We start from the raw sequence: 72,089 nt of genomic DNA, 5'->3' as shown, positions 1-72,089 counted from the left end.
CCTTACTCCCCGAAAGGTCTGACAAGGTATAGTAGCCATGTAGCCTTACAGTACTTAATCCCCAGTGATGCAGACTAATGGCACCACAATTACACATAGACTTTGTACATCCTCCTCTGTGGGTACCGGTCCCCGGTCCCAAATGCGTAGGTCGATACTCATGCTGTTGATTACTGCATTGTCTGGTCCACATTCGACCTTTTACGGGCCGGTGTCATACAGCTGGAATATTGCTGGGTGCAGCAACAACCGGTCCCAGGCCATCAGTATTTGATCCGACGTACGTGATATTGTGTGTCTCGTCTCCACAGCCACAGGTCACTTTGGAACCCAAACATGTTTTTTTCGACAAGGTCATCAGACTTAAATCAGACCTAAATTCCCCGTCTTGAGCCTAATGACACAGTGGACCTTACATAAGACGACTCATCTGTGGGATAATTGCGATGCTGTTGTTAACGTAACACTGTGAGGCAGGCTCTCAGATGGAAAGGACCCCATGTGTGGGATCTGCATTAGCGACATTCAATCTGTGTTTTGTGTCGGTATTTCTGGGTAATAATCCGGTACATCTCCCTATGGATGCAATTAGGAAAGCTCTACCTGAAGTGAGTAAATGATTGAAATCCGGACACTACCGTTGACGTCTAGTTTTAATCCGAGTCCTTTTGCATTTTCGTTAAGAACGTCAAATATAAAAAACGAACCTAAAATCTGACTTGGGTCCTATGAAACGAACATCAAATATAAGTAAGGTGTTCTGTTACTGGTTGGTATGTGATTAGCGTGATAAAGCGCTTTAGTGATCCGTACACTACTCAGAACATGTATATTTTGTATTGGTTTATGGAGGACTACACTCACTTACAAACCCCGTGTGTCATTCGTTAATGCAACTCATAAAACAGCGACGGATTAGCCACTTTGAAGTCGGATATGGTGAGGATTTATCAAAGATAACAATGTTTCTGCATCGACAAGAATCATTGTAGCACATTGATAGTAATTGTCCTCCAAATTATCAAAGCAGTAAGTTGAGACCAAACAAGATGTTCAGCGTTTTGTGGCATTATACTGATATTTTAAACCTTTGCGAGAGCAGCTATGTAGTAACCTGGCCCATAACCTGGATATACAGCTGTATGTGACAAATGAACAAGCTCACCTTTGTGTACTCGTTCTTTGTGTGTAAATCCTGCCAGAGCACTTTATATTTTCTGTATCAAAACCAGCCGTTTTTGTGCATATGCTATAATATCTTCAATAACATATTCAAAGAAGAATGCATTAGTTATATCAGTGTTGTGTATTATTAATGTAAGTGGTTGCACTCTCAAATGATCATTGTCAATAGTATTTTCCAGCGTAAAGCTAGGCATGATAGGGCTATCTGGTAATATGCTGGCTCGCCAGTCCTACTCACACCCAGTAATTTCGCCTGGTTGTACCACAATGGATGTCAGTTGTCAACGTCCTGTATCATCACCCTGTGGCAAATGTTTCTGAAAGTACCTTCCGTTGTCCAGCCGTTGAGCAGTAAACCAAACGTCAGCGTGTTCTGTAATCTGATTGGTTGAAAAACATGATCGAATGGTATTCGATTCCGGAAATTGCAAGACTGGTCACTGCGTATTGACACGTACAAATATCGCATACAATTGTATTGTTGCGTCGTCAGCAGTGGTGACGTCATTCAAATGATATTGTGACGTACAGTCAGAATGACGTCACAAATGAGCAGTTCCAGATGCTACCATGGAAACCAGCTGAAACGGCCAGCTGATGACACTTAACTGCTGTTCCCGTCCTCGATGTCAATGAATGCAGACAGTAAAACCCATGTGGACCTTTTGGTTTACATTTGTGCTTACAATGTCGATGAACATCATGTGTTAGCCATTTCCGGGTGTTATTGAGCATTTGAAGCACGGGAATATTTCATTTGAAACTTCCGGCTAACGCCGTCGGTTCCGAATGAATTCCCGTGCTTCAAATACGCAATAACACCCGGAAATTGGCCAACACATGATGTTTATCTCCTAAATGGATGTCAGTTGTCAACGTCCTTCTGTATCATCATCCTGTGGCAAATGTTTCTGAAAGTACCTTCCGTTGTCCAGCCTTTGAGCAGTTGGCGTCATTGAAAAAACAAAGAACTACGAATCATTGACAGGTGTTATTTAAATTTATTCACATTTGCCCCGATGTTAATTGACTGGATTTCAATAAATATATATTTATTTCGTTTCAGTGGCACTGTTCGAAAATTAACTGTTCAAAGATGATAATAAACCTTGTGCTTCAAAACGATCATGAACCACGGCTGACTGAATGAAACAGTGTCCATGAAAAGTGAATCATTTAGTCAAACATATTTAGCTGTAAATATATGAACCCCCCTCCCACCCCACCCCCTCCCACACACACGCACACACACAAAACTGGTTCTAAGTCACATTTGCGATTGCATATATTTGTGATTTCCTACAACATCCGGATTCTAAGCGACCAGTCATAAAATGGGAAATTACTGGAACATAATTTTGACTAATATTGAAAATGTTTGCTGGATGACTCAGAGGGAAAAAAGAAAGAAATATCAAAACTCAAATTAGGTTGATTGACAATCATGGCAGAAGGAATTTTGATCGTTGTGTAAGTGCCGATATATTGATTGGAGGTGCCTTATGACCAAATATAATCCCATGGGTGTGAAAGAGTAAAGCAGTACCCTGTCAACTATCCACTGATCAATTAATTTGCTGCAACAACCAAAACACACATCCGTCACTTTTAATATTTGTGGCAGCATGTTTCGCACATCTTTATGCACCATCAATAAGACATTCATTGACTAAATGTGAGCGTGAAAACGCAATAAATTAGTTTCAGAGACATGTCCCTTAGTACCATATCAGTCAGGGTGGTTGAAATATGGTAAAATTTCAGTATGTTCAATATTTCAAAATGATCAAAGCTTTCGTTGGATTCTAAGGGGATGCAAAAGAATTGCCCTCTTCAATTGACTATCACGGTTAGTGGGATTGTTGCACTCTATTTTAACCCATGGGTTCACGATATCCAGCTTTATTTCGTGCCACGGCTGTTCTGTCAGTGAAAAAACACTTTGAAGCTGGAAGCGTGACCCCGACACTACTTTCATAAACATCCGAGATGTGAACAATAACATTTTCTATCGACCTCCTGCCTAACATGTGTGCAGATCATAGTTATTTGTTCTCATTCCGATGATAACCTTGACCTTTGTTTGAAGTAGGCACTGACATAATATTCAAGCTGATTCAAGTTTTTTGAGTATTGGTTGGTCATGTTTAAATGAGCTCTTTTTGCAATCACACTGTTTTCATAAATGGTAGATCGAACGATAGTGATTCCTTACAGGGCTCCCAGAAATGTGGGTGACCGCCTGTTGGTACTCAATTCAAGTAGTGACGCCAGGTGACTGCCTTGTATTACCCTTGAATTACCGCTTATTGTAGTATTGGGCCTTTAGTGTTTTTTTCCTTTCTACTTTTACCTTCATTAGATAGAAAAGGTTACATTGCCCATGTTTGTGCAGTTGTCCAATATTCACATTTGCACCCGATGTTTCTTTGGTCTGTTAAACAGCTGATATCAACACTAGGGTTAAGTGGAAATATCATGTCTACAAATCTAAAAACATTACCGTATAAAAATATATATAAACTCAACGTTTAATACATTCTTCACACAAGTCAGAGCGTCGTTACTCTCTCTCCAGGGCACCGTTACTTTGCTTGCCTGGCATGGGGTCGCAGTGCAAAAAGGGTTTGACAAGCGATGAAATATTAAAAACCGTTAAAAATATTTGGAATTAAATTTCCGCCAATTTCCAAAGAGATTATTGACATTCCCTTTTCATAAATCCCTCTATCTGTTCGTTTTAGGTTAGACATCAAAACTGAATGTCAGAAATGCCTTTGAAAGCTAGGAGACGCTCTACAAGTTGAAATAAACGTGTCAGTTCTTTGGAATCGTTTACCCTCTGGTCAGTCGAACACGAACAGTTTTGTAGCTTTGTTTGTCCCGTCCACTTGTTTCATATTTTGCTTGAATTGCACATAACAGACTAGGGTCTAGTCTGTCTCACAGTCCCTGAACAACATTATTTTCCCTACAGCCTAGCCTTCCCTGTAGTGCTAAAGCCCTAAACGAAGCAAGTCTAGATTTCCCCAGGTTAGTTAGTCTAGTCTGAATCTCTGGTCTCCCTAGGGCTCCTTTTCAATTTAAATGGACTTGTTTGTGACTATCAAAATTATATATATTAGAGACTAAGCCTTAGTCTAACTAGGGTCCTGATAGATCAAAATTAGTGGTCCCTTTAAGTTTGTCGTAACCGTAGCTCACTGTACTGTACTCTGGGTTCATGTCAAGTTCGTTGAGTATTAGTTGGTCTTGTTAAAATGATTTCTTTTTGCAGTCACACTGTTTTCATAAATGGTAGATCGAACAACTGTGATTCGTTACAGGGGTTGCAGAAGTGCTTGTCACCGCCTGTTGGTCCTTTATTCAAGTAGTGACGCCATGTGACTTTTAACAACTAACCCTTGAATTTCCGCTTATTAAAGTAATGGATCACTAGTGTTTTGGCTTTTCTACTTCCCTTCATTGGATAGAAATGTTTACATTGCCCATGTTAAGCAGCTGTCCAGTATTCACATTGAACTCGATGTGCACACTGTGTTTGTTTGGTCTGTTATACGAACGAAAATTGGTATATATTTAGCTGATATCAAAACAAGGGTTAAGTGGAAATATCATGTCTATAAATTTAAAAACGTCACCGTATAAAAAACTATATAAAAAGTCAACGTTTACTAAATTATTCACACAGCCCAGAGCGTCGCTAACCTCTGCCCAGCGAACTGTTACTCTGCTTGTCTGGCATAGGGTCGCAGTGTCAACAGGTTTGACAAGCGGTGATATATCAAAAACCGTTAAAAAACGTTGGAATTCAATTTCCGCCATTTTTCAAAGAGATTATTGACATTTCTCTTTTTAAAAATCCCACTATCTGTCCGTTTTAGTTTAGACATCAAAATTGAATTTCAGAAATGCCTTTGAAAGCTAAGAGACGCTCTACAATTTTGAAATAAATGTGTCAGTTCTTTGGAATCGTTTACCCTCTGGTCAGTAGAACCCTGCTCATGTTGTGATGGCTGATTATGATCTTGACAAAAGGTCTTCCGATTTCGGCAAATGATGTTTTCATGTTCTTGAAAGCAATTCAACATGGTGAATAGAATATGAAATTAGGTCTTTATTCACGATGTCTCAGTATGGTAATACTTCTATGTAATATCACTGCAGTCTATTATGTTTAATAAAATTGCCATTGGTATGTTGTCAGTTCCGGGTTTCTGACCAAAGAAGTCAGTTTGTGAGACGACGAACATACGTGGATGAGGTGGTGGGGAGAGTAGGTTTGGGGGATTAAGTGCAGAGGGTACAAGAATGTAAAGGGAGAGTCTCTTCAGATGGTTGTACACTGGATGAATGAATGGATGGATTAAAAAAACCCGGATGCTTGGGGGGACCTAATATGGAGATGAATGTTGAAGATTTGTTGATTGAAAGAATTAATATTTGATGGATGCACGAGCCAATTATGAGGGGTCAAATATTAAATGATCAGGAAATAATGGGCTGGTTGATGAAAGTACGATGAACAGGTATACATTCATGTTCTGAAGAACGTTTGGTGTGGTTGAAGAAAGAAAGATCAGTAGTAGGATTGTGAATGGAGAAACTGATTGATGGATGAATGACGGAACTGTAGATGGTAGGACAGAACAACGGATAGATGATGAAAAGGAATGAACAAATGGTACGATGGATTAATGAAGAGGCCGACATCATATACAAAGGTTGGAGAATTGTTAATTGAACAAACAAATGAATGGATATGCGGATGAAAGATAAAAGATGAATGGATCTAATAAATATAATGATATATAAATTGTAGCATAAAAATGAGACAGCGAATCAGACAGAGTGTGAAGAAATCATACAGTTTGACTTTCCATAGGGTTCTGAAACGGTGCAATCATTTGTAGGGATGATATTTGTTAACTCTACATGTGACATCATCTGACTGCGCATAAGTAGCCACAATGGCTGCTGAGTATGAGATCTTTCTCCAGACCTAAAGAAACATTCTAGATTGTCAAGGAAATTATATACAAGAACCATTTGGCACCTTAGCTGTGAACCAACGTTATGATCCCTGTCTTATCAACGCGTTTTACTGGAAAGGTATGGTGTGATATTGAAATTATTACACAAGTTAAACATGTAATAGCTCTAATTATTAACATTTTTTGTTCAATTATCAATATCAACTGAAACTGGTTGCATAACTTATTGTATTGATAACCGTCGAAACATGAATAAAGCTTCTGTACTGTACACTGGGTTCATTTCACAACACTGATTCTTTTCATTAAATGAAACACTGAAAGTTGGAAATCACAGGATGCAAACAAAACTGATAGGCCTTGTCCAAGGGAACCGGATCTACATGTCGATAGCACTTAGAAAGCATAGGGAAATTAAAGTGTTCACGTCGTGATTCCTTTAATAAATTGTTAGAAAAGAAGGAGTCTCGAAAAACGTTATGACATGACTTCATTTCTGAACTTAAACCTTGTACAACAGACGTTAGTGTTTAGATACAAACTGTCTGAAAATCTGTAGCCCTTTGTAGCTTGTGTGTATCGTTTGCTCGTCTTGCTGAAGTTCTGGATTTAATTCTGCTAAGTCAAAATCACATTTACTCACTGACCACAATTGTGACTATTGTGATGGATAACTCAGAGCTGATAAACCAAACAGCACAAAATGTAACAAAAAATATTTCAACAGTTCCACAAAGCATTCCAGTTTAGACTGTCCTAATACAGTAGTGTCCTCTTGGTGAGAAGTGATTCATTTGCATCTATTTCGGAAATAACACAGTCCACAAAACAATCTTCGAACAAGAATTTACAAAATGAAGATCCTTCGTACTGAACTGTACTCAATAATCAGTGTCACAGCTCATAGGAAGATAGCATTGTGTACTTCCTGGGTAAAAGGTCCCAATACTATGGCTGAGCGTAAAATGACCAGTGACGGCCTAGCGGATCATGTCAGTAACAGAGAGTTACACAGAGAGAGCATTAGCAATGGCTGGCTTGCTCAAACCAGTAATTAGCTATGGCGACTGATTCTTCTCTCTGAAGCTAAAGCATCAACAAGACATCGAGAGATACTCTCTTGCTTCTCAGTCAATACGGTTCAAGCCATGACACTCCCACTCTAGTGAAATGAAGCCACCGATTCTTTTCCATCCCAATATATCTAGCCAAAACATTGAACATCTTGAAATGTTGACATATTTTTACCCTTGGTGGAAATTATAGTACAAAACATCACTCCCCTTATTTGTTGCTTTGTTCAAGCTTCAGATTTACAGCTTTTGAATGAATATTTATTAACTTATAGAAGTGTCAACGTGTACGGAGAAATTGTCCAAAGGGAAATGTGACCATACGTTTGTCCAGTTGGAAGACATGTCGAAGGATGGATTATACCATGACATTGTTTGTTGCATTGGTCTGTTGATTGATTAGTGCTTCAGGATATTGCTTTAGTATTTCTCACTCAAGTGATTGCATTTTGTTATAAGATATCTTCAAATCAATACAGTGACTTTAACATAAAGACTCTTTCACAACGATAAAGTTGCCCTGTTTTGCTCTGACATGCAATATGATTACACCGGATGGCTGGAAGGACGTTTTACTCTGTTATTATCCTGGTTGTAATCCGTCGTTTCTGTTTCCTATTTCACTACAGTAAAGAGAAATAACATATAGTTTTGAAAGCAGTGTTTATGTAATGCTGCTAATCCATCATTCTCGATTCGGTGTATTCCGACGAGGCAGACTATCACGTCACAGGCAGGTTAGCCAGCAATATAATATACAGGGGAGATTATGTTTTCGTCACAGTTTCAACACACAGCGTTATATTTATGCATTTAACTGAAGGCCTATCCAAGAAACATCAAATGGTTGGTAACCTGATATCAGCCTGTTTCAGGCAAACAAAAATATTTAATTAAATGTGCTTGAAAGCATGACTACCAATGTTGTTTTTGCATCTTTACGGTTTTATTTGTTACTGGTTCGACACAGTGTGTGCTGTCAGTTATCGATTCAAGGATATGTTATATAAATACAAAACAAGTTACTGTTTTCATATTATAACCTACTACGGTCTTATTATCCCGAGACAACATAAACGTTAAAGAAAAACAAAATTAATGTCATAGATACTACAAATATTGTTGCTGAAGGTGATGTTTCAAATCATTGCCGGTTAAAGATTGCTTTGGAAGATAAAATCCAATATCATTTGTTGAAGATTGAATTTGCGAAAAAGGAGATTGAACGAAAATAGATCAATATTGATTTAAGTCTTTTTGTGAACGTCGGATCTGATGTGAAGGAAATGATAATGACATTCGATTAGTGGTTGTCAAAGCCACTGTTTCTTTCTGTTTCTTGTATGAGGAACACTGAACGTCAGGATATGACATTCTTGCCCTTCATATCAGAAATACTGTCTTGAGGAAGTTGACGGTTCTTCAGATGATGATATGGGATATATATCTCTCGTTGACAAACCATGCATTCGTATGCATCCTCTGCAATCTTACTGTCTTGAGGAAGTTGAAGATTGATTATATTGGGTATATATCTCTTTTTGACAAACCATACATTCGCAGGCATAGTTTACAATCTTGCCTTCAGAACAATTTGCAGTTGTCACCATTCGGATCTTTCCAACGTTGATTTAAAAGGGCATCATATAACTTCATGTCCATGTCAATTGCAACCTGGTAGTTTTACTTGACCATAAATTCCCGAATGTTTTCGTATAACATTTGACGTGCCTTTGCATGTGTTTGTGGCATGTTTCCATGGTATGTTCAGGATACACTAAACCTTTTGAAAACATCTTGTATCGTCAACTATTCAAAAGCGATTCATAAAAAAGACATGCTCATGATATATCGTTGTCTCAGAGTCGAGTCTGCAACGATTTTTGAGAGGTTCTATCTACTAATAGGCGAATATGATGTTTGGTCCACCTGCCTCAAGAAGCATGTCATGCCATCTGGTTTGATCTCAAGCTAGTGCTGTGATACGTTGGCAGTTTTGCATCAATATGGGTCTATTAAAATGATTCATATCAATACAGAAACATTCTTATTATTGTAAAAACTGTACCTCATGTGACCTCAAAGTGGGTAATCTGTGCCTGTTCAAATATGCATGAAGGAAACGCGAGCTAGGTATAAAAAACCCTTCAAATATGCATGCGTTCTACGGTGAGGCACATACCAGCCTTGTTACATGTACATATTTCACCTGAATGACATCAGTCCATATAAATGTCAGGCTCGTCATATGTGGCTGTTATCACATATTACGGCCGTTACATGTAATGTAATTTACACAGCTCAGCAGTTCCATCTAATGCTTATTATACCTTACGCATATTCGTAACATATTCGACAAGTTACATATACGTGGCTAGTTTTACCTGAGAAAAGATAGCACTATCATAGTCAAAGCAATTCTTGAAACAGGGAATTATTTTTGCATATCCTTATGTTAAAGTTCACGATGATGGACTGAGAAGCATTATTGCTTCCTGAACATTCAACACGTCATGTCTTATTGCGACAATGATCTCAGCTAACAAAATTAACCGACCTTGTACGCAGAGAGGTAATCAGGCAAGACATAATTGCAATTCGTAACGTGTAATACATATTCCCAGTATAACTCGTTAACCATGCTAACTTGATTATTCTTAAACGCTCAACTTCAAGAGCATAGAAACGAAACGAACCGAAGTGGAATAAGAAAACATACAATCCACATATGCAGTCATATGAATTACAGGAACACACGTGACGTGTTTTACTAATTGAAAACGACGAAGGATTCGTTTTTATTTGTTCAACTTTTCCAGTAATGACATGTGTGTAGATTTAGCTGGTCAATGTCATCGTGACCCAGTTGTAATCAGATATATTCATCCTCCAGAATTCGGAGTTGTTCAATAATGGAGGCTGGTTATTGCAGCTTGTCAGTCAAATAGTCAGGCGTTGCCACACAGTTCTTTCATGTTTCGTAATATTATTCTCTCCGACTGAAGCATCATCAACAAGACATCGAGATATTGTCTCTTGTCTCTCAGCCAAATTTAGTTCAAACTTTCTAACTGTTACTCTAGTGAAATGTAGTGACCGATTCTTTTACACACCATTAAAATCCAGACAAAACATGGAACATCTTAAAATGCTGACATATATCTAACTGGTGATCAACATAGTGCAAACAGTCAGGCCTCTGAATAAGTCATTTGTTGTTGGATTCACGGTTTATTACTCATTAGTGTGCAGTAGTTAAGTAAATGTTTTCGATTTGTCGAACCTTGAAGGAACCTGTATAATGTCATCATTTTTGTCCAAAAAACGTTCCGTGAAGCAAAAATAAAATCAATAGACATTTCATGCTATACACTGCTCCACAGGTGTATTAATTGATTAGTGGGTGGTATCTGGAAAATGCTTTCCTCTTTCACACCGATGGGATTATATTCGGTCATAAGATATCTTCCAATGAATACGTTGACCTTCACACAACGATAAAATTTCTCAAACTCACGATTGTCAATCAAACCAGTCCTGTATTTACGAGAGCATGCAGTTTCAACAGCCATAAATTTCCCATTCTTCTGACATGCAATATGAGAACAACGCATTTTTTCTCTGTTATTGTAACGGTTGTAATATGTCAACAACAATTGAAAGCCGATTTAATCATAACAAAATTCTCGTGAATTGCACTATGAATCATATGGTTATGAGGCTTTTCTGTGATACTGCTAATTCATCTGTTATTGCTGTATTCCAATCAGACAGACAGGCAGGTCCGAGACTAGTGAGGAAACAGCCATTCAGGATTGGAAGAATATTTTTAAGTCAAAGTTTCAGGACATAACATTCTTTAGCAATATTTCACTAAAATTCGAAGATCAAGGGAACATCAAATAGTCAACCTCCTAGCGCCAGGTTGTTGCAAGCGAACAGAACTATTTAATTACGTGAGCTTGAAGACATGATTAAATGTCAATTTCGTTTTTGCATATTCATATTTTGACATGTCTTTTGACACTGTATGTTCCGTTAGTTTTTGACAAGAGACAATATAGTGTGCACAAAATACCACAATACGAGGGGCGATCAAAAGGTACCTTTTACTTTTACCTGTTGATTATCAAGTTGAAGCTAACTATTAACCTGGAATCAGCTCGCAAAAGAACTCGGTGTGGAAACAACGCCAATAAACCAATGAGATATAAGTAACAAGTACATCTCAAATTGACTAAGTTTATCACGTTAATACAAATAACTACAAATGGATACCACTGGCAGAATACATTCAAAGACAGTATAATAGAAAAGCGGTAATTGTAGCAATAAAGACAGTGATTGTGATATTTCACCTTACTGCAACAATGTTTTAAACAATAGGCCAAACCAGAGTATCCAGGGCACGAATGATGGCAGCGGGTAATATTTTTTCCAGCTGTCACCCTCCTGGGATGGGTGACATGGAAACTTGTTAAAGCGTCATTTTCCAATGAAATTAAAGTATTTTACATGAAGGTAAGATAAAAGGTGTGAATTGCTATTTGTCAGCTTTGCGACATGTAGGAAGATGGCTTCCCTGGCGAAGGTATCAAATACCAGTGCAAGTTGCTAGGTGCTAAGTTGTTGATTCAGAGGAAAACGCTCACATCACAAAGATGGCGTCCGATGAGATCTGTGTTGATGACCGACTCGAATGATTGATGGAGCGCTTCACGAACGTACTAATGTGTTGTTGGTTGAGGACGTCAGTTGTATTGAGTAAATGTCAATGGCACTGACTTTGAAAATCAAGAGATTGACAGCCTGCAGAATGAAAAAGAAACAGCTAAAAAAATTAAATTGCTGAGTTGAATTTGAACGATGTGTCTATCATTATTTAGGCCAGGAATTTATGAACATATTAGGTTCACTTTTAACACATGCATTCTTTTCAATCGTCTATATGAGTGCACTGACGTTCACTACGTTTACGTGTTTTACATGGGTTTAATCGATGACGACTTGAAGTAAATTTTGACAAGATCGCATTAAGGGAACTGGTATGTGTCAAACAGTGAATCCGTAGCAAGGTATCTGTCCTATCCGTCCTGTCTCTACTCGGATTGTGATAGTGTGTTGCATTCACGGACATGCTTTGAGAAAATTTTGCATTTGGTACAACATCTCTGTCAATAACGCTCTACCTTCATTCAATGCAAAGTGGAAATATTTGATCACTGTATTGCAGTCTTAATGTAGTTGTCTCATGTTTTACTTTTGTCTTTTATCAGTACTCATAGTACACAACTTATATCATTTTTGATGTCCAAACATGCCTATTTCACGCACGCTTCAGTACAATATCCAACCAACAATATATTGCTGCTATATATAAATTAAATAAAGCTGTTATTCATACATAATATATGTATATATTTGTACACACCCAATCTGAATGTTCACCTACTGAATTGAAATGAATAAAAAGATTACAAAATAAAAAAAGATCACTCTCGCTGCTACCTTGCAGATAATATCTTGAAAAGCATGATAAGCGTACATTTGCCACTCTGACTGAGTTACGGGGCAGTGGGGGTATTCTAGAGGGTAAAACGTGCTCTGGCTACACCAAGATCCGGGTTCCATTCATTGGGTACAATGTGTGAAGTCCATTCCAGGTGCCACCCGCAGTGATAATGCTGGAAGGATGCCATTGCATAGAATACAACTTACTGTGAGCGTAGGTGAGCGTCATACCTGTTCACACGATGATTCGGTTGTCCAGAGTAGTGTTGTTTATCAGCATCGGTTGACGTTTTCAAGTTCCAACAATCTACTCTGTTTTCCTGTCCACACCTTTCTGCTTGTCGATCTACTTGAATTTCTGCTTGGCATTTGGCCAAGATGTTTACTTCAGTTTCAAGTATACCTTACGTCTTTCAATAACATTCAAATTGTCACTTCCTTTCCGCCGATTTACACATCTGAACTAAAAATAAAAGATATCAGTAAAACCGGGACATATGTTTCATTTGTGTAGATCTAAGCATAAAGAATGATGAAGTTTTTGGTTCAACAATCAGTTAATTATCTGGTTTAGTGGTAGGAGTACTGCTGCGTGGCGTCGTATGTACTAACAATTTTTAGGCAATATTAGAAATGGCTGGTGGTACTAATGCAGGACATGCTTACCAGTTTGGCGAACATCTGATGTTCCGAGTTTAATTTAATTCAAGTTTTCATTCCAAGTAAAGGACAGGAGAGGATTTGGGATGAAGTGTGTCCCAATGATCGGCAAAACCTCAAAACTCAGTAAATTCAGCCAACAGGTTTGGTAACTCATAAATAAGATATGCAATCAAATTGCTTCATAGATATTCAACAATATTCTCAAATTGAAACATGAAAGTATGTTTCATCATTTGTTTGATAACGGTGTTAACTCTACACTCAAATAAACGCATTGCACTAAAGAGGTTGTCTATCCATATAATAGCGTTCTTGTTCATGAAAGTATCTTAAACGTCACTTTTACCCTCCTTCAAAATAGACCTCCTCCGTGGTGTAGTGGTTAGAGCGTCCGCCCGGAGAGCGGAATGTCGCGGGTTTGATCCCGACCGCGTCAAACCAAAAGACGTTCAAATATGGTACTTGTTGGTCCCTGCCTGGTGTTCGGCATAAATGGGTCCATCAAGGACTGGTCGGCTCGGAGTCAGTATACTGTGTCTGAGTGGGGTATTCATGCTTCACTGCGGCATGGTATCTCAGTGGGCTAGCACTACAAAACCAGGTTAAGTCTGGGCTAGTACAAGCAGCCGCACATACACATACACATACACACGCATGCACGTCGTCATATGAGCGAAATGTTCTCAAGCACGACGTTAAACCCAATTTCACCTGACGTCACCTCCTTCAAAATACGGTCTGAAGATATGAATTAACATGTACATGGCATAACATGTTTACAACAGGTTTGGCCAGAACAAATTTTGTAAGAGGTAGCATTTGAAACAAAATGTACACTGGTGCTCAAGGTGGGCATGGCTTTTATCAGCTTAGAGATTTATCCAAGTTGCTGGCCAAGACAGAAACATACTCTTGTGAATGTATATAAAACCGGTGTGATTGTGTTTGATGGAACTGTCGCAAGGAGCATGACGGGGCAACTGGTTTGATCTCAGTCTACCGCTTTGATACTTGGGAAAAATTACGATCAATATGCGTCTCTTGAAATGATTCATGTTGATGCAGAAACATTGTTATCTTTGATAAATCTTTACCGCAGCTGACTTCAAAGTGGCTATTCCGTGTCTGTTTTATGCGATGCATTAACGAATTACACATGGTATCTGTAAAGCGACGCAACTCTAAGTAAACATTTAAAAACGTGCACGCAGTATGCATTTTATGGTCACGCCCTTGTAAACTGTAAATCATAGCAACGCGGTGGGATAGCACAGTTGTTAAGGCGTTTGCCTGCAATGCCGAGAACCCGGGTTCGATTTACTAACATTGCTAAATTGTGTGAAGCCAATTTCTAGTGTCCCCCGCTGTGATATTGCTGGAATATTGCTAAAAGCGGCGTAAAACCATACAATAAATAAGGATATTTACATATGTGTGGTTATTCAATGTGAATCGTGATGCATTAGCGAATGGCCCACGGGGTGTAAAAAGATACTTCTAAAACAGATATGAAGCTGCTATTTCCATTCGTTTTAATAAAAACCTAAAAACAGTGCATGCTCTTTCTAATATTATTATGCCATTTTCACTCTTTTAAGACATTATGCTAGTATCATGTCAGCAAAATTATATTAAAGGCTACATGGTTACACATGTTTCTACACATATTACTCATGAAGGACCTGTTGAACACCACTCAAGTTTCATATCAGGCTAGTTTCCCATCTGTGGCTGTCTAATGTGAGACATTAACGAATTAGAAAGAAAGTGACGGTGTGATCGTGCCTGTCGCGTCTGTTCAAAACAGAACAGTTTCATGTCACCCAGTAACAGATTACCATAGTTATTTATGACACTTTTTGCATTTTAAAATATCACTCCTGTTACATATAACGCTTCATATCTATCACAAAAATAATATAATGCGTATGAGATATTTGCCGGTTACATATGTTACACAAGTTACGGAGTGACAAACTACCCACAAGACAAGATAAGTGGGATTACCGTCGAAGAGACATCCTTTTCTTTGCGAGGAAGAAAATTCAAACAGCTCAGCCATTGACGTCTAAATCTGTACACTTTTGAGGCACAATCAACCTTATGACACACTGTCGTAATAACACTGTCCCTCAAGATGTGTTTGATCATACTTGACCTTATGAAAGTTATATTGAACATATATGCTGGTTTGATAGTCTCAGGCCGAGAGAGAGAGAGAGAGAGAGAGAGAGAGAGAGAGAGAGAGAGAGAGAGAGAGAGAGAGAGAGAGAGAGAGAGAGAGAGAGAGAGAGAGAGAGAGAGAGAGAGAGAGAGAGAGAGAGAGAGAGAGAGAGAGAGAGAGAGAGAATGCCCCTGATAGTAAACTATGAACACATATCTGGGCCATCGTAGTACGATTGCAGGCAATCAGCAGGGTCACACAACCCCATCCATCTAAGTCGCAACTACGTTAAACATAGGTTAACGGAGAGCTGTACCAGGAAATGCCCACGGTGGTCCTAGCTGAATATTCCCCATGACCTCCAGATGCCAGATGGCAAATACACATAAACATCAAATCACATGTTGGAACCACCATGTGCATTATGCTCTTAACAATGGGCTTTGAGCTATTTCAGTTTTTTCGGTGTCTTAACATTGATGAAGCAGAGATGCACAGTGCTGATGACTGAGAACTAAAAGTTACCAACCTCTACAAGGAGGAAAGCTGGAGAATTACACAAACTTAATCATGAAATTAAAATATATTACAGAAAGATCAACGTAATGACATTTCTAGAATGCGTCCCTTTAGTTTGTCCACAGCAGGAGAGAGTGAGTTTAGTTTTACGCCGCACTCAGCAATATTCCAGCTATATGGAGGCGGTCTGTAAATAATCGCGTCTGGACCAGACAATCCAGTGAATAACAGCATGAGCATCAATCTGCGGAACTGGGAACCGATGACATTTTTTTCGCCTCTTCCGACAAGCATAGTCGCCTTTTGTGGCAAGCATGGGTTGCTGAAGACCTATTCTACCCCGGATCATTTCGGGTCCCACAGCAGGAAACCAGCACCCTAATTAACAAACTCTTTCTTGATTAACAAGCGCATTTCTAGTGACTGTCTATATTGGTGAGTTTTTACGCCAAAGCTAAGTGGGTTATCATGTTTTTATCGCCATAGAAACATAAAGAGCGATCCTTGACCTCAAGAAGGAGTATTCAGTCTAGTGGTTGTTTCGATTTCAGTTGTGGTAATTAAGATTTAAAAAGTCTGTTTTTTAGAATTGAAAATACGTCATTATATTATAATTCGTTCAGATGTACTGTTACATTGTGTCTCTGTTTATGCTTGTTGCATATTTTATATCTGCTCTAATTTGAACTGGTTTGGATGCTGGACTTCCTCATTGATAACATCTGTGTAAAATATGGGTGTAAACCAGTGAGACAAGAAGCAGGTATCAATGAGCACTAACTGTATTCCCCTCCTTGTGGATCAGTTTCCTTATGCATAAGGATATGAATTTCTGCGCCGGTTGGCAAAATCAAAACAAGGTAATTTGGTCAAAAAGTTTAACTTAAGCTTCAGGTAAATTGATGATGTAATATCGCCAGTAACCATCAAATAGCCAATTCCCTTCTACTGATTTACCCACCAGAGACAGCCTTGACTTTTTAATATTTAGATCTATGCATACAGATTCAGTTACCCAAAACTCTCCACGGAACTGTATGACAAAGGGGAACATTTCAACTTTTTTTTCATGTCAAGCAATATTCTAACAGCTCCAGCCATTGGTCTTAAATTTTATAACACGTGCTCTGTCATCTAATGGTGTCAATGACAGGATTGTCTGTTCCAGACTCGATTGTTTACAGACCGCGTCGTAACAAAGCCATAACAACTGAATGAATGAGTGAACAAGTGCGTACGTGTGAAAGTGAGATGAATGCGTGAGTGAATGTTGTATACTGCGTCAGTTTATCTGTGCATGTGATGCCGGTTCTTACCACATTGGTGTACCAAACGTGGACAGTTGTCGTGCTGACAAACCTAGACACAATTGGAACCATGACCATGGGTTTTAGTGACGCCAAAGAAACGGAATGCTGTTAATATATGGAATATCTTCATTGTGTGCAATGTAAACTGTCCCTCTAACAGCGATATTCAGACTGCAGAATTCATATTTTATAAAACCAAGTGGAAGCCCTGTCGCAACAGACCAGAATATACAAACAAGACAGACATCTTTAAGCTGCTGTAAACGCTGTTAATCTTAATCGTTTCAAATCCGTTTGGATTTCCTAAAAATGAAAAATAAATCCGTGTAATGTAAACTGGAATATGTCGGGACAGTATCTATGAAAACACGGAAATGATTGACACATAAAACTAATGATGTTCTGCAACGTGTTACTCGAACAGAACAATGTTCAGAAAAAGAAATATGATGACTTACGAATCACAAAGGCCTGAATTCACACTTGTGATTTACATGTGCTGGACACTTATTATTAAGGCTTTCTTCCCACGGTTATATTGGCGTAGTCCCGTAAGTGAACATTTTAGCATTAACCGTACCTTTGTAAAAACATTGACTGCCCATTGTCTAGAACTTGTCGACCTCAACGACACACCCCTGCAAACCGACCAGTTTGTTTTTACACCCATCATTTTACACACCAAACTACTGTTCAGAGCAACGTTAGCTCCTCACCCGCAATACATATTTTTTCACTAAATGAACACAACAGAGCAGAAAAATTGCGGCATCAGGCCTTTGGGGCCACAATCATTCCTTGTCAGTAAGCTTGACACAAATCAATTCGAGAAGCAGATAAACGTAATTATAGGGTCGGTAAGAACAACGGATGGCCTTGATATTAAATAGTAATGATTAGCACAGATAATAAGACATTTGACACATATAGGTACAACCTCACAAACCAAATATAAGACTATTTAGAGAAGAGTGTATATTGTATAGAAAATATCAGACTACAGAATTCAGTTTTGGTAAAACCCTGTGGAAGCCGTGTCACATCAGACCAGAATCAACGGATACAAATAATCAAGGAAGCAACGTTTTTGTTGCAGCAAACGCTGAATGAAATAAATAAATAAATAAACAAAATTAATAAAAAAGGTAACATACTTTAGGGATGACGACTTTTTTATATACATTTCGGTATAGGTTCTTATACCGTTGTCAAGCGCTTCGCTCGTGCTTGACAACGGTATAAGAACCTATACGGAAACGTCGCATCATAATATACAAAAGAAGTTGTCATCCATACAGTACCTTAACTTGCTTTTTATTCATGAACTCCTAAAATGCCAATCAAACAAAACGAAATTAATGTTTTTTTGCAATGTGTCACGCGAACTCAAAAGAGTGAACAGGAAAGCAGTTTCCAGATACTCACTAGGTAAGAAGACAAAAATATATGCAAAACATAGCAATAGTACAAACGAAACAGAAAGACTATTGCGAGGGTGTGTGTAGTTTGGTAGTTTGGTTTCATTTAAACCAAACGAACCTGAAAACCATTCTTGCATGAAATAGTATTCAGTCAGTAATGACCGCAATGTTTGAGCTAATAGTAAGAAGACATTTCATTATCCCAATTTGACAACATATTAACATGTGCTGCAATACCACCTTGGTTGCCTTTATCACACTCAACAAAGGAGGATGTGAAGTGTGTGTGTGTGTGTGTGTGTGTGTGTGTGTGTGTGTGTGTGTGTGTGTGTGTGTGTGTGTGTGTGTGTGTGTGTGTGTGTGTGTGTGTGTGTGTGTGTGTGTGTGTGTGTGAACCCTTTATCCAATGGAAATGAAGCAGGTACAAAATGGTTCCATCTCCGCAATGAAAATGTACCGATTCTTTCGCTGGTGTCCTTATCGGTGGCAATATTTCATATTGGGGATAAAATCGACAGACGAATGCCATTTTCGTAATGTCTGTCAGGTCATATAGGAAACGAACCTGTATGTTGAGGGATTGTGCACAAACATTGAGCAGGAGTCGATCGTGCCTCTCCGAGATAGCGTGTTGAATGACAGAGGCTGTTGGTAATGCATCAGAAGAACGACATATTTAATGGCATAGAAGATAACGATGCTGTCAGGCTGCTGGCGATGATTCAGAGTTTCAGTCAACTTGCATATTTATTTCATAAGAGCAACTCTTCGTTTTCGAGTTTTGTGGCTAAAAATTCCGTAACTTCCAATGCATATTTGACAGCGCTACCGTGATCCGAGTGACCATTGAAACAGAGAAAATTGTACAACCTGTACACATTACCCCATGATAAAGTATTACGGAATTTATTGCACTCATCTCCAATGTAATGCAGACTCTGATGCAGGTACTTATCCACGGACTCACACACAGAGCAAATATCAAATATACACACATGGCGTGTGTCATCCATCACTGACTATTATACCAGGACATCATATGCAACTGAAGGCAACACTATCGTTTGTGGGGTATTCTTAGCACGTGGCATTAAACTAGAATATTTATAACGAATATATCTGTATCTTGGCCTCCCCATCCTATTCCCCATTCCGACATGAGTAAAAGAGTGGATGCAAGCTCACTGCAATCGCTCTTAATGACTCAAAGCAACTCAAAGCACTAACGCACGAAACCATGCAGCTTCTCACACTAAAACTCAGAGGGAGACAAATATTAAGACGTATTGGAAAAGTATATCAACAAACCAAATAAAAAAGAAAGCCAAAATAAAACAAACAAAAGCCCCACTCCCCAAAAAAACAACAACAAAAAAAAAACAAAAACAAACAAAAACCCCAACAACCCACAGACATACCATTCATACAATTTAAGGCGGGTGTTACATTAGCGGTTTAAACGTTACTGAATGATTGTGTACGAAGATTTCATATTAAGACGTATTGGAAAAGTATATCAACAAACCAAACCAAAAAGAAAGCCAAAATAAAACAAACAAAAAAGCCCCACTCCCCCCAAAAAAAACCCACAAAAAAAGAAAACAAAAAAAAACCCAACAACCCACAGACATACCATTCATACAATTTAAGGCGGGTGTTACATTAGCGTTTTTCACGTTACTGAATGTTTTCAATTGTAGTACCCATCATCCCCCGCATGTATACACAATCAAACACACAAACACACAGAGGGTTTGAGAAATCTTTTAATAACGAAATCATATGTCATGCAGAAGTTTGGATCCGATTCCTTTGTTCAAGAGTTATCTCAATGATAACTCATTCATCTCTTGTAGAAGCGACAGATCATCTACAACCATTTTAGAACACAAATATTTGACAAAATGAAGATCACTGTCATTCAATATCATGGTTCACAGGCGAGGTAGCAGCTTGTACTGTCGAGGGTAAAAACACCAATGTTAAATCCAAGAGTATACCGACGAAAGATGGTCGAGCGGAGCATGTGGGTGACAGTGAGTTTGATGGAGAGAGCATTTACGATGAATGGGTTGTTCAAACCAATAATTAGCCTGGCCAGCGACGACTGATTCTTCTCTCCGAGGCCGAAGCATCATCAACAAGACATCGAGATATTCTCTCTTGTCTCTCAGTCACATCTGGTTCACACTGTCCCACCTTCCATTCTAGTAAAATGAAATGACCGATTCTTTTGCATCCCATTAAAACAGCTAAAACATTGAACATCTTGACAAATGTTGACATGTTTTTACCTTAGCAAGCTAAGACCAAATATTCAGGTCTCTGAATAAGTAAGATATCGTTCTGCTCACACTTAAGATTAAGTTGTTTGTCAATAAATGTGTATTTGTGGTACATCGATATGTGCAGGTGTATGTCAAACTGGGCAAAACCTGAAAGTACAGGTACAATGTCAGCATACATTTCCAACACTGCAAGACATGCGCCTCAAAATGCTTAAGGTGGGGGCTTGTTTGCTGCTGCACCGGTTTATTGATTGATCACTGGATAGTATCCGGAAATTGCTTTTCCCTTTCACAACCCCCCACCCCCCATCCATGACAAAATTGCCCAAACTCACGATTGTCAATCAAACGAATCCTGTGTTTAAAAGAACATGCAGTTTCCCCAACCATTAATTCCCCAAATTTGTTTAGACATGCAATATTATTTCAACGAATGGTTGAAAGGACGTATCTCTCTGTTATTGTCATGGTTTTAATCTTCGGCCAACAACTGATTCTATCTTAGAGTTAATTATAACAATCTCTCGTGAATTTTTGTGTGATTCTGCTAATCCTTTTACCTTTGGCTATACTTTCTGGCATCATCCCTGTTGGGAGCAACCATTCAATATTATCTTACAGTCACAGTTTCAAACGTTTTTGGTATATTACTGAAACCCCACACTTCTCGAAAAAACCATCAAATCTTTGGTCTCCTTGTTTTATTCCTTTGCAGGCTAACAGAAGAATTTGGTAAAATGTGCTTACCACCAGTTCTATGTTTGCATGTTGATAGTTTAGCCTCTTCAGACTGTATGCCTAGTTAGTTTTCTTCTACTTATGAAACGTCTGTATTATAGGTCTACTTACATGTTACAGTGTAACGTCTTTGAGAGGCATGTAGAAGGTGGAGCAGTAAGGAACTTCAAGGAAAACAATGTATGGATGAAGGACGTTTCCGTGTAGGTTCTAACACCATCATTTGTTTGATAACGGTGTTAGAACCTTCACCGAAACGTCGCTCTTATTGCAATAAAGAAGTTGTTCATCCATATATTGTTATCTTTCCATGTTAAAGGTTATCTGTTATGGTATATTAATGCAATATTATCCAGAGAGAGCAGACACGTTGTCATTATTATCACATTGAAATACTTAGGAGATAAACATACAGTGTTGGAAAATCCGAGGTATATAATGAAAATATAATAGCGCTATATTTGATTAAAAAACGAACGCGTAGCGTGGTTTTAAATTTAAAAAAATAGAGCTATTATAATTTCGTTATATACCTCAGATTGTCCAACACAGTATGTTTATGTCAATTCTACCATATCCGCGTTATGAAGACTTTAAAAAGATAAATACTGAGTTGGAAAATCAGAGGTATATAACGTGGTTATATACCTCTGAATGACGTTAATCGACCAATCACAATTCATGTGATTTAGTTAAGTCATGGTAGAATTTACATTATGCCTGATTAACCTTTATCATACCGGTACTGGATCCCATTGTCAGAAACACTTCAAATTTACAGGAGATACTCATAATGGTGTTAGAAAAATCCGAAATTGCATAGTGATATCTTGAAAGGTTCCAGAGATACAGGTATGTTCCCATGGGAACATTGGCAGGATCATCGTGAAAACGAAACAAAACTATATTTTTGTAACACATCTATGATTGTTTTGAAATTAAGTGAACAAAACTTTCTTTAACACATAAATCGATGATGCAGGAATATTCAGCGAATGGTTGTTAAACGATCACATAAATTACGATGATGAGTTTATAACGCAGCTGGAATGGGTTTTCTTCCCAACATTTCAGCGACCAAAATCACGTGGCAAGTGTTCCTGAATGTTACTTCAGCCTTGTCAAAACTGCCCTTGAACCAGGTCATCTAGTTCTAATAGGGTTTTTTTCGCGCGCAGGGGCAGCCTAATGGTTAAAGCGTTGGCTCGTCGCGCCGAACACCCGGGTTCGATTCCCCACATGGGTACAATGTGTGAAACCCATTTTTGGTGTCCCCCGCCGTGATATTGCTGGAATGTTGCTAAACATGGCGTAAAACCATACTCACTCACTCACTCTGATATGGGATTTCAATATCCATGTTGATGCTCTGTCTGACTCCTTTGCTAAATCCTTCTGTGACATATCTTTCAGTCTCCTACAGCACGTGTCTGGTCCAACTCATCGATGAGGTCATTCACTAGAACAAGTCATAACCAAGGATAGTTGTGATATTTCGGATGTCGTTGATGTTAGTGACAAACAGATATCTGATCATTCACTTAATCAGTGTTTTGTCAAACGTACTAAACCTAAGCAATTGAGAAAAGAAATTAGCTACAGGAAGACTTGAGATATAGATATTAGACAGTTTTCAAATGACATTGAATCTTCTGAGCTGCTGCAGTCACTCTCTGATTCTTGTGGAGTTGATGATGAGACTGATGTGTTAACTACTGGCTTATCACGAATATTGGATAAGCATGCTCCCCTGAAGCCTAGTTCTGTTGTCATTCGTCCTTGTTGAACAGCCTCTTGGAGCGGGATACAAATTGTACTCTAGCCAACAGATTTGCCGTTTTTTCCACGCCAAGATATGGGATATACGCCAAGATATGGGATATACGCTAAGATATGGGATATACGCCAAGAATATGACATTAGACGGTCTCTGCAGAATCAGGTTTTCAATGAGTAATGTTTCAGTAGTACATGTTTGTCTGAACTCTTCTTAACCTATCCGGAAGAAATAATACAGGTTATATCCAACGCTAAAGCAGCGTATAGACACTCAAGATCTACTGCCTCAACACTCAGTGTTACAGGAAGGGCTCTTTCTTGGATCAAATCCTATCTGTCCGCCAGGACAGGTTGTCAAGATTGCTTACAATCCGACAATACCTCACTTCCGACAGCAGTTAACGTTGGTGTTCCGCTGGGTTCAGTTCTGTGGCCTTTGCTTTTCAGCATATATAATCAGGAAACACATTTTGATGTTTGATGTCTATGCTGACAACAATCAGATCCACTTATCGATAAAGCATCTGAATCCGCCTACTGGAATCAGTCAAATTGAAGTTTGTGTGAGCAAGGTTAGATCATGGATGACTGTGAATTTTCTCAAATTAAATGACAGTAAAACGGAATTTCTACTACTTGCTTCTAAACAGAATTCTTTGAAAGTGCCTGCAGATCTGTTGCTTAACATTGGCTACAGCAATGTCGGAACCACTCCATCTGCAAGAAATCTTGAAATCATATTTCAATCCAGCATCTCCCTTGAAAAAGTCAAGAACTTAGGCAAAATTTGCTTCTTCCACATTCACAACATCAGTAAAATCCGCCATCGTCTTGACCATGAAACGACAAAACTTCTTATGCAGACTCTCATCACATCACGACTGGATTATTGTAACTCCCTCTTCTTCCACATTCCTTTATCCCTGATCACAAAGTTACAGCAAAATCCACAATGCAGCAGCAAGAGTTGCAACGCGCACGCCGCAAACTGAGCATATAACACCTATCCTGAAGGCCCTCCAATGAATTTCATGATTCAGTACAAGATATTTTTTCTAGCCCAAAACTGTGTCTATGATCAATCATCGTGTCACTATCTCAGAAGCCTTGTCAGGATATACCAACCAACCCGTTCTGTCGACCATCTTCGCCTATCAGTCCCAATCATGAAATCATCAATCGGTGATAGAGCTTTCTCTGCCTCAGCTCCTCTACTGTGGAACGATCCACCTCTTGTCTCTTACAAACCTCATTTAAGACTTTGTTGAAGACACACCTCTTCACGCAAGCCTTTGACTAGCTATTCTGAATGACGTTTTCTTATATCTCCTGTACAAATTACCCCTGAGCAACCTGTATGGATGGAGGAAGTTAGGCGCTATAGAAATTATTATTATATTTTTAAGATTAAAAATAGTATGTAGCAAAGAGGGTTCTGGTGATCCTGGCACAGTCAGGCTGGTAAGGTTCATCATCAGCACAGGGCCCTTGACCATTCTACATGCAGCCCAGACAGCGAATGGGACTTCTGGAGAATATGTAGACTCCCCGCTCCCGGTTGAGAACCCGGGCATTCTCCTAATCTGCGCCAGGAGATCAGGAGGTACCAAACCAAGAGCACCGAGAATAATGGGGAGGCTGATGACAGTATACTTGGGATGCAAGCGAGACATTTCAAAGCCGATATCCGCATATTTAGCATGTTTTTCGTGAATTTTGCCAATCACATAACATAAATAAATTCATTGGTTTTATCAAGAAGGAAGATATATCATTCGAATATAAGACTGACTGACTGAGTTTAGTTTTACGCCGCTTTTAGCAATATTCGAGCAATATCACGGCGGGAGACACCAGAAATGGGTTTCACACATTGTGCCCATGTGAGGAATCGAACCCGGGTCTTCGGCGTGACGAGCCAACGCTTTAACCACTACGCTACCCCACCGCCCCTCGAATATAAGAATTGATCAGATAATTGGTTGTTTTTCTTATCTACTAATGTAGTTAATGTGAATATCTTGACCTTTATTCCTGCTCCCATGATAAAATTTCTTTTGCCATTTTATACCTACATTATTTGTTTGTAAGGAAATGTGAAAAAAAAGTTTTAAAATAATGCAATTGTATTTGTACATTTTTTTACAGAACGTTTTCGGTTGAAAACCCTGGACCCTGGTCAATTCTTTCAAAAAATAAAATAAAAGTATGATTTTGACATGATAGAACATTGACAATTATCTTAAGATCCATATGGCCCAAAAGCATTAATTTATCTTCACGCATAAAAAAGTTACAAAGCCTTTTATGACATGTTCCAATATGGGAACATTGGCATGAAAAAGGTTAAAAAACTGTTTTGAAACACAGAATTTGATATTATCGTAGCAGACTTAATTTACAAACAGAGATTGAATAAATACATAAATATTGATTGGAATCCATTCAATTAATGCTTGATCTTGTGTGATTGAAATGAAATAACACTTTGTAGAACCCCCCTTGTTTGTTTCTCCAATGAGGTGAACAACTGCTCAGTGGCAGGACGACAACATAGGTTATTGGAAACCAGTTGTGCAAAGAAATGGCCAAAGTGCTTTAAGCTGAATTTCCCGTTGCCCTCTCGTGCCTCTCGTGTCTGATAAACATCGAGTCCGCTGTGATGGAACCACTATGTGTATTATGAAAGGGCTTCATATTATGTCAGTAGTTATTTTCAGTAACCTGGCCCTGATGCGACAGATATGCATTGTTGAACATAGAGAATTTTGTAGGTTTCATCTTCTTTTTATTGAATGGTACAGCGTTTCAGGGCTTGTTCTGGCCCCATCATTGGGTAGAACTAACAGTTCCCTGTTCTCTAGTTCTACCTGATGATGGGGCCAGAACATCAGGTAGAACTAACAGTTCAATGTTGTCTAGTTCTACCTGATGATGGGGCCAGAACAAGCCCTGAAACGTTGTACCATACAATAAAAAGAAGATGAAACCCAGAAAATTCTCTATGTTCATAAAATAGCATCTTCTAAAATGCCATTCAAACATTTACATATACATTGTGTTGATGACCGAGAACTAAACTTTATGAACCTCATCAACGAGAAGGATTGCATGATTACGAAGTCTTAAAAGTAAAATAAATTATATTCCTGAAAGCATTATATCAGCAAAATGGAATTTATAGAATGCGGCCCTAGTTGGTCAATAGCTGGATCTAGCAGCTGAACTGACTTACCTCAATGATCCTGGACGACTTCCAGAATATGTTTCACTTTAATGCTCATTTCGCTCTAAGTTTTTTCAATTTATATTTAATTAACCTGATTTACGTAATTTTAGGGACGTGTGGTGAGGGAAATGACAAAAGTTTAGTATTCGTTAACATGTACAGGCACTAACGATGTGATTTTCGGATGTTTTGTTTGTTATGATTTACATTGGTTTGGTTTCAATGGAAGGAAAGGTGTATCTTGGAACATGCGTGATGTGTGTGCCTCTGGCATACGAAGCGGTAACAAGCTGCAATCTGTGTCACTTTGTGTTTTTAGGATTTAAGTTTGATTAACTGACTCCTCACAAATAGACATACAATGAAATTGCCTCATACAACTTTTACTAAAAGATACATGAACTATCTTGATAATCTGAATTACAGTAAAGTCAGCCTTTCTTCTTACATACAGGGGCCGGTGGGGTAGCCTAGTTGTTAAAGCGTTGGCTCGTCACGTCGAAGACCTGGGTTCGAATCCCCACATGGGAACAATGTGTGAAGCCCATTTCTGGTGTCCCCCGCCGTGGTGTTGCTGGAATATTGCTAAAAGCTGCGTAAAACCAAACACAGTCAGTCAGTCTTACATACAGTGAATGATTGAGTGAACAGGTGCGTAAGTGAATGTTGTTTTACGCTGATGGGGATCTACGCATGTGATGGGGGTCTTGGCCACTTTGGGGAAACTAAGGACATGTGTGGTGCTGATAAACTTAGAAATAACCGGAACCATTACCGCTGGTTTTAGGCACGCCCAAAAAACGGAATGCTGTTAACGTATTGAATATCTTGATTGTCTGTAGGGATGGTGGGGTAGCCTTGGGATTAAAGAGTTCGCGCGTCACGCTGGAGACCCGGGTTCGATTCACCACAGGGGGACAGTGTGTGAAGTCCATTTCTGGTGTTCACCGCCGTGAAATTTCTGGAATATGGCTAAAAGCAGCGTATAACCAAACACACTCAATCACTAACTTGATTGTCTGCAATGTAAAATATCACACTCGTCCTTGTACAAAGACAATTAGACTGCAGAATTCAGTTTTTGTAAAACCGAGTGGAAGCCCTGTCATATAAAACCAGATCAACGGATACAAATTATCAAACCAGACATCCTTTTGCTGCAGCAAACGCTGACATCCATAATTGTGTAAAATCGATGAAATTGGCTAAAATAGAAGAAAATGTTGACCTATTTAATCTAGAGTGGAACATATTGGGACTGTATCTATTAAAATACGGAAACAAATGAATAAACTAATCTAATGCTGTTTCACAATGTGTTACTCGAACTCAAAATAGTGCACAGGTTAGTAGTTTCCTATGATATTCACTGCGTAGGAAGACAGTAACCATGCATATAGGTTAGGAGTGAACAGGTTAGTAGTTTCCTATGATATTCACTGCGTAGGAAGACAGTAACCATGCATATAGGTTAGGAGTGAACAGGTTAGTAGTTTCCTATGATATTCACTGCGTAGGAAGACAATAACCATACATATAGTCTAGGAGTGAACAGGTTAGTAGTTTCCTATGATATTCACTGCGTAGGAAGACAATAACCATACATATAGTCTAGGAGTGAACAGGTTAGTAGTTTCCTATGATATTTACTGCGTAGGAAGACAATAACCATACATATAGTTTAGGAGTGAACAGGTTAGCAGTATTCCATGATATTCACTGCGTAGGAAGATAATCATACATACAATTATCGTACAAACTAAACAGAAGATTATTTCGAGGTGTGTATGTCCGTTCTATTTTATACTTAATCCACCTGAGTAACATCCTTCCATGAAATAGCACACAGGCAGTAAATGAACGCATTCTTATGGTAATAAGACATTTCAATATACCAATTCCATACCATCAGCATTATTAACACATGCCACATCATGGTCGCCTTTATCACACCAAACAAAGAAAGAGAATCGATGTAAAGGGGGATAACCTATTTTCAGTCGTGTCATCCAATCGAAATGAAGCTCGAAATGAATATATTTCCATCTGAGTAATTGTTACACTGGTGTCCTTATTTGTGGCAAAATCGACAGACGAATGTCATTTTCGAAATATCTGTCAGATTCTGAAGGAATTGAACCTGTATGTTGAGGGATTGTGCACACATACTGAGCAGGAGTCCATCGTGGCTTTCTGAGATAGCATGTTGAAGAGAGAGGCTGTCGGTAATAACTCTGAAGAATGACACATATAATAGCATAGTGGGTAATGATGCTCTGAGGCTGCTGGAAATGTTTCAGAGAAATGACATTCTACGTTCACAAGAGCAATGGGTGGCCCTTCGTTTTCGAGGATGGTAGGCAAATTTGTTATGGCGCCCAAATAAATATTTGATTCAGCTAAGACAGTATAACCATAATCAACGGAGCTGTTAAAACAAGGAACATCTTCTCTGGATTGTTTCGACACTGACTGATCATATCGACAGAGTGTCATTACATCATGAAGTTTCAGGAAACTTGTTTCACTGCTCGCCAGTGGATGTTCAAATCACGCTTTGACGCAGTGACACAGGTACACAGAGAGAGTCTATGTCTTGCACCATCGATTGCAACTGAATGCAGGACTATTCTTAACACTGCCATCAAACTGTAAACAATGGTTGTCCCTCCCCATTTTCCAACCCCACTTCTCCATCTCTCGTTGAATTAACGAACAGGATCCAGCTTACTGCGCTCGTTCTAATGCAATTTTAGCCACGCACACACGCACGCACGCAAGAACGCAGCTACTGAAAAACGCATACACAAATGGATCACATGGAAGTATGTTTGGTCATGAGACCTATACAAGGAACACATTGAATCTTTAACAATGATAATATTGCCCAAACTCACGATTGTCAACAAAAACTATTTACCAAAACATGCAGTTTCACCAGCCATAAAATCCCATCTTTGAATGGACTGGTTATTGAATGTCTGGGGGCGTCCCTTTTACTTATATTTAGATTAGCTTTTGATTTCTTATATAATATTTGAAATTTGAAAGACAACTGAATCACTGATTGGCGTATAGACGTAAAAATGTTACATCGCACGGACGAGAAACAAAGCACACAACACAACCGTCTGGTAAAATAATGGAAACTTCATTTAGGCGTGTTTTCTCATTTACGCAAAGAAGATGATATCATTGGGTAAATATTTATGATGGAACACGAATTGTGTTGAAGAGACGACATTTGTAGGTCACAGAAACATTGTTTACCAAACACAGACATATGATTGATTTGTTTTAGTAAATCATTAAACTCTTCAGTAAAGTAATTATTTAATGCTTTTGTGAAAGATTGCTAGACGTTTTAAAAAATTACCTTGTGACGTTTTGAAGACTCTTGAATAGTTCCTATGAAGGCGAGTGAGTAAGTGAGTGAGTGAGTGAGTGAGTGAGTGAGTGAGTGACCAAGTGACCTTTATCATGGCGGATTGCATGTAATGAAAGCTGAAGCAGCAAAACTCAAAGTCGACTCAAATATGCTCAACGAGGTTATCAGAAACCTGTTGTACCAAGGAGTGCTCACGGAGGTCTCAGTTGAATTTCCCCCTTCCCTTCGATAACAGATGACTCATACACATAAACATAGAATCACCTGTCATAGAACCACTATGCGCATTATGGTTCAATCAATTTTCTTAGAGATGTGTCAGTAGTTAGTTTCGGAATCTTAACCTTGTTGGAACAGAGATGCACTATACTGATGACCGAGAACCAAATGCTACCTCATCAACGAGGAAAATTGGATGATTACAAAATCTTAATTATGAAATTAAATTATTTTTCCGAAAGCACTACATCAACGTAATGGAATTTCTTGAACGCAGTCCTTTATTTGGTCCATAACAGGAATCCAGCAGCTAAATGAATGAGCAAACTCTTTGTTGATCAATAAGCAATTATTACTGACTTTTTATGTTGGTGGACTTTAATATAGATATTACTTTTTACGCCATGTCTAATTTGGAAATCTTATTTTGGTAGCCATAGAAACAGTAGGAGAAGGCCTTGACCTAGATGAGATATTTAAGTCAAATGTTTGTTTCTGTTCTCAGTTGTCTTGTTTTTAATTTTAAATATTGATTTGAGGATTTTTTTGACATGTGGTGAATTTGACATACCAATTCTTGCTTATAGGCTACTTTTTTATGTGCGTGCGAGCATTAGTGTATTTCTGAATGAGTTCAAATATGAGCATGCGCAAGTGAGTGAGGATGTGTGGGAGTGAGGGAGCGAGATTTATATTGAACAAATTTTCACTCACAGGTCTTAAACCGCTTTGGTGAAACTAACGAAAGCATATAGTGTTGCAAAACCTACACACACGATAAACGCTAACCGGGGTTCAAACCTTCGATTTTAGGCATGGTTGAAGGACGCCCCTTAAACGACTAACCTGTGTATCCTCGTTGTAGACTATGTAAGGTATCCCACTCGTCATCTTACAGGCCGAGAGAGACCCGATGGGACAATGCAGATTTGGTATGCCCTAGGGGAAGCCCTGGGACGATCTACGGTTGCAGTTCTTGAAGTCAGACAGTCTTTTTGCTGGTGCAAACGCCGGTATTGTTAATCGTTTATATTGGCAATTGAAATGACCCAGAGTGTAAACTAGACGTGAATATGTGGGAACTGTATCTATGGAATAAAGGGAATCAATAAACGAACACAATTATTGATCTCCTGGAACTTGAACTCGGTGTAGAACAGCCAAAAGGGATATTTACTAAGAAAGAATACTATTCTCGAATGCACATCCGACCATATGTCCTTGGTTTTCAGAAAATATTAAGTGATATCCTTCCTATAAAGTGTCTGGACCCTTACAAATTTGCGTGAAATACGAAAGCAAGTTCCTGATACAATCCATTGATCATTAATACACAAAGCAGCAGCATATAACCCGTCAAGTTGCATACCTCTATGCGCCACAAATGTGCATTCATTCACCAACTGCTAAATCTACAGCGTGAGAAGAGAAATTTACTCATTCGGAGCCCTGAATATTTAGTCTTGGCCTGCGAGGGAAAAATATGTCAACATTTCAAGATGTTCAATGTTTCGGTTGTTTTAACGGGATACAAAAGAATCTGTCATTTCATTTTACTTGAGTGGGAGGTGGGAAAGTGTGAACCAGATGTGATAAAGAGACAAGAGAGAATATCTCGATGTCTTGTTGATGATGCTTCAGCCTTGGAGAGAAGAATCAGTCGTCGCTGGCCAGGCTAATTACTGGTTTGAACAACCCATTCATCGTTAATGCTCTCTCCATCAAACTCACTGTTACTCACATGCTCAGCTCGACCATCTTTGGTCAGTATACTATTGACCTTAATGTTAGGACTTTTTTCTAGCGGCAGTTCAAACTGCTACCTCTCATGTGAGGCGGAATACCATTTATTGTGTGGGAAGTGGGATTTCATTTTATCATGTGTCTTCTGTACGATTGTTTGTGTACGTCTGTTTGAGTCATTATATGCGGGCGTCCTTTCACGTGTGGGGGTGCGCGTGTGTGTATCCGTGTGCGTGTCTGTTTCTGTGTGTAACATACCGTGCTAAAATTGAAAGCCTCGTCACAATCACACAGAAACACCTATAACACGCAAGCCAATCCTGCAATTCCTGCCTTAGAATGTATCAGTGAGTATGTGTCTTGCGTCGAGTCTTTTTGTTCCGATGGCAATGACATCGAGCGTTTAAAGCAAGTTTACATTGTTGTAGATTTAATCCAGTAAGTCCTGCTCGTGTACCGCTTTGTCTGCAAGGTTAGTTATTTGTTTAGTTGAGATAGTTTCACAAATAAGACTTGACCTGTTGAATGATCCAGGGGAGTGATAATTCTTATGAGTTCCATTAGCGTGCACTTTGAACATAAGGATATACCAAAATGATTCTCAGGAATATTCAGATCACTAATACATGTTCACGAAATATTTAGTGATGACTTTTCTGTAAATTTGCTGAGTTGCTACACAATTGTTTTGTACGTGGATGCCATGCCTCACTTCTTGCTTTCCGTCAAATGTTAATCCAAACCATACTTACGGACAAGAAAGCTCTTTTGAAAGGGTCGGATACATTAAAAACCTCAGCTGAATATATTTCTGTGTTAAACAGCTCTCAGTTGGTAAATGGCCACAATAGGATAGGCGATAAGATATTTCATTGTCCCAATTCCATAACAATAGAGTTTATGAAAGAATCTAGGTCGCCTTTATCCCACCAAACAAAGTAAGACAACCGATGTGGAGGGAGATAACCCTTTATCGGGGATGTCAACCAATCGTAATGAAGCACGTACACAATAGCTCCATCTGAGCAATGAAAATGTACCGATTCCTACGCTGGTAAACTTATGGGTGGCAATATTTCATCTTGATGATAAAATCGACAGATGAATGTCACTTTCTGAGTGTCTGTCAGGTTATAAAGGAAGCGAGCTGAGTGTTGGGGGATTGTGCACAAATATTGAGCAGGGGTCGATCATGGCTCTCCGTTGGATGAGAAAGGCTGTCGGTAGTGCGTCAGAAGAACGAGAAATATAATGGAATAGAGAATAACGTTACTCTGAGGGCAGCTCTATATGATTTGATGTTATATTCAACAGATGAATTTTTAATTTTTGTTATAAGCGCAGCTGGCTGAATTTTCGTTTTCGATTTTTGTTTGTAGATTTGCCATGACTGCCAATGAATATTTGATACAGGGAAGACAGTGCTACCATAATCAATGACAAAACTGAAACGCGGATCATTATACAACATGTAATTTGGATTATGTCGACACTGAAATATTGTTTCATTCTCAGGCGTGTGCTATTAAATCATGAAGTCTTTTGAAGGTTATTGCACTCTTTTGCAATGTGTATCACGCACCAACACACATAAAGAAAAAGGATTTCTAGCATCATTGATAGAAATTAACCAACTGTGCACACAGAAAAAAACCCCACCAGGCTGGAGGTAATTCAATTTGTCATTTTTTTCTTAACGTGTAATACCTATTCTTGCTTTAAGTCCTTAAACATGTCAACTTGGATATTCTAATTCGTCCAACTTCAAGAAGATAGAACGGAATAGAAACAAGGAACACATACAATTCACTGATACTGTTTCAGATAAGAATTACTGGAAGACTTTCCGCGTCACGAGGTTTACTGATTGATAGTGACAAGGCATTCATTTTTATCTGTTTAACCTTTCCAATAATATCATGTGTAGATTTAGATTGTCAAAAGTCACCGTGACCGCCTCGGTAATCAAATATATTATTCCTCTCGTGCTCGAGATTGTTTAATCTTACTTACATTACGGTTGACAATCAATCAGACGTTACGGCACAGTATACGGATATATTACATCGTAAAGAATCCTTCCTCTCCCAGTCTATATCTCCATTCCCCGTCTCTGTTTGAGGACATGAGCGGGTTTAGTTGAAGTGTTTTAGTGATATATAGATAAAAACTGGATCCACAGACATCTCTCCACGGATGTGATTTGTCATGAAGACAGATTAACTGTCCCATTTTGTTTTATCCCATTCTTTATTAACTATTGTGGCTGTACGTGGCTGAAGGGATAAGGTCATCATCCTGGACTCTTTGGCCACTCCCTGATATGGAGAGATGATCAGGATGAAAAATGAAGGTGAAGATGATGGTATATATGGCCGACTGAACTGAGGTTTGTCCAGTTTTAGAAGAACAGCGGTTTCCATTCAGGCATCAAGCAGGCCCCATTCAAGGCGCTGTTTGGTATTGATGCCAAAGTTGGTCTTGGAGCAGTATCTCATCCAAATGAGATCCTTGAGAGACTTGTGACTGAAGATGACCTTCAAGCGGCTTATCAGTCATGTCCAGTTTCAGCCCCAGGCCCAGCCGACAGACAAGCAGTCAACGTCACCCAATATTTTTTCTTATATTTTGAAATATTGTTATATGTCAAAGGATGTCCCTTGAGTGTCTGTGTCTTAGGTCTTAAGTTTTTATACACTAATGCTGATAATATACATTGAAACATACCATCTAAATCCTTTTAACACAATTTCCCCTCTTTCTAGACGATGGATAGCCAGAGGATGATAAAAAGTTCTGGAGGTCCGGTTCAACTCGCGATTGGCTTGATATAATGTGTACATTACTAACATATTGCAAAATGCAGCGAAAGGTCACACTGACTGACACACTATCGTGATGCAGTGGTACACATGTCTTGATCTCCACTGACATGGTAGTGTTCTATGAAGAGATGTGACCTTGACCGTTGTCTCGTCTTATATGTGCTGACGTCCGCGCAACGTCCCCGCTCTACCTGACGGTCCCAGTCGTCCTACTTACTATGGCGATATTCGTCATTCGAATGAAAGTACGACAAAGGTTAACGACTCTTTTAATAAGATCTTCGTCTTGAGATACACCAAGGGGGGCGGTGGGGTAGCCTAATGGTTAAGGCGTTGGCTCGTCACGCCGAAGACCCGGGTTCGAATCCCCACATGGGCACAATGTGTGAAGCCAATTTCTGGTGTCCCCCGTCGTGATGTTGCTGGAATATTGCTAAAAGCGGCGTAAAACCAAACTCAGTCAGTCAGTCAGATATACCAAGGCCACCTGTGGATACAAAATACACCTATTATGTGATGTTACTACAGCACTGATACCGGTTGGACCAACCGAACCATTGTCCGAATATCGAGTTTTAACAGAAACAAAACATTCTTTATTTGCCTGTGATAATCAATCTGAACCAACACAAGGTAATTTATCATAATATGAACCTACGTAAACAAGTTTAGTTATTATCATACGAACCTAAAATGTCTTCGGATTATAATATTGTTATAGTACGCCATATGTGTTAAAGGAAAGACGCACACACATTCACTGTGTACAAGTCAGATTCAGTTGTTAGTCAATGAATGTGTATTCGTGGGACATAGAGGTGTGCAGGTGTCTGTCGAAATGGGCATAACCTGAAAGTACGCATATAGAGTCAACATAAATTTCCATAGTGACACGAAAAGCCACAAATTGGAAGAATAGTAAAGGTGACGGATTATTTGCAGCTGGACTGAACTGATCAATAGGAAGAATTAGGAAATTACTTTATTATTTCAAACATCCAATGAGTACCTTGTCTCTTTTACAACAAAGCAATTGCTCAAACTCACGATTGTCAATTAAACTATTTACGAGCACCTACAGTTTCCCCAGCCATAAATCCTCAGGTTTGTTTAGACATGCAACATGATTACAACGGACGGTTGACGGATTGTTATGCTTGTAATCTTCGTACAACAATTAAAAACGCTTCTTCTGTCTTCCTGTTTTAATTATAACATAAATCTCGCGAATAGCTCTAAGAATCATACAGTTTTGTGATGCTGCTAATTCATCTATACTTGGGGATACTTTCAGGTTACTTTTTTTTATTTTAAAAAAATCTTTTTATTTGTTCCCATAATTGAGTACAAGCATATAAAGTAAAGCAATAAATGCATAAATACATGATCAAAGTTCATTGGGTTCAACAAAAATGTTAGGTCAACTGATAGCATAGAGAGAATATAGTCCAGTAAAGTTATTCCCCTTTGATTAAAGATTAAGTCAGAAGTTAAATATTGAGAATAAAGGAAACCATTTGTCTGAAAATGTATCAAATTTATTGTTCCTTCTGGATATGAAATTTTCATCCGTATAAATGTCTTTCAAAATTATTATTTTTTTATTAACTTTTGGAATTATTTTCTTCAAAGTGCAAGTATATATATATTTTTTAGCAGATAAGATTATATGAGTTAGTAATGGCTTATTACCCAAAATTCCAAACCAAACCAAGGTCTTTGTTATTTCAAATTTCTGTATATTTTGGATTATCCAGTTTTCAAGTTCCTTCCAGAAGGTTTGGGTTACAACACATTCCCAATATACATGACATAAAGTTTCACCATCAACATTACAAAGGCTACATACTGCATTGTCAACCAGTTTCATTTTCATAAGTTCTTTTTGTATAAATAATTCTGTGCAAAATTTAAATTGAAAGTCTAAAAGTTTTACATCTTTCACATTCCTTCTGCAAATATTAAAAATCATACGCCAATCGAAATCAATATCGTAAAATAAGTTTTCCCATTTTAGGCAAATATGAGGTTTAATATTGTCAGATAAGAGTTTATCATAAAATAATCTTGAACCTTTTTTTCAAATCCATAAAATCTTTATGAAGAAAGTTATCATCCAGATCATTGTTATGTATATTTCTGTATTGTTTTATGGTAAATTTCAATGATTCAGGTATGATATAGAAAACATATCGAAGATCCATATATGTACCTCTAATATCAAATTTGAGCTTCAGATCTTCAAGAGACATAAAACCATCTTCATTACAATGGTCCTTAATTGTTAAAATTCCATTTTTAGCCCAATGCCTGATAAAGTGATTTGGGTTTTTGAAATTATTATTCAGTCATAAAGGTTGTGCTAAAATTCCTTTAATGTTGTCTGCCTCTATGGTACTCTTATTACAGTATAATTTCCATGCCAATAAAACATTTTTTCAAAAAGGATTATCAATTTCAACAATATTCTGAAAATTTGGTCCATATTTCAGGTTACTTGCTTCAATATTGCAGGGGAAATATCTTTCAGTCACAGTTTGACTATATCACTGAAACCTCACACCCCTACAAGAAACATCAAATGGTGGTTCCCTTAACTTTTTGTGTGTTGCAGGCAAACAGAAATATTTAATCTTGTGTGTTTGTAAGTGTGACTTATTACCAAATGTATGTTTGCATGTTCACAGTTTATCCTCTTCAGACTGTGTGTCCTGATAGTTTTCTTCTAGTTATGAAACCTTCTGTATAATAGAGTTATAAATTAGTTACAGGTTTACTGTTATGATATAAAAATATGTTAAAACAATATTATCCAGAGAGCAAGATCATTAAACAAAACGGTTTCATTTTTTGTTTTATTAAAACATCGTGATACTTTACATTGTGCCTGGTTAAAGACTGTTTTGAAACGTAAAATTCGATATTATCTTTGTAGATTGAATTTGCAAAAAGGGAGATGGAATGAAAATAAATAAATATTGATCGAAATCCATTCCATTAATAGTTAACCTCCTGTGAATGAAATGAAATAACACTTGTGAATTATTCGAAGGATATTTGTGTAAGTCCTTGTTGGTTTCTTCAATGGGGCAAACCTCTGCTCATTGGCAGCACGACGGCCTCCACACTCATAACATCCGAAACGTTAGCGACAATCAGTGTCAAATTGAACAAAGTTTTGCCAGAAAAGTTTATAATTGTAAAAGCTAAAATATGAAACATTATGTTCACGAAGGTCCAAGTACACATTGTGAATTGGCTATTTGTCCACATAGATGCATCATGCATATCCAGGTTTTGGGCTGGACTGAAAACATGGTTGCCCTGATGGTGTGATTATGTTTGATGGGGCTGTCCAAAGAAGCATGGCATGTCATCCGGTTTGATCACAGTTTACCGCTTTGATACCTGAAGCATTACGATCTATGATAGTCTCTCAAATGATTTATGTCGGGGCAGAAACAATGTTATCTTTGATAAATCTTTCCTGCACCCAACTTGAAAGTGGCTGATTTGTGTCTGTTTAATGTGATGCGTTAATAGATTACACATGGGATTTGTAATGTGACCTTCACGTATGTCTAAAATGAACCCTGAAAAATCTTTCATTTTCTAAACCCTTGGAAATGTGCGTCCACTATGTGATGTATGATCACGCCTGAATTGCTCTTGCCATATATCACTTAACTTATTACATATCACTCCTGTTATATATGACACTGGTTTAATATAACCAACAATGACAAATAACACTTGTCATATGTCACATATAACGCTAATTGCAAATGGGCTAGTTACCTTTTTGTGAAGACGTGGTATGATCATTGTTTCAAATCTATTTTATAAACACTTACTTATGATTCATAATAAGTACAGTCGACTTATTAATTTTTTTTCATTGCCTGTACTCAGATTAAAGAACCTTTTTCTTCTTCATAGAACATCTCTATGAAAGTACGTTCAAGGACCAAGCTTCAATGAATTAATCCCGGGTGGATCGTCAGAATTTGACATACCGCACACACCACAGCCTTCTCTCAGAAATAATTGTAGATGGTAATTGGGCGTGTATTCTCATCAATATAAAGAACATGACATCACTGGGCAAAATATTTATGATTGAAGACGTGTTCTGTTTGGAAGATGCAATTTGTAAGTCAGAAACACGGACTCATGATTGATTTATTTATGTTACAGGTTGACCTCTTGAATGAGATGTGATCCATGCGCGAGGTTGAAGTCATCTTAACTAATTACCATGTAACTTTTGAAGATTCACCTGAGCGGTAAAACAAATATATTCCTGCTTAAATACATGCTTCCCATTAGTTCCTATGAAGAAGTTAGTGTGTTAGTGTGTGAATGTTGACTGTCACAATGGAAACAACCGTTCAGGATTGTATAAACTGAAGTCTGAAACAACAAGCAATATACAACTATTTGGGACATCGAGGCTCGATAGCAACTATGTGGGACATAGAGGCACGATAGCAACTATCTGGGACATCGAGGCTCGATAGCAACTATGTGGGACATAGAGGCACGATAGCAACTGTCTGGGTCATCGAGGCACGATAGCAACTATCTGGGACATCGAGGCTCGATAGCAACTGTCTGGGACATCGAGGCTCGATAGCAACTATCTGGGACATCGAGGCTCGATAGCAACTATCTGTGACATCGAGGCTCGATAGCAACTGTCTGGGACATCGAGGCACGATAGCAACTATCTGGGACATCGAGGCTCGATGGCAACTGTCTGGGACATCGAGGCTCGATGGCAACTATCTGGGACATCGAGGCTCGATAGCAACTGTCTGGGACATCGAGGCACGATAGCAACTGTCTGGGACATCCAGGCACGAAGGCAACTATTTGGGACATCGAGGCACGATAACAACTATCTGGGACAGAGGCACAATAACAAACTATCTGTGACATCGAGGCTCGATAGCAACTGTCTGGGACATCGAGGCACGATAGCAACTGTCTGGGACATCGAGGCACGATAGCAACTATCTGGGACATCGAGGCACGATAGCAACTATCTGGGACATCCAGGCTCGATAGCATCTGTCTGGGACATCCAAGCACGATAGCAACTATCCGGGACAGCGAGGCTCGATAGCAACTGTCTGGGACATCGAGGCTCGATGGCAACTATCTGGGACATCGAGGCTCGATAGCAACTGTCTGGGACATCGAGGCACGATAGCAACTATCTGGGACATCGAGGCTCGATAGCAACCGTCTGGGACATCGAGGCTCGATAGCAACTGTCTGGGACATCGAGGCTCGATAGCAACTATGTGGGACATCGAGGCACGATAGCAACTGTCTGGGACATCCAGGCACGAAGGCAACTATTTGGGACATCGAGGCACGATAACAACTATCTGGGACAGAGGCACAATAACAAACTATCTGTGACATCGAGGCTCGATAGCAACTGTCTGGGACATCGAGGCACGATAGCAACTGTCTGGGACATCGAGGCACGATAGCAACTGTCTGGGACATCCAGGCACGAAGGCAACTATTTGGGACATCGAGGCACGATAACAACCATCTGGGACAGAGGCACAATAACAAACTATCTGTGACATCGAGGCTCGATAGCAACTGTCTGGGACATCGAGGCACGATAGCAACTGTCTGGGACATCGAGGCACGATAGCAACTATCTGGGACATCGAGGCACGATAGCAACTATCTGGGACATCCAGGCACGATGAGACACGATGAGTCTCACAACCCGATCAATTTTAGTTGACTAAAGTACGATAAACACAGGTAATTGGAAACCAGTTGTATCAGGACATGCTCACGATGGTCTCAACAGAATTCCTCCATTGCCCTTTGTGCTGATGACCGAGCATTGAACGTCGCCAATCTCATCAACGAGAAGATTCGCGGATGATTACAAAGTCTAAATTCTGAAATTAAATTATATTTCTGAAAGCACTCCATCAGCATGATGGATTTTCGTGAATGCAGCCCTTTCGTTGGTCAAAGCAGGTACCCAACATCTGAATTAACAAACTTGGTAAAATAGCAATATGCGTTGACTGTCTGTATTGGTTTACTTTAGTATGAATATAATGTTTCATGCTTAGGCTATTTGGTGATTGCATGTGGTAGCTATGGAACCAAAACGAAAAATTCTTGACCTCCAGATGATGTGTCAGTCTAATGTGTTTTTGTTGATTTCCAATATGTTATAATTCGTTTAGATTTTCTGTTACATTCAAATTTCAGTGATCGTTCCACGGTATTTGTTTGTTCTAATTTAGATCGGTTCAGTTTCAATCTCAACTAAAGGGTGGGGTGGGTGGGGGTGGGGTGCATCTTGGGACATGTGTGTCTCTGTGATCAACTAAACGGCAACAATCGGCAACGGCAATGAAATAGTGTTTCAATGGGCGTTCATTCAAAAGCACACGCACAGTGAAAGAATTTAATGTAGCTTGTTGGTTTAGTTTTGATTGACTGACTCCTAACAAATATACGTTTTATGAAATTGCCCCAAACAAATCTGACAAATTGCTACATAACATATCTTGATTATCTTTATTGCAATGTTGTCACTCCTTTCTTCTTACGCAGACAACTGGAAACTCGTGAATGAATGAGGCCCTGTAAGTCTCCCAAAGCGCTACTTCCGGTACTATGCTGTTTTCCGGCTCCCTTTGCGCTCGCCAACTTCCGATATGCGAGATGGGGCCCAGCTTACTACCGGTACCAGATTTCCGGTGACAAGCGTATATTTAAGAACCAGTTCTGCTTCCAAACTGCGCGACCGCCAAATATGACTTTACTAGCCCAAACCAAGTGTGCAACCATACTTGGATGTCACAGCTGTTGACAGTCGTAATAGTTGGCTAATCTGGGGATTGTCTGATCGGACATTTGTTATTCCTGCAATGATTATCGGTTCTTTGCTGTCAACTGACAAAAATGAGACCCTTTGAAAAGGTCACGGGATGTACTAAACAACGTAAGGTCTCGTGAAGTGCCGTGACCTACTTACGGGACCCATAGCATGCGCGTGAGTGTGGGCGAGTCGAGAGTAGGTGGGTGAGTTACAGTTGCATCTGTATGTGATGCCGACCTTCACCACTTTGTTGAACTTTTCAAAGAAATGTGTGGTGCTGACAAATATAGACACACAATAAATGTTAACTTGGGTTGGTAACCATAGATTTTAGGCATCAATCTATCAAACGTGTGTCTCGTAAGGACTTCGAACTCCAATAACATCAAATGACCAATCCCATTGCTAAACAACCAAAACATTGAACATCTTGAAAGGTTTACAAAATGTTATCCTGGTAGACAAAGCCCAAACAGGTTACTGAGTACGGTTGGTGAATGAATGTATATTTGACGTATAGAGATATGTGTAAAATCATGAAAATACGTGTACAATGTGAGGATACATTTCAAACTGGAAGAATAGTTAAGGTGACGGATTATTTGACACATTGGTGTAATGATTGATGGATAGTATCAGGAAAATGATTTACTCTTCCCCATACATCTTTGTATGCTGTTTTATATTTTTTTTATACAAGAAACATTTCAAAGATCAGGAATCCAGTCATGTTATGAAGGTAATGCATAAGCATACTGGGTACGTATATGTTTTAACAGATTAATTCATTTATACTATATATAATTCGCAATATTATTAAAATACTTACATATATATATACATATGCACATACATACATATACACACATATACATATATATATATATATATATGAGTTAATAGCTGACAGCACTGTGATTATAAAATTATTATTATATCTGTTATTTTGTCTTGCTATGCCTTGTTCAATTTTACAAATGTCCATTATTGTTGAGACAAATCTGTCAAAAGATAGGGGGAGCTGTTGAAGACCTGATATGTAGATAAATCTTTTGGCTATGAGTAAGATATGATTAACTATGTGAGTGTATTTTGTTACTTTCAGATTACTTTCGAAATAGTTATTGATGAAATTCTCTACCTTCTGCCAGAAGCTGAAAACAGTCTGACATTCACAGAAGACATGTACAATATTATTAGAGTCAGTTTTACAAAAAGAGCATAGATCATCATCGACTAACCTCATTTTCAGTAACTCTTTTTGTGTGTATATTACTCTGTGAATGAATCTATACTGAAAGTGTAATAGGTTACAATCAGTTGGCCTCTTTCCAGTTGATATCCTGATCAAAAACAGAGTTCCAATGTTCTAATACCTTGGGAATATTATCATTCTTAATTAATTTACCATAAACTATCCTTGCGTTTGTATCATTTGAGATCATATCAAGATTAATACTGTTGATATTCAGCTGACATAAATGGTGTGTACATCTGTGTATGCTTGACTAAAAGATATCTTCTATCAATACAACGGCTCTTAAGTAACGATAAAATTGCCGAAACTCCCGATCGTCATTCAAACCAATTTACTAGAACATGCAGTTTCCCCAGGCATTCCCCTGTTTTGCTCTGACAGGCAATAAGATTAAACCGATTGCTGGAAGGACGTTTTTGTCTGTTATTGTCATGGTTTCTATCTGCAGCCAACAGTCGAAAACGGAATTCTTTCTTCCTATTTCATCACAGCAAATATCTCGTGAACAGCTCTGAGAATCATATCGTTATAAAAGTCATTTTGTGAAGTTGCTAATCCTTCTGTATTTAGTGCATTCCAATCAGAGAGTCCGTCAGGCCATGCTGGGACCAACCATTCCAAACTGAGGGGAATATTTTCCGTATTTTCCTGATGGCATCATGGCCTATTAACTCATATTATAACGAAAGAACAGAAACATTCAAAGAAAAAAAGAAATAGTTGTTTTGTGAAAGTGAAAGTGATACTTTACATTATGCACTGTTAAAGATTGTTTTGAAACAAAACAATCTGACATCGTCTTTGAAGACGAAACTTGAAAAGATGTGAGACTGAATGAAAATAAATATTGATTGAAATCTGTTAAATTAATGTTTGACCTTCTGTAAATGAAATAAAATATCGCTTGTGAATGATTTGATTGGTGTTTGTGGAAGCCTAGATTTGCTTCTTCAAGCAGGTGCTCAATAGCAGATCAACAGCCTTCGGGTGAATCGCATCATAAATGTTTGTATCAGTTTTAGAAAAAAACGTGGAGGACATTGTGCGAAGAAAAGGTTTATGATGGTTAGAGGTAAAATATCACACATTCTGTACATGTAGGTCAAATACACAAGGTGAGATTGGCTATTTTATAAAACTTAACTGTACCATGTGTGTCCAGGTTTTGAGCTGGGCTTAAAACATTGCTGCCCCTGTGGATGTGTGCCAGTATGAGTGTGTTCCACGAAGCATGGCATATCATCTAATTTGATCTCATCTTACCGCTTTGATATGTGGGGAAAAAATTCCATCAACATCTCTTAAAATGATTTACGTTGATGAAGAAACATTGCTATCTTTGATAAATCCTCTCAGCATCTGACTTCAAAGTGTTTATTCTGTGTCTGTTTTATGTGATGCTTTTAAGAATTGCATTTGGGGTTTATAGAGCAACCGTAGTTATAGCTTTTGTTAAATAACTTTACAAAACGTATTAAACTCTGCCATATATTTGTATTTTATATAAACATTCTCTGTGTAATGTATAATCATGCCCTTCTCGCTTTCTAACACATCACGTCAGAATCATGTCAGTTAGAAATCAGGCTGATTAAGTATCTTCATCTGTTTACATATATGACGGCAGTGAAGTGAGGTGTATGATAGCATCATATCGCGTCTGTTTATAACTCGATCTGCATCACAACATGCACACGTCAGCCTGTTACAGATCTCGTTATACACCACACGTGGTGCATATAGCTCTAGTTTCATACATCACCAAATGTACAGATAATGATGGTTATACAGCACTACAGTGTATATTACATAAAAAGCTAATTACATATGGGCCATTTACATATGTTACATAAGTTACGGAGTAACATATGCTGTATTTGGGATTACACTTTGTTAGTAAAGTACAGATTCTAGTACTTTTTGGGTTGAGTCTCATCCGGGATGCGAACCCAAACCCCCAGAGTTACGGAGTGACAAACAAAACTAAAACTGCAAGACTAGATAAGTGGGATTACATTTCCAGAGTCAGCTTGTACTTTATGAGGAGGGAAAAAAATTCCAACAGTTCCAGCAGTTCGTCCTTTCTCTTTGTCTCAAAGCTCACCATACCACCTTGTTTGATCAAGGCCAAGCCGTTCCTGTTCTCATTAAAGTTCTATAACTGGCTTGCCTTTGTACCTTTGATGTGTTTGTGAAGGGAACCACAGGTTGTGAAAAAGGGCCCACCTTTTGCGAACACCAGCTATGATCACTAATTAACGGTGATTGCAGAAACACTTTCTTTATATGATAAAGTCGGAATTGTACAAATGACTTATCATTAAATGTTTTAGATTAGATGGTCACTTTTACTTATATTTATTGTTAAAGGTCACATGCAACGCAAAACACAACTTTGCAGATTCTGATACCTTTAGGTATGGACTTACAGTAACAATTATCAAAAATGCAAATTCAACTTATAAAGTTGAAAAATAACGCGATGACAAAAACTCCGCGAAATCGTTCAAACGATTCACTAAATTCACCCCAGCTGAGGTGAAAAATGGTTTCAACAGCTGTGCTGCGCTTCGCTCATAGCGCATGCGCAGTGAAATAGGTTCGCGCAGCTTGGAGCGGGATGCCCGAATAATAAGGTCGTGGGCAGGAGTTGTCTAATCTTGGTTGTGTACACAAACAATAAATAGTAAATAATCTATTTGTTACACAAAAGAACCTTGTTAAGGATCTAGATCTACTCAGCTATGTGTCAACCAGTGAGGCGTTCGACATTTCAAGACGGAAAACCTTCGCTGGCGGTGAGTACTCGGAGTAGGCTTTGATGTGAGCCTATTTTTCTAATGTTTTCTTTGATATTTCACAGGCACAAGCTTTTATATGTTATGACAGTATATTACTGATTTAACTGTTTGCATAATTTCATTTGACTATTTCAGCACACGTTCTTCTTACCGAGTCACCTTCTCAGTTCCATACTTAACAGCAATGTCATTATATAGCATTGTCAGAAATTCTAACTGTGATATAGATATGCCTCTGTCACAGACAAAACTTAATATCTGTTTTATTGACACCTATGTGTCTGCCTGCCTGTCTGCTAATGACAATAAGCAATACACAACTTCGATCACTGACCACATGCAATTTGAAATTAACACCTATCAGGCTATATACCATAAACAAAACGCATTGATTTATGGCTCGTGCACCCGAGTTCTGTCTCTGTCACTTTTATGTAATTACACGGACAGGCAGGTGTGATACTTGTACACATGACATATTATGATGTCTGTTGATTGCAAAATGTTATACACAAAAATGAGGATGTTATTAAAAACCAACATCTCTATACACACAAAGACGCTCTGACAGGGTTCGGTATCCCGGGTGCTTGTTTCGAGGGAAGTAAACCCAAGTACAAAATATTGCACTTTGGATTTGCGATTGTACACTTATAATTTTGTTTATTTGTTTTTTTTCATAATCAGCAATGTATATTATATGTCATGAATAAATGATAATTGTGATTTAATTATGTTTCATTTTTTGGGTGCATCTAAGCTTTAATATGGCTTCTCATTTCTAATAGAACATCTGCATTTTGAAAGACAAAGCTTCGATAACTGAATCTCTGATTATTGACGTCAAAATGTATCACAGCGAAGAGAAACAAAACTCACATCACAACTGCCTTGCTAAATATTGTAGCTTTGAGCGTGTATTCTCATTTATGCAGAGAAGATGATATAATTGGAGAAATATAATATGACCGAAAACGTGGTTTGTTGAACGACACATTTTCATATAATTTTAAATAGCCACCATTTGACATTTTGAAAATTCTTTTTAAACGTAAAACCATGAACCCAAAAAATGTTCAATCAACATTTATCATGGCGGATTGTATACAATAAAGTCTCCTGTGAGGCGGAATACCAGTTATTGTGTGGGACGTGGGATTTCATTTGATCATGTGTCTTCTGTGTGTTTGTTTGTGTGCAGCTGTTTCAGTGAATATGTGCTTGTATTTGTTTCTGTGTGTAATATGCTGTGCTAAAATTGAAAACCTCGTCCCAGTCATACAGAAACACTCATGGCATGAAAGCCAATCCTGCAATTCCTGCCTTACATTGTATCAGTGGGTATGTGTTTCGCTTCGAGTCTTTTCGTTCCGATGTTCTTAAAATGGACCTTCAAAGCAAGTTTACATTGTTATATATTTAATCCAGTAACAGGTATTACATGTTCAGGAGGAACTAAGTCCCGCCCGTGTACCTATTTGTCGAAAAGGTTTGCTGATTTGTCCAATTGAGATTGAGAAATTTTCCAAATAAGACTTGACATGTTCCAGGGAAGTGAAAATACTTATGAGTTCCACCATTGTGTACTTTGAACATAAGCATATACCAATGATTCTCAGGAATATTCAGATCACTTATACAGATTTATGAAATATTTATTGATGTCTTTCCTGTATAACTGATGGGTTTGCTGAGGCCTTACCTCACTTCTGGCTTTGCGTCCAATGATAATCCTAGCCATACTTACGTAAACGAACAGGAAGGGTATTTCGAAAGGGTCGGATACATTAAAAAAAGCCCAAATGAATATATCTTATATTGAACACCTCTCAGTCGGTGAATGGCCACAATCAGTGACCGCATTAGCGATAAGATATTTCATTGTCCCAATTCCATTACATAAGTGTTCAAGGCTCCAGATAAGGGCCGTATCGGCGTATGTACGGATACAAAATATGCACGATACGGTAGGAAATAATTTAGGAAACGTTGCAGATACGCACCACAGCAATAGTGTACGTTCTTAGAATCATCTACAGATGTATTCATCTGAAAAAGTATTGTTTTATTTACCTGTTTACAGCATAGTAGCAATGTTGTTGTGCATATATGAAACGAAACACAAGATTACTGATACTCCATTAAATTTTAAGTTTTTCCACTACTCCTATATTGAAAAAATAAGGAGTACGTACTCCTGATGTTGAAAAATTATCTGGTGCCCTGAGTGTTAATAAAATTTTGAGGTCGTCGTTATCCCACGAAACAAAAGAAGATAACCGATGTGAAGGGAGATAACCCATTAACAGGGATGCCAACCAGTCGTAATATAGCACGTGCAATATAGTTCCATCTGAGCATTGAAAATGTACAGATTCCTCCTCTGGTAAACTTATGGGTGACAATATTTCATTTTGGTGATAAAATCGACAGATGAATGTCACTTTCTGAGTGTGTGTCAGGTTATAAAGAAAGCGAGCTGAGTGTTGGGGGATTGTGCACATATATTGAGCAGGAGTCGATCGTGGCTCTCCGCGATAGAGTGTTGGATGAGAGAGGCTGTCGGTAGTGCGTCAGAAGAACGACAAATATAATGGAATAGAGGATAACGTTACTCTGAGGGCAGCTCGATATGATTTGATGTTATATTCAACAGATGAAAAAAATGGCATTTTAATTATATTAGCACAGCGAGCTGACTTTTCGTTTTCGATTTTTGTTGGTAGATTTGCCATAACTGCCAATGAATATTTGAAACGGGGAGGACAGCGCTACTAAAATCAATGACTCCATTGAAACGGGGAACATTATACAACATGGACTTTGGATTATGTCGACACTGAAATATTGTTTCATTCTCGGAAGTGTGCCAATACATTATGAAGTCTTATGAAGGTTATTGCACTCTTTCCCAATGTGTACCACGCACCAACACACATAAAGAAAAAAGATGTCTTGCATTATTGATACCAAATTAGCCGACTGTGCATACGGAAGAACACCAGGCAGGACGGAGTTCAATTCGTCGTTCTTTACGTGTAATACCTATTCTTGCTTTAAGTCCTTAACCATGTCAACTTAGATATTCTAATTCGCCCAACTTCAAGAAGATAGAACGGAATAGAAACAAGGAACACATACAATTCACTGATGCTGTTTCAGACAAGAATTACTGGAAGACTTTCCGCGTCACGAGGTTACTGATTGATAGTGACAAGGCATTCATTTTTATCTGTTTAACCTTTCCAATAATATCATTTGTAGATTTAGATTGTCAAAAGTCACCGTGACCGCCTCGGTAATCAAATATATTATTCCTCTTGTGCTCGAGATTGTTTAATCTTACTTACATTACGGAAACCAGTTGACAATCAAATAGTCAGACGTCACGACACAGCATTCGGATATATTTCATCACAGAATGGTTCCTCTCCCAGTCTCCATTCCCCGTCTCTGTTTGAGGACACGATCGGGTTTACTTGAACTGTTTTAGCGATATATAGATAAAATGTGGATCCATAGACATGTCTCCACAGGACATGCTTGGTCATGAAGACAGATTAACTGTTCCATTTTGTCTTAACCTCTTGTTTATCAAATCTCGTGGTTGGACGTGGTTTGAGAGAAAGGGTCAACGTCCTGGACTCTTTGGCAGCTTTTCTCGAAAAGTTTTTATCGAAGTATTGTTATACTGCTCCATTTGCTCTGTGATTCCTTGAAAGAAATTTCAAATATTTCTTGTATTATTCTTAATTTCATAACATGTCATGTGTAACATATTTGGTCAATTTTCTATTTTCTATTATTCAACTGGTTACACATCTTTGATATTTTCATGTTTGTCGAATATATTTGATAATCATTGTCTTTGGAACTTCAAATTAAATGTGTAGGTTATATGCGTAGGTTGATTGTCAAGTTATTATTAAATGTATCTTATGTATCTTGCCAGCTTGTTCCTTGAAGAAGCGTAACTTAATGTTTGTGGTTCAGTGCTGAACGCTCACATGTGAACTCTGCATATAATAAGCATATCATTGGCACTTGAACGATAAATGAACTACGGTGATGCGTGAACATGTGTTGCCGTAGTGCATCTAAACATTCATCAGTGTTTATAATGAATGTGAAGTGTTATTGTGGTTCTTGTGCCGATGTGCCATTTCTAAAACATAAAAACATGTTCTAGTTAGATATTATCTATATATAAATTCATATCATTCGCAACAATCATACTAATCACGTATAGGTATGCATATAAAACTAATATGTTTATGATATTTATCTGCAATAATTTAATGTATGATGAGTTGATATGCTTATATCATTAATTGAATTCAAATGATAACTTAATATTGATTGTTAGACTCTGCTTCCGTAATAAGTTTTGGAAAGCACAGGTTGCTCTATAATATCTGTACTGACATCATTCTTACTTCTTCTTAAGTCTGGGGCGATTTTTATCTCAATATGAACCTCTAATATACTATGAAATGATCCTGTATATATCTATTGATCATAATATGTACCTACAAGTATTTAATGTCAGAAATATCGTTCTAAACTCGTTCTTTATTATAATATAAACTTACACCTTTAGAAGAACATTTATGTGTATATTTATAGTAATATAACTCTGCCCGTGTTTGTTTTCCTTATAATATCTGTGTCTATTTTTCAATCCATATATGTCTATACACATATTTTTTTTTATTACACTTTGAACCTATCCAAGTTCATTAATAATGATATGACCCTATAGGTGTTTATGTGTTACGCCACACATGTGTACTTAACTACACATATGTGTACTTAACTATGAATCCTGCAGTATTTATATCAGAATGTGAACAAACGCGCATACTCTTTATGATAACATGAACCCGCACATGGACATATCCATTTGTCATAACATTAACTTAACAGAGGTACATAATAGTGAGAAAAAGACAGTTTAATGGTGTTGCAAACACAAACCTTACCATCACTACGCCATGAAATATGCTTACACATTAATGCAGTTGTAACACAGCGATCAACATCCCCCCCTCCCCCTCCCTTACATACATCACTGTTATTAAAATTAATTTTGATAAATAACGTATACTTGATAATATGGGCTTGGAAAAATGGCTGACATAGCAAAACAGAATTTCTCCCAATTCTTACTAGAGTTTCCATTGATGAATAAGACTTTATGCAACATCAAAATTACAAAGTGCCTTTTCAATATAGACCTTTCCACGGAGCAGTGCTTCGTGCCACTCTCAGTTATCCCCCTTTGTGGTGGCGCTAGTGTCGTCCGCCATTAAGCGGCTGCAAATTGACATTGACGTTTTACGTCTGGCAACTTGCTTGTTTTTTTCGAAAATATGTCTCGGGACAGAGGTAGGCCTTATGAACGTGGATCAGGGAGAATTTGTGCAATGAAAGACTGTACAAATAGCCAGAGAAATCTACGTATGTGGAAGGAATTGCCCTGTACAGTCCATAAACTGCCACGGAAGGACTGCCCTTGTTTATTTCCCTATCATCTCCATAGGTTTCCTGTGAATGAAGATCGTCGTCGTGTTTGGGTGTCACGTGTTAATCGGAAGGATTTTCACCCATCTGATAGCAGTGTGGTATGTATTTATCAAGATAATTAGTGGCACAATAGTTTATCCCATCTGATAACTAGAGATAATGAAACGTTAGATATTTTGTTATTCATGTAGGGCCTACAGTGCTGGACCCCGTTTCACAAAACTCTCGTAAGCTAAAGATCTCGTAGCATTCGTACCTCCTATGTTACAGTATAGGAGGTACGAATGCACTGTAGGGTAAAGCTATGCAACAAAGGGTTGAACGACAATTTTTACTAGTAAAATATTCCAACATTTTAAAACCTTATGTGCTACAAATCATTATTCTAGAGACATTTGTATTGTAGAAACTTACTGATATCTTGCAATATGCCCAAAAATATTGAGAGGAAACAGTCTATTTATCATTATTTACTCAATATATCTTTCCTTAAAATTAGTTAATAACATTACTGGATTAATTTATTATGTAATTTATTATTGCTTAATTACTTTACCCTCCGTGTATCGTTAGTGTACACATAGAACAGGGATGTAAAGAATTTCTTTATTTAACGGCTCTAGTGTTTAACAGGAGTGAAAAAAATTGTTGAAAATGTGATAACCCATTGTAGTTACTGGAGTGACATTGGCTAAATAGAAATGTACTTATTTTATTTTTATAACTCTTTTTCAGATATGCTCAATTCATTTTTTGGATGGCCATCCAAGCAAACAAAATCCTGATCCAGTCTTAAATTTGGGATATCAACGAAAGGTTAGTGTACTTTAAGTTTAATGTAATGTACAATATAGTCCTACTAGTGATGTATTAAACGTAAAGTTATTTTGACAATTATGTTATTAACTATTTATTACTGTTCATTGATGTAAAAGTATAATAGCCTGTTATACTTTAACTTTCCACTCTCCAGGTGACACAAGGAAGAAGGACCATTTTCCGACACCCTCTCTCTGATGTTTCTCGGACCCCAAGGAGCAATCAACTGACTGAGGAGTGCCATGCTGAAGCTGAACTGACAGATCAACCTGTATCTCAAGCTGAAGAGAAGGAAAAGGGGAATGATGACTCCAGACCAAGTGATTGTGACTGTTGTAAACAGAAGTCTTGTTTTTGTCTTCACAGACCTATGATAAAAGTTCCAAACAGAACTGTAGGAGTACAGGTTCATTTTAACAAGTCAGTAGATCACCATTATGCAACCCAGCACTACACGACCAAAACAAAGAATGTCTCTGTTCAGGTTAATTTTCCTGCCTTTTCTGCAGACAGTATTAAGACTAACACTGATTCTGTGTTTTACACTGGACTTACTCTACAGGTGTTTCTGTCAATAATAACTTATCTTACATCTGTACTGCGGTCAAACATTAAGATGCCACTCTCAGATCAAACACTACTCACACTTATGAGACTTAGGCTTGGAATTCAGTTTCATGATCTTGGGAGAAGATTTTCAATTTCCACGCAATTAGCAAGTAAAATTTTTGGAATTTGTATCTCAATTTTAGCCAGAAAGCTAAAGGATTGCATTGTTTGGCTCCCAAGAGATGTTATTAGATCTGCAATGCCAATGTCCTTTAAGACTACCTATCCACACACTACCTGCATTATTGACTGTACAGAAATGTTCTTGCAACGTCCATTTTCATTGAAGGTTAGAGCTCAAACCTACAGTACATATAAAAGTCACAATACTGCCAAAATTCTTGTTGCTATTGCTCCCAATGGATATATTATGTATGTTTCAAGATGCTATGGGGGTCGTGCAAGTGATGTGTATATCACCAAGAACTCGGGTTTTCTAAACTACTTGTTACCTGGTGATGAGGTAATGGCAGATAGAGGCTTTACAATAAGCAATGAACTTTATGCTAGAAGAGTGAAACTGAACATTCCTGCTTTTATGAAGGGTCGTAAACAACTGAGTGCTACAGAGTGTATAGAAACACGAAGAATTGCATCTGTAAGAATACATGTAGAAAGAGCAATTGCCAGGTTGAAGTCTTACAGAATATTGAATCAGGTTCTACCTCTTAATTCCGTTCAAAAGTTGGATAAGATAGTCAAAGTGTGTGCAGTCCTGTGTAACCTCAGACCAGAACTCATCAAGGACAAAGACTGAGTAGTCATGTATGTTTCAGACATCTAGTAGGCTGCTTAAGCTTATGAGATGTATGTGATTTTGCAATGTGATATTTCACCAACAAGAATGATAAATTATAAATACATAGTCTCATTGAATTGATGTTTAAATCATTAAACTGAATGTTCCCCTCACCTTGATTTTTGTTTTCATTGCTGTTTTATGTTTAAATACCAACCTATAGATATTCAATGAAATCAAACTTGTAAATCACCTTAACCCTTAGACTGCCATATGCATGGCACCATATATACAGTGATAGAAACTACCAGTGGCAGATGGCCACCACTTTTGTCTTTGGGCCACTGATATTTTGGAGAAAACAATAGCAGTTAGTGATCACCAAAAGTGTTTTTTTTTTTACAGATACATCACCACTTGGGCCACTAGGAAAATCTCACAAGTTTCTGTAACTGTATATATGGTCCCATGATATGTGTGACAACAATATTCCTGTTTCAGGGGGTTAAAGATTTCATCTTAAGTGTGAGTAATTACATGAGATATAAATACTGATCATGTTCATTAAAAAACAAAAACACATATTCATTTCATACTGGTACATTGTATTTTATTATTCAACCTAAATATGTTAAACATTTATTTTAAGTTACTAGCATGTGAAATAGTATTTGACTTGAACTGTAATTTTCTTCATAAAATATCAGCAATTCATAATACACAACTTTGATTTTATTACTATTCATTTGAGTGTCAGTGAGTGAAGGAAATGTACACATTTACAGGTTATATACAAATTCTTTTTAACATCAACAGTAAGTCAATAACATAGTAGATACATCACATCAATTAGATAGATAGCAATTTATTGACTCAGCTCTAACAAAACAACAAACTTCGCATAGCTGTGTAATTTATGTGTTGATGCTGTTACAGCTTTATTTACACTACACATGCTACGGTGACACACAGAACTGCTTGTATTCCTCACTCAACACGAACCGACCTGCCTTGAAGTCATCAACCAACCGGACCAGCATATGTTTAAAATAAAACGCTCTTAATCTAGACAGTGTATTGTCAACAAAGCTGGAATCATATGCAACATCAAGCAGGACTCTGTCATGTTCTTCTGGTCTCCACATAAGAAAGGTGCACTGATGTTTTCCTGTACAGAACATACACATTTGCACCTGAGTGAAATATCCATTTCTCCCTTTTGAGTAAAGAACTAGTTCACTCTCAATGTTTCGAACATCACCTTTTCCCGAGTCAATCATTGCATGCACAGATGTTGTAGGACATTTTATTTCTAATATTGCAGAATCTTCAATGATTCCATCAGGACTAGCAGACAGAAATGGTTCATGTGATGATATAACAGTTCCTGTACACATTACTTTCTTCCCAGAAATATCCTGATAATGTGTCCTTGCTATGGGTTCATGGGTCACTCCATAAGCAGTGTTGTCATTACCCTTAAATCTCTCATACAGGTGATTGTTCAGGAATTTCTCAGGGTCGCCTCTACTTGTTTTAGGTACACTGTTGGCCTTTGATGCTGGTATTCTTACTCGCCTGCTGTCTTTCCATAGCGGACTTGATGATGCACCCTGGTTTAATGTTAAATTACTTAATTCTTCTCTTTTGTACTCAGGAAGATTAACATACTTGTCATAAAATTCCTGGCAAACAGAACATTCCAATTTTGTGACAGTCTTGCTATAATCAATATCATGAGATCCATGTCTTGATTCATCATTTGACGTTTCCTTGCAGATAGGATTTACATTTTCAGTGGCTGAAAATGTTTTATGGAGAAGTGTACCCTTCAGTTTCCAAAGAGAACAAAGTGGAGAATTATTTACATGCTCAGTAAAGTCTTCTGTGGTAACAAACTGCTTAAATCTGTAGGGCTTGCTTTTCGATGATGTAGACGTTTCTGCAGCTTGACTGGGATCATCAGATCTTTTTGGATGCTTGAAATTCATGGCCTTTAATTCACTGAGTAATTTATTGCTGTCAGTCCCTCGTCCCCATGTACAAGGTAAATCAGTACAAGATTTACCAGCATATCCATGTAACCAGGCTAGATGTACAGCATACATAATGGCTGCAACATGACTACATGACCTTCCATGACCAGCTGGGCAAGTGCAACATGCAGTTAATACAGTACCATCTTTCCTTGCAGCAATCCATGCATTGTAAGGAACTGTAGAGGCTCCTGGCTGAGAGGGTGACACACAGGCTTTAAGATAATGAACTTCATTTTCCACAATGCTTTGAATATCACCTAACCATCCATTCTGCACATAATTATATGCATATGTTGCTCGAAAAGCTTTCATTTCCTTGGAATCAAATGAGTGGGACTTAATGAGGTAGTCAATAATATCTTCATATCCTATCTGAGGCCACTTTCCAGTATTATTGGTAACCCACTTGGCACTGCCTTCAGGTAGTGACTCTGTAACAGAAAGTACAATAATAACCATACCCACTCATCACATTTGACCTAGCCTCATTACAGATTGAGATAACTATCTGACCTAATTATATTTAACCAGCTGTTACTTCTAGTTACAAGAGAACGTCTTAATTTGTGTGAGATAAATAAGAAATATACTAGTACTTTTTAATAACACAAATATGTAGATAAAAAAGTAGAAGGTATTTTTCACAAATTATTTGGTCAAGGTATAGTCAAAACGTAGTCATTTGTGAGCATTTAGTAAGAGATTACCGTGTGTAAATCTAGAAATTTATATAGCTAAATAATAAATTTTGACGATGGTTCTTGACCTATCAAATCAAAATATAAACAAGACAACATTAGGGGAATATGTTTGGAAATATTTAAATGCCCTATACATATTTGAAAATACAGGCAAGTTCAAATTCAGAACACAGGCCTTATAAGATACAGGCGGCCTATAGTTTACATGCAGTTTCACGTTAAATTCAACTTCGTTTAAAGGCCTTCAGTTTTCGTGCACAATACAATAGCCGAGTTACAACAAAATGCACATGATATTGACATTACTTGGTCATTTCTTTAAACTTTAGTACGTTAAATATATCTTACCTGCAATGTTTGTTTTAGACATGACATCAGAAATCCCTAAAACGAGATGTAATGTTGGACCTGTAAGTAGACGTTGTTTTTCGCGGCGTAAGCGTTGACTGGGCACCGTCTAGACTTGTTTGCAACGTCATAGATTGCCGCGGCGTTACAAATAGCACAGACCAGTTCATCGTTGCAGCCGCTTAATGGCTGCCACAAAATGGCGGCGCCCATGAAATAAGCCATGGAAAGGTCTATATGTCGCCATGGAGGATGCAAAGGACACATGACGTTGACTGCATGGACATGTGCCTATTCTTACCATACTCAGCAGCCTATGAGCTGCCAGTTGTGTGCATCCCGGAGTAAATATCAACACATATCACCCCATGCTTTGAACATAACTCAAACCACTTCTTATTAATGGCTTAAAGCCAAGAAATCTCACGAACAGGACATATTAGATTCCTCCTTACAATAACCACTGGTTGTTTGTTCTGTTTGTACATAAACAAGTCACATTCAGGGAACACGACCCGTGGGATTAATCTAATAGTAGAACACTCGTATTCCACATCATCAGTATGCAGTAGAATTTCAACCAATCTGAACAAGGCGTGAATGGTACTACTGAAACAGGAGGCGTTTATCCAGTGTTAAATACCCTTACCGTGCCCTCAAAACAAACATTCCACACCGAAAGCTTTCTCATGTTGTTTAATTAACAATTAACGTATATCAGAACATTCACTTTAGTGTCATGTGAAGCAGTGATATATCTAAACACAGCTAGGTTTGCTTACTTTAGATTAAATCGTAAAAGTATTATCGAATTACATATTTTATCATGTTAGAACAATGGATTCTGTAATACCTCTCAAAAGCTATGTAAATATAAGATACTGGCATCATGATAATCATGTAATTTGTCCTTCCTACATCACAAGGCCCAGCATCCAGTGAGCAACTCTGCAATTTAACCATGCTGGGTTGGATGCGAAAGATGTTACTTTCGTGTGCCTGCGTGCATGCATGTGCACAAATATAGTATGTTGAGCTTAATTTTGTATCAAACATATTCGTATAAATTTTGTAGCTACGGTTTCAATGACTAAATGTAGTAAAATGTGAGTTTCAAACATTTGCTACACTATATCTGTATACCTAAATCAATAAAATGCCATGAAATGCTTCACGACCTCTGTTTCATGACCACAGGAAACATCTTTGTATGGACCCTCTGTTAAACATGATAAAAATGTCGGTAAGAATAAAAAACATTCAAAACAGAATTTTCAAACAAAATGCTTAATAACTTCCAATGAAAGTAGCTTCCAATAACAGTTACTTGTAATAACATTCAACATCTTGCTCATATGCACTGAACACGTCTTATCACGGCTATGACAGTGAGTCTAATATTTTTATCAACTCTGATAAACTCAATTATATGGCCTATGCTTGCAAGGGCATGATTGTGAGTTTGCTTGTTAACCATAGGTTCCGGCTATATGTTTGATGGATCTATTTGGACGAATTTGGCATTTAAGCATCAAGTATGCCAGAATCCCTTGCCAATATATTTTGAAGTCCAAATCAGCGTTGGCACTAATTTACCAATACCCCAAGACTCGTTCAAGTCCCGTTCCCCAGGGATGTGGAATTAGAGGTTGTGACATTCCGAACTTCATACGCTCTCTCCCAGCCTACGGTAATCATAATAGACTTTGACATAGACCGATTAGCCAGATAGTGTATTAGATTTACTCCCAGAAACAGACAATAGTTATTTGATTTCCTGTGTAACTGACTGATTGACGAACAAGTTTGTTTATTTTACCCGATAACTTGGTAACACGATTCTAATCTCGCACCAGAAACCACCTGAACTGGACTAAGTGCGAAGAGTGTGTTGAATATTATAATTTAAAGTTTTTATAATTGTCTTTATGATAGGGTTATTTTCGGATATTATCCATCTGAACACATCAGTCGTTTTTAATATTGAAGCATAGATATGGAGGATAAATGTGTCTATTCTAATTCAGTAAACAATGTTGCGCATGCAGTTTGTTAAAGGGTTGCAGTTAACGTTCAAGTGAGTGAGTAAGTTTGGTTTTACGACGCTTTTGGCACTATTCCAGCAATATTAAGGAGGGGGACACCAGAAATGGGCTTCACACATTGTGATCATGCATGGAATCGAACCCATGCGGGAAATTGAAACCATTTCTTTAACCACTAAGCTAACCCACCGGCCCTTGAGAGGAAGAGAGTACCTGGTATTGTACATCATAGCCAGCGATATGATATTGTATTAAGACTACCCTACCGTCCCAAAGTTCAAGACTTCAAAGATAAATCAGTAAGTGGGAGTAAGTACCATGATGCTACAACAGGCGTACTACGACGAAGGCTACTGCTACGACAATACTACAACAACATGTTTTGATGTTGTCTGTTAGGTTACTTTGACTATTGTTTTGAAACCACTCCTCGTACTTCAACTGGTACTTCTTCTCTATGGTTAGGTACTGAGCTGCTGTTATTGCTACAGCAACTGCAACAACAACAACAACAACAACAACAACAACAACAACTGATACTTACTACCACGACTACTACAACCGCAGCGTCTTGTTGTACTACTAGTAGCAGACTATCTACAAAGGACAGTGTGCTAGCCTAGTGATTAAGTGTACATTAATCTCATTTGTTAGAGAACATTGCGTGAAACCAATTAAAAAACCCATACTCATCCACCTACAACAACGACGATACTACTCCTACTACTACCACTACTACTACCACCACTACTACTACTACTACCACTACTACTACTACTACTACTACTACTACTACTACTACTACTACTACTACTATTACTTACTACTACTACTACTACTCCTAGTACTACTACTACTACTACCACAACTGCTTCCAGCATCCACCAGTACCACCAAGTATATTACTACTACCACCACTACTACTACTACTACCACTACTACTACTACTACTACCACTACTACTACTACTACTACTACTACTACTACTACTACTACTACTACTACTACTACCACAACTGCTTCCAGGATCCATCAGTGCCACCAAGTATATTACTACTACCACTAACTGCACTACTACTACTACCACCACACTACTACTACTACTACCACCACTACTACTACAACACTACTACTACTACTACAACAACGGTACTACTACTACTACTACCACTACTACTACTACTACTATTACTACTACTACGACTACTACTACTACTACTACTACTACTACTACTACTACTACTACTACTACTGCTTCCAGCATCCATCAGTACCACCAAGTATATTACTACTACCACTACTACTGTCACTAATAACCCAGAATTTAACTGCAGCCTATTCAGTTACATACAACCACAAACTATCACTCCCGGAAGTATATTTATTCCATCCACCAACTGAAGCAAGTTCCAATCAGCAGAGCCAATCGAGGTTCTATATAGACACATGATATCCTAAAAGCTACTTCCGGTACACATGAAGCACCATCCAAACAATAACCACGGATACCAGTGTCGACACAAAGTCCGAGTAGATCACCAGTGTTATGGCTTCATATCCGACAGTTATGCTGTACGACAAGGCTCTGAACTCACTAAGGAGGATGTGCCCAGCGGAGCAGGGATACGCTAATGGTGGTTCCATATTGTTGGATGATGATAAACCTGGCTGCGCCCATCAGTGGGTGCAGATGGGTCAGTGATGTGTTTAATGGTCCACGTTCTAATATAAAAGCTCCATTTCGTATTAATGTTTACGTATCATATGGCTACTGAATGGGACAAGGTTGCCGGAAATAGATCAAAGTAACTCGTCATATATGTGTTCCTACTTCCAGAAATTTGAGCCCTTCGTATTTTTTATGGGTGTAATAGAATCTTACTTGAAGGATTATTTAGGATGTATGCATTTCCGTCACATTCTCACATCAAAATAGTAAAACGTTAATGGAGATGGTTAGCCGTTAATTCACAAACAACAAGGAATGAATGCCTGTGCACATTCAATACATTGGTATAATTAAAGTTGTCAACTAATGCCATCATTTAACTATCGCATCGTAATGGTTTTCAATATCAATTGTATTCTCACATCAAAATAGTAAAACTTTAATGGAGATAGTATCCATGCCGGTTGGTTACTACAAATTTTCAAAACATTAAAGCTATGTCACAAACAGTGGTAATATAGCATCATTCTCGGAGGACTGTTCGTCAGCTTTTCTAGATGTTGAGGACACTCCTAACTGTATACATCCGGAAATTGATTTGTTGCTGAAATAAGATTCAGTGAGCCAACTGACAAGTACGAGCACTAGGTTTCTGTCATCCATAAATTATTGGACTAATTGTGATGTTATTTGTCAGTCGTATTGACTTCTTCGCCTGCCTAGCAGTGGACACCACAAGTGATCTGTCTGGAGTGGACTCGTATAACGCTAGGCACGACAAAGAGAAATGTGTTACTGAAGTGCAGACATCTGATAATTCAGTCAGACATGTTTAGTGTTATTAGTCTTACAAATAACCCAAACTATTCAGTAACGTACCGTCAATCCACCGTGAGACTCGGCTGTCCTTGGTAACAGTTGCTTATGGTGGTCACAACGATCCATCTAATTATAGCTGCAATGGGTGGGTGTGAACGTGTACCGTTCATAATTTACTTCCGCAATTCCAGACGACACAATTTCGGTTGACAGGTGATCATGATATAGCAGTTATCGTCTTGCTACAGACCCCACAGTTTGTATCACCTATTTCAGCACGGCACCCTTGGGAGCTGCATAAATCACCTTACACGTATATCCCACTCTTCCATCAGGTTCCAGGATCAATTTTGGTCCTCCACCTGTAGCTTAAACTCTTAAATATTCAAATGTTCTAGGGTACTAAATTAATGAATTAGATAGAAATCAGTGTCGACCAGGGAATAATATTCTCCTGTTTGGAGTATGTGCGTTAAATTATTCATGTATGTGTGGTGGGGGTGGGAACCTGCAGTTGAGGTTGCAGTTGTAGTGGTGAGAGTGGTGACATGGTTCTGGAGATTCAAACTATATGTCAAGCCTCACTGATGTATATACCACAATGCAATGTAACGAGTTCAAATCTCGTTCTCCTCAATCGCCGTTGGTTGCGAAGAGTAGGTGGATGGGTAACCAGGAGCAACTTTGAATTCCTGAACGTTGTAAGTGCTTGGATCCTGCCCAAGGACATGTAATATGTGGGCGTCTTCTGAAGCTAAGGGTTTCTTTTTTCTATTTTTCTTTTTATTCTGTTGTTTTTTCTCCTAAATATACATCAGCTGTTCTCCCAGTGAGTACAGTACCAGATAGCATGAGATAGAAATGTGGCGCTGCCGTATTAAATTTACAATCCTTTAAACTGCATAATGCATTAAGAGACATGTGCCGAAAGTGTAACAGCTATTTTGTAAAAATAATTAGGGTTTCGTTCCAAAATCGTATACAATACTGCTGTTCAACTTGGAATGAATACAGGGTCCAATATATACTGATAAAGAAGAAAACAGACATACGAAATATGATGCACAAATCTGTCACGACTAAATCCCACATGAGCATAAAATTACTCAAACAATCCATAGAATTTAGCTATATTTTTAATTAAAGCATCCATTTGCCTCCATAGAATGCTTCCATTTCCTTTTGTATGACTGAAATCCAAAAATCAGTTAACGGTTATGAAATGAGTCTCTTGGTATGTAACCCAAATCGTCCCTGTGAAAGTATTCCAAACATTCACGGGAACACTTTAAATTGCTATGACTGTTTATTATGGTTTCAGGATTATATCGGAATGAATTTAAGAGTACGGAGAGTCGTGACACATCTCTGAGCTGAGGAACGTTATGTACCTCACAGGGTAGTTGCCTCACGCTCTGCAATTATTAACGGTTAGAGTACCGACCTGTTGTGTGTCATTGTTTGCCTCTGTGAGAGAATCTGAGTATTGATTTCATGTGGTGGAGATCATCAATACATTCATCACAGTGGTAGAGATCATCTATACATTCATCACAGTGGTAGAGATCATCTATACATTCACCACAGTGTCAGAGATCATCTATACATTCACCACAGTGGTAGAGATCATCTACACATTCATCACAGAGGTAGAGATCATCTATACATTCATCACAGAGGTGGAGATCATCTATACATTCAACACAGTGTCAGAGATCATCTACACATTCACCACAGTGGTAGAGATCATCTATGCATTCATCACAGTGGTAGAGATCATCTATACATTCACCACAGTAGTAGAGATCATCTACACATTCACCACAGTAGTAGAGATCATCTATACATTCACCACAATGGTAGAGATAATCTATACATTCACCACAGAGGTAGAGATCATCTATACATTTGTACTCCCATTTGACTCATCGTGTTGTTTCGAAAGTGAACAGGTACCCATCAGGGGTTAAAACAACGTTTAACCTATTGTCAAGACAATTTCTGACAACACGTGGTGCACTAGTGTCCAGCTAGAGGACATTGATATAGATTTCTGACAACAGGTAGTGCCTTGGTGTCGAGTGACTGACAACAAGTTGTGCACCGGTGTCCAGTCAGAGGACACTGATATAGATTTCTGACAACCCGTGGTGCACTGGTCGCAGTGACTATACGACCAAGCAATCCATCATGTTTTCTCATAATGGAACACAAACAATTCTGGAACACTTGTTTTGATAAACAATATATTTCGCAAGGTTGATTTTGTCTGTTACATTTCATAAGCACTACAAGCTCGTTGCAAGTCATGATTGAATATATCTTAAAGACTCTAAGAAATTTATGTGCCTTACATACTTGTCAGCCTTTAATGATATGAAATTTTGCACCAAAAACCCCCAAAGAACTACATGGTTTTTTTCCTTATTTGAGCATTAACAAAAATAACCAGGAACATTTCATAAATGACGATAACCAATTATTTTCGATCATTGATCGGTTGAAATGAACCAATCATCAATTATGAGATTTTAACCAATTCTCAACACTAGTGTCCAGTCATTGGACACTGATATAAGTTTCTGAGAATGGGTAGTGCCCTGGTGTCGAGTCACTGACAACACGTTGTGCACCGGTGTCCAGTCAGAGGACACTGATATAGGTTTCTGACAACAGGTAGTGCCCTGGTGTCGAGTCACTGATACTGCTTCTGTCCAGTCAGAGGACACTGATATAGGTTTCTGACAACACTTGATACTGCTTCTGTCCAGTCAGAGGACACTGATATAGGTTTCTGACAACACTTGATACTGCTTCTGTGCAGTCAGAGGACACTGATATAGGTTTCTGACAACACTTGATACTGCTTCTGTCCAGTCAGAGGACACTGATATAGGTTTCTGACAACACTTGATACTGCTTCTGTCCAGTCAAGAGGACATGGCTCCTGTCGAGTGACGGAACATGGTGCAGCTGGTACATTGCCCCTTTCTACCCTTTGTGATAAATGATTGTCTTAATAAATAGTTAAACCGACCCGTTATTCCTTTTTACGACAAGCATAGGTTCCTGAAGACCAATTCTAACCCTGATCTTCACGGATCTTTCACCAGTGAGGGAAAACTGAAACAACTAGTGTAATTTGACCCAACTGACCTGTCGTGGTGGAACTGAAATGCTGATCTAAGTTGTATAACCAAAAGTGGAATTATCGGTCTTTATCGGTGAAGTAGCTCGGGGAATGTTCTAGTCATTACTTAGTCGACTCTGTTTCAAGTGGCAAGTATATATGATTCAGTTTCTTTTAAAACAAAACTAGCTTTTGTACTTTTGTGGCCTACAATCTCTTTTTGCCCCACTGTCAGATACATAGTGACTTATTTTATATGTTCAGTATTTGTGCATTCCTTCTAATGTCGGGAACCAGTTGGAAGACGGTTACATATAATTCAGTGTTTTTTTAAAAAACAAACTAGCTTGCAACAATGTACTTTTGTGGCCCACAATTTCTGTTGGCAACAAGTACATATCTTAACGTGTATCGAACCATATACCTTAGGCTCTCTGGACAGTCACTCTATCCGCTACGCCTTGTTAGGTTTGTAATAACACCGGCTGAAGGATGGAGGGGATGTAGATACCATTTGGATTGTTTTGTATGTTTATAAATACATATCTCCGCAAGCAAATTCCGGAGGAAACAGAATCTCAGACACCACATCTATTCAGTGGGGGATGTTGCCTCTTCCTCCTTCATCCTCTTTCCTGGGGAGATTGTTTGGCAGATAAGTTTTCGATTCTCTGTGGTTGTCGTCAAACCGGACTAAAATAGGGATCAGTTAGAATGTGTGACTTGGCGTGTGAACAAATCCCAAAGTTGAAATGGACTTCACACATTGTGCCCATATAGGGAATCAAACCCGGGTCTTCGGCGTTATGAGCCAATGCTTTAACCTCTAAGCTACCCCACCGCCCCTTGTCTCCATGTTCTGCAATGTGACTGGTATTGGAGGTAGCGGACCATGATTTATCACACATGTAGTAGGTAGCCTTGTGCTAAAGCACCTGCCCCTCACTTTGAAGACCTGGGTTCAATTCCCCATATGGGTACAATGTAACAAGGCTATTTCTGGTGTTTCCCGCCATGAACCAGGTAAACTTAAAGTCGACTCAAATATGCAAAATACAGGTTATGGGAAAATAGTTGTACCAGGGAATGCCCACGATGGTCTCAGTTGAATTTCCCCCTTACCATCTAATGCCAGATGACTCATACACGTAAACATAGAAGCACCTATGATGAAACCTCTATGTGCATGATGGTTTAATAAATGTTCTTAGAGATATGTCAGTAGTTATTTTCAGAATCTTAACCTTGATGGAACAGAGATGCACTGTACAGATAACCGAGAACCAAATGCTACCTCATCAACGAGGAAATTTGGATGATTACAAAGTCTTATATTAATTATGAATTTAAATTATTTTTCCGAAAGCACTACATCAACGTAATGGAATTCCTTGAACGCAGTCCTTTATTTGGTCCACAGCAGGAATCCAGCAGCTAAATGAATGAGCAAACTCTTTGTTGATCAATAAGCAATTATTGCTGACTTTTTATGTTGGTGGACTTTAATATAAATATAACTTTTTATGGCTAATTTGGCAAACTTATTTTGGTAGCCATTGGAACAGAAAGAGATGACCTTGACCTAGATGAGATATTTAAGTCAAATGTCTGTTTCGTTCATAGTTTTCTTGTTTTTAATTTAAAAAATGATTTGATGAATTTATGGACATGTGGGGAATTTGACATACCAATTCCTGGTTATAGTTTATTTTTTAGCATGCGTGCGTGCGTGCATTAGTGTATTAGTGAATGAGCGAGTGAGTTGGGTTTTAAGCCACTTTTACTAATATTCCAGCAGTATCACGGCGGGGACACCAGAAATGGACTTGACACATTGTGCCCATGTGGGGAATCGAACCGGGTCTTCGACGTGACGAGCGAACGCGAAGGCTACCCCACCGCCAACATTAGTCAATGAGTGAATAAGAGCATGATAGAGTGAGGGCATAAGGGAGGTGAGGTAGTGAGGTTTGACGCTATATTGAACACATTTCCACTCAAAGGTCTTTAATGTAGCTAATGAAACTTTAGGCATGGTTGAAGGACGCCCCTTAAACGACTATCCCGTGTTCCTACATTGTAGGCAGTGTAAAATATCATATACTGTCACCTTTCATTTTTTCAAATTTTGTAAATGTATGCTCACGTCGTGTACATGGTTTCAGGTTTTGACAAATACGACGTGAACCTAAATATTACTATGTGCCACAAATGTATATAAGTTCATTCACCAAATGCTAAGTCAAAAGCGTGAGGAGAGAAATTTACTCATTCAGAGGCCTGAATGTTTGGTATTGGCTTGCGAGGGTAAAATATGTCAACATTTCAAGACGTTCAATGTTTCGGTTGTTTTCACGGGATGCAAAAGAATCGGTCATTTCATTTTACTTGAGTGGGATGTGGGAAAGTGTGAACCAGATGTGATAAAGAGACAAGAGAGAATATCTCGATGTCTTGTTGATGATGCTTCAGCCTTGGAGAGAAGAATCAGTCGTCGCTGGCCAGGCTAATTACTGGTTTGAACAACCCATTCATCGTTAATGCTCTCTCCATCAAACTCACTGTCATTCACATGCTGAACTCGACCATCTTTGGTCAGTATACTCTTGGCCTTCCTCAATATTGGGACTTGTTACCCTCGGCAGTTCACACTGTTACCTCTCCTGTGAGGCGGAATATTAGTTATTGTGTGGGACGTGGGATTTCATTTGATCATGTGTCTTCTGTGCGTTTGTTTGTGTGCAGCTGTTTCAGTGAATATGTGCTTGTATTTGTCTCTGTGTGTAACACGCTGTGCTAAAATTGAAAACCTCGTCCCAGTCATCCAGAAACACTCATGGCATGGAAGCCAATCCTGCAATTCCTGCCTTACATTGTATCAGTGGGTATGTGTTTCGCTTCGAGTCTTTTCGTTCCGATGGTCTTGAAATTGGACCTTCAAAGCAAGTTTACATTGTTACAGATTTAACCCAGTAACAGGTATTACATGTTCAGGAGGAACTAAGTCCCGCCCGTGTACCTATTTGTCGAAAAGGTTTGCTGATTTGTCCAGTTGAGATTGAGAAATTTTCCAAATAAGACTTGACATGTTCCAGGGAAGTGAAAATACTTATGACTTCCACCATCGTGTACTTTGAACATAAGCATATACCAATAATTCTCAGGAATATTCAGATCACTTATACAGTTTCTTGAAATATTTAGTGATGTCTTTCCTGTAAAACTGATGGGTTCGCGGAGGCCTTGCCTCACTTCTGGGTTTCCGTCTATTGATAATTCCAGAGATACTTACGTAAACGAACAGGAAGGGTATTTCGAAAGGGTCGGATACATTAAAAAAAGCCCAAATGAATATATCCTATATTGAACAACTCTCAGTCGGTGAATGGCCACAATCAGTGACCGCATTGGCGATAAGATATTTCATTGTCCCAATTCCATAATATAAGCGTTAATAAAAGAATCTAGGTCGTCTTTATCCCACGAAACAAAGGAAGATAACCAATGTGAAGGGAGATAACCCTTTATCAGGGATGCCAACCAGTCGTAATGAAGCACGTACACTATAGTTCCATCTGAGCAATGAACATGTACAGATTCCTCCGCTGGTAAACTTATGGGTGGCAATTTTTCATTTTGGTGATAAAATCGACAGATGAATGTCACTTTCTGAGTGTCTGTGAGGTTATAAAGGAAGCGAGCTGAGTGTTGGGGGATTGTGCACATATATTGAGCAGGAGTCGATCGTGGCTCTCCGCGATAGTGTTGGATGAGAGAGGCTGTCGGTAGTGCGTCAGAAGAACGACAAATATAATGGAATAGAGGATAACGTTACTCTGAGGGCAGCTCGATATGATTTGATGTTATATTCAACAGATGAAAAAAATGGCATTTTAATTTTATAAGCACAGCGAGCTGACTTTTCGTTTTCGATTTTTGTTGGTAGATTTGCCATGACTGCCAATGAATATTTGAAACGGGGAGGACAGCGCTACTAAAATCAATGACTCCATTGAAACGGGGAACATTATACAACATGGACTTTGGATTATGTCGACACTGAAATATTGTTTCATTCTCGGAAGTGTGCCAATGAATTATGAAGTCTTATGAAGGTTATTGCACTCTTTCCCAATGTGTACCACGCACCAACACACATAAAGAAAAAAGATGTCTTGTATCATTGATACCAAATTAGCCGACTGTGCATACGGAAAAACACCAGGCAGGACGGAGTTCAATTCGTCGTTCTTTACGTGTAATACCTATTCTTGCTTTAAGTCCTTAACCATGTCAACTTGGATATTCTAATTCGCCCAACTTCAAGAAGATAGAACGGAATAGAAACAAGGAACACATACAATTCACTGATACTGTTTCAGACAAGAATTACTGGAAGACTTTTCGCGTCACGAGGTTTACTGATTGATAGTGACAAGGCATTCATTTTTATCTGTTTAACCTTTCCAATAATATCATGTGTAGATTTAGATTGTCAAAAGTCACCGTGACCGCCTCGGTAATCAAATATATTATTCCTCTCGTGCTCGAGATTGTTTAATCTTACTTACATTACGGAAACCAGTTGACAATCAAATAGTCAGACGTTACGACACAGCATTCGGATATATTTCATCAAAGAGTGGTTCCTCTCCCAGTCTCCATCTCCATTCCCCGTCTCTGTTTGAGGACATGATCGGGTTTACTTGAAGTGTTTTAGCGATATATAGATAAAATGTGGATCCACAGACATCTCTCCACAGGATATGCTTGGTCATGAAGACAGATTAACTGTTCCATTTTGTCTTAACCTCTTGTTTATCAAATCTCGTGGTTGGACGTGGTTTGAGAGAAAGGGTCAACGTCCTGCACTCTTTGGCAGCTCCCTCTCTCGAATTTTTTTATCGAAGTATTGTTATACTGCTCCATTTGCTCTGTGATTCCTTGAAAGAAATTTTAAATATTTCCTGTATTATTCCTAAGAAATGTTAAGATTTCATAACATGTCATGTGTAACATATTTGGTCAATTTTCCATTTTCTATTATTCAACTGGTTACACAGCTTTGAAATTTTCATGTTTGTCGAATATATTTGATAATCATTGTCTTTGGAACTTCAAATTAAATGTGTCATTTTATATTTTGAACTATATGCGTAGGTTGATTGTCAAGTTATTATTAAATGTATCTTATGTATCTTGCCAGCTTGTTCCTTGAAGAAACGTAACTTAATGTTTGTGGTTCAGTGCTGAACGCTCACATGTGAACTCTGCATATAATAAGCATATCATTGGCACTTGAACGAAAAATGAACTACGGTGATGCGTGAACGTGTGTTGCCGTAGTGCATCTAAACATTCATCAGTGTTTATAATGAATGTGAAGTGTTATTGTGGTTCTTGTGCCGATGTGCCATTTCTAAAACATAAAAACATGTTCTAGTTAGATATTATCTATATATAAATTCATATCATTCACAACAATCATACTAATCACATATAGGTATGCATATAAAACTAATATGTTTATGATATTTATCTGCAATAATGTAATGTATGATGAGCTGATATGCTTATATCATTAATTGAATTCAAATGACAACCTAATATTTATTGTTAGACTCTGCTTCCGTAATAAGTTTTGGAAAGCACAGGTTGCTCTGTAATATCTGTACTTACATCATTCTTACTTCTTCTTAAGTCTGGGGCGATTTTTATCTGAATATGAACCTCTAATATACTATGAAATGATCCTGTATATATCTATTGATCATAATATGTACCTACAAGTATTTAATGTCAGAAATATCGTTCTAAACTCGTTCTTTATTATAATATAAACTTACACCTTTAGAAGAACATTTATGTGTATATTTATAGTAATATAACTCTGCCCGTGTTTGTTTTCCTTATAATATCTGTGTCTATTTTTCAATCCATATATGTCTATACACATAATTTTGTTTATTATACTTTGAACCTATCCAAGTTCATTAATAATGATATGATCCTATAGGTGTTTATGTGTTACGCCACACATGTGTACTTAACTACACATATGTGTACTTAACTATGAATCCTGCAGTATTTATATCAGAATATCAACAAACGCACATATTGTTTATGATAACATGAACCCGCACATGGACATATCCATTTGTCATAACATGAACTTAACAGAGGTGCATAATAGTGAGAAAAAGACAGTTTAATGGTGTTGCAAACACAAACCTTACAATCACTACGCCATGAAATATGCTTACACATTAATGCAGTTGTAACACAGCGATCAACATCCCCCCCTCCCCCTCCCTTACATACATCACTGATATTAAAATTAATTTTGATAAATAACGTATACTTGATAATATGGGCTTGGAAAAATGGCTGACATAGCAAAACAGAACTTCTCCCAATTCTTACTAGAGTTTCCATTGATGAATAAGAGTTTATGCAACATCAAAATTACAAAGTGCCTTTTCAAATATACAAAGTGCCTTTTAGGTGCCCCTATATATGTCGCTATGAAGGATGCAAAGGACATATGACGTTGACTGCATGGACATGTGCCTATTCTTACCATACTCTGCAGCCTATGAGCTGCCAGTTGTGTTTATCCCGGAGTAAATATCAACACATATCACCCCATGCTTTAAACATAACTCAAACCACTTCTTATTAATGGCTTAAAGCCAAGACATCTCACGACCAGGACATATCAGATTCCTCGTTACAATAACCACTGGTTGTTTGTTCTGTTTGTACATAAACAAGTCACATTCAGGGAACACGACCCGTGGGATTAATCTAATAGTAGAACACTCGTATTCCACATCATCAGTATGCAGTAGAGTTTCAACCAATATGAACAAGGCGTGAATGGTACTACTGAAACAGGAGGCGTTTATCCAGTGTTAAATACCCTTATCGTGCCCTCAAAACAAACATTCCACACCGAAAGCTTTCTCATGTTGTTTAATTAACAGTTTACACGGATACCAGAAATGAGACCCAACATTCACTTTAGTGTCATGTGAAGCAGTGATATATCTTAACACAGCTAGGTTTGCTTACTTTAGATTAAATCGTAAAAGTATTATCGAATTACATATTTTATCATGTTAGAACAATGGATTCTGTAATACCTCTCAAAAGCTATGTAAATATAAGATACTGGCATCATGATAATCATGTACTTTGTCCTTCCTACATCACAAGGCCCAGCATCCAGTGAGCAACTCTGCAATTTAACCATGCTGGGTTGGATGCGAAAGATGTTACTTTCGTGTGCCTGCCTGCGTGCATGCATGCGTGTGCACATATATAGTATGTTGAGCTTAATTTTGTATAAAACATATTCGTTTAAATTTTGTAGCTACGGTTTCATTGACTAAATCTAGTTACGCCGATTTCAAACATTTGCTACACTATCTGTGTACCTAAATCAATTAAATGCTATGAAATGCTTCACGACCACTGTTTCAGGTTCAAGGTAAACCTCTTTGTATAGACCCTCTGTTAAACATGATAAAAATGTCGGTAAGAATAAAAAACATTCAAAACAGAATTTTCAAACGAAATGCTTAATAACTTCCAATGAAAGTAGCTTCCAATAACAGTTACTCGTAATAACATTCAACATCTTGCTCATATGCACTGAACA

At 38.2% G+C, this 72,089-nt stretch overlaps 2 protein-coding genes and 1 long non-coding RNA gene across 3 annotated transcripts; 1 reads left to right on the top strand and 2 right to left on the bottom strand.

Moving 5' to 3' along the window:
* Positions 1-36,962: 36,962 nt before the first annotated feature.
* On the bottom strand, positions 36,963-43,117 carry LOC124291202. Its single transcript, XR_006902163.1, has 3 exons — positions 43,107-43,117; positions 40,760-40,762; positions 36,963-37,261 (listed from the first exon to the last, which is right to left on the bottom strand). It is a non-coding gene; the product is annotated as an uncharacterized LOC124291202 (long non-coding RNA).
* An 8,319-nt stretch (positions 43,118-51,436) lies between these two features.
* On the top strand, positions 51,437-53,848 carry LOC124291201. The gene is made up of 3 exons (XM_046728135.1): positions 51,437-51,606; positions 52,244-52,324; positions 52,482-53,848. Exons 1-3 carry the CDS (start codon positions 51,445-51,447, stop codon positions 53,691-53,693), a joined length of 1,455 nt encoding a protein of 484 aa, XP_046584091.1. The 5' UTR covers positions 51,437-51,444; the 3' UTR covers positions 53,694-53,848.
* Positions 53,849-54,259: 411 nt separating this feature from the next.
* LOC124291204 lies at positions 54,260-56,989 on the bottom strand. The gene is made up of 2 exons (XM_046728140.1): positions 56,764-56,989; positions 54,260-56,145 (listed from the first exon to the last, which is right to left on the bottom strand). The coding sequence occupies exons 1-2, from the start codon at positions 56,783-56,785 to the stop codon at positions 54,632-54,634; spliced, it is 1,536 nt and encodes a 511-aa protein (XP_046584096.1). The 5' UTR covers positions 56,786-56,989; the 3' UTR covers positions 54,260-54,631.
* Between the last annotated feature and the right edge of the window lie 15,100 nt (positions 56,990-72,089).

This window comes from Haliotis rubra, unplaced genomic scaffold (genome assembly GCF_003918875.1).
Source record: "Haliotis rubra isolate DU_JTF1 unplaced genomic scaffold, ASM391887v1 Scf485, whole genome shotgun sequence".
NCBI lineage: Eukaryota > Metazoa > Mollusca > Gastropoda > Lepetellida > Haliotidae > Haliotis > Haliotis rubra.
The sequence above is the reverse complement of the archived record's forward strand: the minus strand, read 5'-3'. Positions and strand labels throughout refer to the sequence as shown.

Coding starts and splice junctions, on each gene's coding strand:
- LOC124291204 (XM_046728140.1), bottom strand. CDS start 56,785: ATGTCTAAAACAAACATTGCAG. Junction 56,146..56,763: donor GTCTAAAACAAACATTGCAG/GTAAGATATATT, acceptor TTTCTGTTACAG/AGTCACTACCTGAAGGCAGT.
- LOC124291201 (XM_046728135.1), top strand. CDS start 51,445: ATGTGGAAGGAATTGCCCTGTACAGTCCATAAACTGCCACGGAAGGAC. Junction 51,607..52,243: donor ACCCATCTGATAGCAGTGTG/GTATGTATTTAT, acceptor ACTCTTTTTCAG/ATATGCTCAATTCATTTTTT. Junction 52,325..52,481: donor ATTTGGGATATCAACGAAAG/GTTAGTGTACTT, acceptor TCCACTCTCCAG/GTGACACAAGGAAGAAGGAC.